At 40.2% G+C, this 72,089-nt stretch overlaps 1 protein-coding gene across 1 annotated transcript; it reads left to right on the top strand.

The window, feature by feature from the left end:
• The first annotated feature begins 23,169 nt into the window (after window positions 1–23,169).
• Window positions 23,170–68,605, top strand: olfm3a (olfactomedin 3a). The gene is made up of 6 exons (XM_061713891.1): window positions 23,170–23,463; window positions 60,285–60,428; window positions 63,735–63,890; window positions 64,486–64,705; window positions 65,399–65,505; window positions 67,227–68,605. Exons 1-6 carry the CDS (start codon window positions 23,395–23,397, stop codon window positions 67,902–67,904), a joined length of 1,374 nt encoding a protein of 457 aa, XP_061569875.1. The 5' UTR covers window positions 23,170–23,394; the 3' UTR covers window positions 67,905–68,605.
• Window positions 68,606–72,089: the final 3,484 nt, after the last annotated feature.

The following is a 72,089-nucleotide window of genomic DNA, read 5'->3' as shown; positions in this document are numbered from 1 at the left end:
AAAAAGGTTCAATTCCACACCTATTTTAAGATTTCCCCAAAACATTTAATGAGCCAGACATTAAATAAATATGGCAACAAAAGAGCATCTCGGTGGACTTAAATTTAATTGAAAGCATTAACCTGAAGCAAAAAAATGTATATAAACATAAGCAAATAATTGTGAATATGTTATTGACTAAATACAGTAATAAAATATGCATATTTATAACTTGGCTAATTTAATTAAATTATTTAGTCTTCAGTCCTCTTCACATCACATGAGACTCACGTTGCACTTCAACATCGTCTGTTTGCTTGGAGTCGGACACAAGCTCATGTCAAAGGTTTCATTCCTATTTTTCATGTTGATTTTTTTTCCTGATGTTTATGCTTTAAGAGATTTCTTTAAAGCAGTGAGAACACTGTAGATGATGGATGGATGGATGACATTATGGTTTTTATGCTTTTGAAATATACAGCCTCCGATTTGGCTTATTCAACTAAAGGTTTCCATTTAAACCTTTCCGATGTTTTTACATGAACAACCCTTTGAGGCAGGAACAGCTTGGGTTGTTTTGTCAGTCACAGGTAGCCTTTTTACTTTACAACCACTAAAGGTCCTGTCACACAAACCTGTCAACCCAAAGCGCTCAGTTTTCCATCTGTACTTAATCCATATAAATACACCACAAAAGAGCAGTAATACCTGCAATCCCAGGTCTTGCTTTTTACAGCATCTTTGCAGGTAACTTGACTTTTATATTTCCATTGCAGCTTTCTGATTATTGAAATAGTATCAATCTGCTAAGCAGGTGACCAAATCCAGTTCTAAGTAACATAACCAGCACCAAAGCATCAAAATTAGTTAGTTAATCAATTTAATTCTCATTAAAAATCAAGATTATTCCTTTTCTTGTTCCTCCATATGACCATATTTGGTTATTTCAGTAATCCTACATACTATAAACATACAAAAAATAGTAAAAATATAAAAAAGGTCCAATAATATTCTCCACTAACCTTCCAGAGCTGAACATTTAGAATTTCAAGTATTTATTGACCGCACTATAAAAGGTTAAGTTCGTGAATCTGCAGATAACAGCTGTGACATCACAGGTTCAGATGTCTGCTTTGCATTCTTATTGACAAACCAAAAGATTTTTGAGCTAAATCCCTTATTTACAGTTTTTTACGATTGTTTACACACTAAAATAAAAATTTCCACACAATTTGCGAAATTCTACTCCAAGGAGCAAAACATCTCCACAGATATGCACAACATTGCACACAATGTCTGCTTCACCCTTTTTGCAAAACATTACACACAGTGATTTGTAAAACTCTACACACATTTTCACACCTTAGACACAGATAAGGATTGTGAGGTTACTTTCTTGTCATTACAAAGCCCTGGATTGCCAATGACCACACTCATGAACAAATTGGATAATCACATCCACCAGGTGTGGAAGCACACATCTGCTTATTTGAAAACGCAGCACTCAGGTGTGCTATAAAAGGCAGCAGGTGAGTTGTTTTCAACAAAAATGGAAGGAGCTATAAGAAGAAGAAGAAGAAGAGTGAGAATGAGAGGGGGAGCTCAAAGAGGAGATGAAGGAGGTAGAGGAAGAGGCCCAGGTAGAGGAAGAAGAGAAGAAGGAGGTAGAGGAGGAGGCCCAGGTAGAGGAAGAGGAGAAGAAGGACTTGAAGAGTTGATAGAACCTGAACAAAGAAGACGAGGACCAAATTTGACTCAAGAAATCCGTGCAACACTTATTGACCATGTCATCAACCATGGACTGACAGAGTTCAACCTAATCTCAGCAAAAATACTGTTGCATCAGTAATTCGGACATTTCATCGAGAAAACAGGTAAGCTAACCACACTGTACATTGAAACTGAATCTTGCTATACTTCCTGAATCCAATAGAAGAGTTTTTTTCAGCATGGCGGTGGAAGGTGTACGACCTGCGGCCCTATGACCGTTTGCCCCTCATTCAGGCCATGGAGCAGGCCTGTGATGATATCGAAGCAGCTTCTGTGCAGGGGTGGATTCGTCACACGATGCGATTCTTCCAACGGTGCCTTGCCAATGAAGACATAGCCTGTGATGTGGATGAAATCTTATGGCCTCATCCAGCCAGACGGAGAGATGATGAATAGTTACAGTATTCTTTTTGCTTTTGCAGTAGTTTTTTTTTCAGAGTCAAAGTGTATGTACTTCATGCAGTAATTTTTATTTGTTTACGGATTGTATTTGTTTAATTGATTTCATTGTTGGTTGATTACTTTAACTGATTATGGTAAGAAATACTGTAAGTATTGAAATACATACTTGAAATATTCAGTCTGCAGCATCAGCGTTGTGCAGTGCTTGGTAAGTTTATAGTAGGCCTATTTGTGTACATTCTCCCTATATCTCAAACTAATCATGAAGAATGTTGTGGGTTTGTCACTATTTATTTTGACATCTAAATTATCCCTTACATAACAATGTCTGGCAAATCTAGCACATGCTATTTCTTAAAATTAGTTTTTTTACAAATGTGTTTTTTATTTATCACAGCAGTGTGAAACTGGCTGCAATAGTGTCTGATCATTGAGGACTGTGTTGGTTAAATGAAAACAAATAACATTTTCACAAATATGTGTATATGTTTTGACTGAAGTGTGTATGTTTTGACTGAAGTGTGTCATTTTGCAAACAATCTAGGACTTATACAAATTGAGTGTTGTGTTTGGACAATTGTGATTATATTTTGAAAAAAAGAACCCAGTTTTCAAAATAGCGTGTAAACAATTGAAAAAAACTGTAAACTGAAAAGTGATGATGTCTCACATCAGTGATCTAATCCTTTGAGTTGAAAAAGCTCACTGAGCCAGACAATATACATTCAATGTCTGGCGTTGTCTCTGTGAAAAACTGCGACGCTGTCACAAAACGATTCCTCTTCCTCTCCCCACAAGTCAGAGTTAAACGGCATGATTTAATCTCCTTTCGTCCTCATCCAGCTTCACTCCCTCACGTGACCTGCAATTAATCCCGGTCACATAGCACCGCTCTGGTTGTGTGATGACAAAATAAAACAAACAAGCAAAAGAAAAAAAAAAATGCCAGAAATGGAAATGGTAATGTTTATGTGCATGTTCACTTTTTAAATCCATCCCACACTCTAACGTAAAAACATCATCTGTCTTCACACATTGTGAATTTCATTTTGCACCCTCATCTACTCATCATATCCCACTTTATTTATTGACTATCCATTTCACTAACTGCAGGCAGTAGACAAGGCAAGAGGACATTTCTGAATTTATATTAAAAGATAAACAGATAAATAAAGAGGGAGACAATTCCCTCATTTAGACTGGATACCCGTGAACTTTGAGCTTCAGCTGCAGGGAGATTCATTAACTTCTATTTGATCAGGAGCTGGTCAGGTGGCACTTTAATAACATGCTTGTAGCTGTGGCTTCGTAAAGAAAATGAACTGACCCTTGCATTCGACTCAACCACGCGCCTGTGCGTGCACACACCCCCCTGAATGGCTGCTGCCGTCTATCTTTACATTCTCATTCTTGGATGCTGCATTTAAATCCATATATCCATAGCTTGCGCCGTAGTTTTTGGGGTTAGTTAGCGGTGGCTTAGCTCAGACTGTGATTTGTGTTGATTGCTGCTTGTGTTTTGGTCGGCTCCGTGTTGGTTTTGTGTTTTGTTTGTGGTTTTTTGTTGCAGATTTCCAGTGCTTGACGTGTGCCTCCGTGTGTTGCTTCCTGGATTGGCAGTGGATGTCACCCCCCCCCCCCCAAAAAAAAAAAAAAAAAAACACTGGGTTCGTTTGTATATATTTATGTATGTATGTGTATGCGTATGTAGGCGTATATATGTATATATATTAAATATAGCAATAATGCACATATATATGCCTTTGGTTTTTACCTGCATGGCATCAATCATTAATATGTGTGCAGACAAGGTAAAAAAAAAAAAAAAAAAATCCATATATCCACCATAAGCCAACAATCTGAATAAACAACCTACATAATGAAAGTACATGTGTTTAATGTATTCTTACTTACCGTACTTTTTACTTCATCATTTCATTTCATTTAATTATGGTATCAAATATTGCCTTGTGTTAGAGTTTTGATTGATGCATTTTGAACAATACTTATCTTGTCTGCATCATTTTTTGTCTGTACCACCGGAAGATCTATATGAAAGGAAATGGCGTTTTAATGAGTCTCCAAATATCAGCCCTTATCTGTGATTAAAACATTTAGATTTGAATGAGCTTTGAGATTTAAGATGTGATCTTTCAGAAGTCCCTGTGAGACAATGTGTCTAATCTCGTCTGTAGTTTAAAATGCCTTGACTTTGGTAAATAGTTTTAAGTTCTAACCAGGTTGACAGGTCTTGTCTTTCTGCATCCTCAGTATATTCAAGAATCTAAATTCTTATATGAGAAATGGAAAGATGAGCTCTCTGCAGTCTTTTATGCAGCCAGATGTTGCTAATAATCCTGATACTGAAGTTTGAACGAGAGCTAAGGATCAGATGCCCATCGCACAGTTGTGTTGGTCTGACATGTGGCGTAAATATTGAAGCCTTGCCTCTTTCACCAGTGTCCTCTGTGGCAGTCATTGAAAGCCAAAAGTAGCCTCTGCACATATTTTCAGTATTTCTGTATGCACAGCCACTCTTATGGTTCAGCATGAGCAAGCTGACATTTCCACAGGACTTCTCAGTCATGCAAGAAGGTAGTGAGATTGCTTGTCCCCTCACCTTAGCCCCGTGCCATATTTCATGTCAAACAAGAAAAACAACAGTAGAGCTAGACGTTTAATAATCAGGGACCCTCCTTGTTTGGCCACTCTGTGGAAAAAAAGCAGTACTCAGTAGAAAATGATGCACGCTTGTCAAATTATACAGTCGTGATGAGTTTTGTACGATCGGGCATCCGTTTGTCCCTCCCATGCATGAATCTGCATGTGTGGGTGTTATTTGGCATTACAGAGTTCTGTGAAACCGATCAGGACTGATTCAGTCTTCCATGCACAGAAACAAGTACCCTCTGTGCTTAAAGCACGTAGCCTCTGCTAAAGTTGCATTTTATCGACGAGTTTCAGTTAAAGTGGAGAGAGTGAGAAAGAGAATAAAATAACATCTCTGACACAATGCAGAAAATAGCCAAGCATTCCCATTGTCCATATGAGCAACAGCTCCACATCAAAGACCAAAACAGATGCTACTGATAAAATGATAACAGTTAAACCCTGAATATTTATTTAAATCAGAAATTATTACTGCCTGTATTTGCAGCGCAATTTATTTCTCATTACTTGTATATCTCATCTCTCGATGCTGCCCAAGTTCCCTCTTTTGAGGTGCACATCCTTATTTTAAGGAAATCTATTTGCAGAAGTTTGCATTAACTCCAAATGCGCACATGAGTTCATTTCTGCTGCGGAAAGTACAAAGAACTAGAAATATCTTTCCCCCTGAATTGGTTTTCAGTTAATTGCACAAATCCAATGGCTTAATTAATATAATCTTGTAGAGGCCACTTGCAAAGGCAGCACTCCATCAGATCTAAATTTCCTAAACATCAAATGCAACTAATAAGCAAGGGTTTGTTTTATCACGGAGGACGATAAAGGAACCTATATTTGGTTCCAACAAAAGAGGAGTTAGACTCAAGAGGCCTTTCAACTTCCATCATTCAAAAGCCAATTATTTAAAGCAAAGCTAATTGGCAGATTGTACGTTGTAATTAGTTGTGCACACTGGGATCAGTGTGTTGTTTCTGAATGCACTCCAGGCTTTCACTGGAGGCGTTAATACCATGGCAACAAGTCAATTTCATTTCACACAGTAACCATGAATGATAACTTAGTTGTCAAAGCAAAGTCAGAGATCTTTTTAAGCAGTTACTGAACACATATTACACCACAAGCATATTACAGGTAATACATAATCTCTTAAAAATTGTACGGCTTACTGCCATCAGTTTGAATAATAAAATGACTCAGAATGAAACATATTTAATTATGTTTTCACTTTACTTCTCAGGAATCCTTCTGACTCATTTATGCACATGCATGTATACCAAAGCCAACGCGTGGTTTGGATTATTCAAGGTTATTTCAGTGCCCGTCTGGTGTTAAGTCCTCCCCAAATATCTCAGCATCATATGTTTATTAGATCTGTATTATTAAGAATTCTGGGGGTCGTATATTTGGCTTACACGGTGCAGAAAAACAATTTTCTGAATGCTGGAGCAGATTAAGGCCAGTCAGTAACGTATCGTGCTATAAAACAGCTTATATCGTTGCATATCCCTGCTCAACCTCAACATGTGATGATTTAGAATGTGAAACGAACTGATTGCACTGAGGTGAAGAGTCAAAGCAATATGTTTTGAAAATTGAAGATTTGGTTTCATTTGTCATGCAACGGATTAAAAACTGAATCACAAATGATAGAATTGCCTTTAACTTGTTTGCTTTGTGTATAAAATGCATTGAGATTGCTTTTGTTGTTAATTTGTGCTATAAAAATGCTGTGAATAATAAAACGGATGGTAGAACACCACAGAGGAAGCTTCAGCTCACCGGAAAAGTTATTTTTGGGCTGGTAAAATGTCAAGTGAACTCTTTAGTAAGAAACAAGTATTATTTGTGCAAAAAAGGGCCTATTAACCAAAACATCATGTGTTACGGTGGAGGGAGCCGCTTCCTTCGGGCTTGCTTTAGTGCTTCAGGAGCTTGAGTCGGGGTAACTGTGCACCAGCCGCTTCATATTAGATGCTGCGTGAGACGGTAAAACAGTCTTTAAAGTAATGAAGGAGTTAAATCAACCGTAGTTTTATTACTAGAATGAGTTGAAATTGAAGAAGTTTAGGTTTAGGATATAAGCGTGTTTTCAGCGTAATATGTTAGCACTAATGACTAGTAGCAGTGTTGGTGTTAACTACAATTTTAAGACTCAAAAAACTATTTCACTACAGTTACTATGTGAAAAGGAGGCTATTTTAACTTTGCATGTGTGCAAAAAAAAAACAGGACTGTTTGTACAGGAATGCCTTTCCGTTGGCATCTCCTGCACCTCAACTCCATACCAATCACCTCTCAAATTTCAGATTTACTACTGTAAACAGATATATAATGAGGAAGAGGGTTCATGGCTACTGCCAAATGGATCAATATGACACAAGAAATAATAAAACGCGAGTTATCAGCTCAAGAGCATTCTGTTTGTCTTTTATTGTAGCTTAGATTAATGCAGAAAACCATCCATCCATCCATCTTCTTCCGCTTATCCGTTCCCGGGTCGCGGGGGCAGCAGCCTCAACAGAGATGCCCAGACTTTCTTCACCCCAGACACTTCCTCCAGCTCTTCCTCCAGCTCTTCCTCCAGCTCTTCCAGGGGAGTCCGAGGCGTTCCCAGGCCAGCCGAGAGACATAGTCTGTCCAGCGTGTCCTGGGTCTTCCCCGGGGTCTCCTCCCGGTGGGACATGCCTGGAACACCTCCCTAGGGAGGAGGGGCATGCCTGGAACACCTCCCTAGGGAGGCGTCCAGGAGGATCCGGTACAGATGCCCAAGCCATCTCAGCTGACTCCTCTCAATGTGAAGGAGCAGCGGCTCGACTCCGAGCTCCTCCCGGGTGACCGAACTCCTCATCCTATCTCTGAGGGAGCGTCCAGCCACCCTGCGGAGGACACTCATCTCGTCACTTGTATCCGCAATCTTTTCCTTGCGGTCACTACCCAAAGTTCGTCATCATAGGTGAAAAAAACGGTGAGTTCCAAAAGATTCATATACTTGCTCTCGAAGTCGAGTCCCAACCTGCTGTATCATTAAAATAGCCATAAAGTGTTTGATTCTGGGGGGTTAAGTGCATCCATTTGTTGGATAAAGATGTTTGCATGAACATAATATAAATAGGAAATCTAACTTCCTTGAAAACCATCATGATAGGTAAAAGTTTAAGAGTTGGCAATATGATAGACATCATGTGACACTGCAACTGAATTTTCAACCATGCAACAAAAGTAGATGTGAAATATGAACTTCATGTGCAAAAAAAACAACCCTTACCTGCTGAAATAGTTTCTCTACTGTTTTCTTGAGTGCTTGGAAGTAATTTGGTGAAATCACCTCTCATTTCTCTTTGTCAGCCTTTTACTGTGGATTACTGCTACAAAGTGGTATCCGCTGCATCTTGCCGAGTCTTGCACAATAGAAGAAAAACAGGAAGTTGCCCATCACAATGCAAGCGCCATTGGCCCTTGCATGCTGCAAAACACCACAAAATACCTTTAACTACAATTTTTAAGTATCTTTTGAAATTGTATGGGACAAAATGTGTAATTACTGTTTATCAACTGTGTGAAAACCTTTCAAGCCTACCAGCTCAGCAAAATGAAAGCAGACCCCTTATACTGGATCTGGTGTTTCCTCCTCACCGTTTCTTCCTTTTCCAACAAGCCGTTTGGTGTTGCTGAGCAACTAATGCCATAAAAGAGCAAGGAGCAAATGAAAGAGGAATAATGCGAGAGAGGGAAGACAGAGGTGAGGCAGCCCGGCAAAGTTTCCGGACGAGAACAGCACAAGGACGGAAAAAAGAAAAGCAATTACGGATCAAAACTCTGGGCAGAGAAATGAAGAAAATGGAAGAGACGGAGAAGTAATGGAAAAATATCATACAGGCCGGGCCAAACTTGTCCAGCTCTGAAAAGAAAACGTGACGCTTATGCATATGTTTTCAAAGTGGTGAAATAAACGTCACACAAACATCTCTCTGTCTTTAATGTTCGGAGTGTACATTTTTAGCAAATGCTTACTAGTATAACACATTTCCAAATAAAACTGCAGATCTATAATTTAAAACCCGATAAGACCTATTCCATCAATGTTTCTCAGATGTGCAGTGTGTGGATACAGACCTTGAAGTGTGTGTCAACTGGCAAGCCATTTTAACATGAAATGCTGCTCAAAGGGAAGTGGAGTGTCGCTCTTTTTTCCTCCAGCTTGAAGAAGTGCGCCTATCGTGTGGTTGAGCTGTGTGCATGTGTGAGTAATTGCTCTGCTCCGAGTCCCAGAGGGGCACTTGGATGACTAAAGTGCAAACCTCAAATTAAACCTCCTCAAAGTCCAAGTGACCCTCAGGGTGTTATCTGGTTGCTACATATGTCTCCCTGGTGCGGCTCTGGCGGGGTCTCTTACCAGCACTTGTTGCACGTACTGCAAGAGCCTTCCTGAAGGAGCGTGCATGTGTTATGGTCTGGCTGATTTCAACATACATGCCTGAATGTGGAGACATTGTGATGGAAGATTCAGCCTTGGCCACTTGATTAAACCAAATCTGCTAAGAGCAGCAAAATAAAGCGCTGGCCCAGCTAAATGTACAGACTGGTAGTCTGTTAAAAAACGATTAACACTAACCTTAAAGATTAGGGGTGTAACGGTACATGTATTTGTTTTGAACCGTTCGGTATAGCGTGTTCTGTTCGGAACGGAGGCGTACCGAACGAGTTTCCACACAGACATATTAAGTAGAGGACCGCACGTTGTGGAGCAGAGCGCTGCTGCAGCTGCAGTTGCGCTCACACCGAGAAACAACAAGCAACAGTTGTAGCCAACGTCATGGCTAATACCGCTAGTATTGGCAATAACCCGTTCTTATTAATCACAAAACACAGGTTAAACATCATGACCAAATCCGCTCCGACCCGATGGGTCAGTATCAGCGCAGACAGACTGCAGCTTCGCCTGAATTATGCTTCTGCGTTAAATCGACGGCGTAGGGTCGCGGTGCGGTGTGCGTCGCCGCGTACCCTACGCCGTCGGTTCTGCGTTGGTGTGACGCGGAACCATAAATCAGCCACCGGGAGCAACGGCAGAACGCAGGGTTATAAATGTTATTTAATCTGAGCAACAACTTTAAACTGTTCAGTGCTGCAACTGTTCAATTTTGCACATCAGGGAGATTTTTTTTTTTTAAGTCTGAGCCAATGTTATTTTGTGTGTGTGTAATAAAAAACTAGCACGTTTATATTTTGCATTTTGTTTTCTTACTGTACCGAAAATGAACCGAACCGTGACCTCCAAACCGAGGTACGTACCAAACCAAGATTTTTGTGTACCGTTACACCCCTATTAAAGATGTTTTTGTCTTCTCCAATCGTAAAAATGAATCTTCCTTTATGCCTTAAAATCATTATGCTTCCCTTGTTTCATTGTCATTCTGCATCGAGGCACCTCATGTATGTTTTGACCCTTTTCCTGTTCAATTAAATGTACTGAGATCTGGATAATTTCTCAAGTCTTATTCTTGGTAACTTAGACCAGCCGCGGCACCCTGGGGTGTGGAAAGGCGTACCCTCAGTTTTGTGTGTCATTTCTGTATTTAAAACACACACACACGGTGTACCGACCGAAAAGGCGCCGTCTACTCACACTTACAACACACATACACGCGCGTGCCGCAGAACACACACACAAGCACACAAGTGTGCGTATTTAAAAATAGAGCGGGAGCAAAACTTTGTTTGATTGTACTTTATTTCAGTTTTTACATTAATCAACCCCATCGAAGTCCTCATCCTCTGTTTCTGCATTAAAGGAGCATCAGGCTCCTTTTAAGAAATGAGACCCTCTAGCGCCACCCTTCACCACGACGGCCGTCGGGGGTACTGCAGCCAACAGTGAAGCCGGCACGGGAGAACAGGGAGAACGTGCATGCAGCGCCATTTGACGTCACATCCGCAGGACAACGCGGGAAATTCGGCCCCACAATTGCAGCACATTTTACAGCACACAGCCTGTTCAAGGCAACGGAGAGATACACTAGAGGGCTCATTCTTTTTGGTTTGGAACGCTTCATCTGACATTATTACTAGAAAACTTAAAACGTATACAAATTTTGTTCATAAATCCTGCCTCAATCCTGCCTCATGCTCCTTTAAAGAGCTCCGCTAAATCATCTGTGCCAGTCCGAACTTTCTCGCTGTCAGTCACTTTCCGTGCCGTGCAGGGCCTCGGAAATGCCAGCTTGCGCGAAACCTTGCAAAATAGTCCCAGCAGACACGTTAGCCCACGCATCAACAATCCATCTGCAAACTGTGGCATAACTTGCCCGGCGCTGCCTTCCACTCTTGGTGAAACTGTGTTCCCCCTCAGTCATCCATCGCTCCCACGCCGCTCCGCAGCCTTAAGGCTGATTTATGGTTCTGCGTACCAACACAGAGCCTACGCCGGAGGGTACGGCGTAGGCTCTGCGTCGATTTAATGCGGAACCATAATTCAGGCTTCACTTTGAACGGCCGGTTCACACCGACGTCCAGCAGTTGGAATTCCTTCGTCAGACCTCCCGGAATAAAAGCAAGCACAGCGTTCATATTTTTCACTTCTTTTTTTACATTGTCTGTGAGATGGGCGCGCATAGAGTCACAGATCAGCAGCGATGGTGATGTGTGGAAAAAACCACCAGGTCTTACATAGACCTGCCTCAGCCACTCGATCATCATCCCTTCATCCATCCAGCCCTTTTCATTTGCCTTTATAATGACTCCGGCTGGAAAAGTCTCTTTAGGAAGTCTTTCTTTTAAAAATCACCATAGTTTTCTGTCCATCAGCGTGGCAACCAAGCACAACAGTGAACGATGACTTCTCATACCCCGTTGTGCGGATCACCACCGTGCAAAAAGAAGCTTTCCTGCTTAGGCCTACTCTGGTGCAGTTATCGTGTTCAAGTTATTGATACAAAATAAACAGGACATAAGCATTTACAGTCAGAGCGATGCAGTGTGGTTTTTAATTATATTTTACTCTAGGGTGTTGTAAGATTTTATTCACTTTTGAAAGGTGTCATGACTGAAAAAAGGTTGAGAAAGGCTGACTTAGACACTCAGTTTAAGTCCAGATATTCACCTAGTTGGAATGAACACATTGAAGAGCATTTAATAGGTTTTTCCACAACAGACATCTGTCACCCTGAAATCCCTTTTTCATAGTTTTTTTAAGTACTGGTAAGTATTACAAGTATGTGCAGGTGCCTGAATTAACATTTCTCTTATGCAGCTGGTTCCACTTCTCAGGTCTTGCTCATGGGCTGACAGGCGCCCAGTGGTTGTGTCTAAATCTTTAATGTGACTCTTTTTCATTGTCAAAATATATTTCCAGGGTACACTTTAGATTGTTGTGAAAGTGTTCAGGTTGCCTGTGGTGATTTTATTTTTATTTTCAACCCTCAGAGAAATCCCAGGAGGTTCCTTTCTTCTTCAATCTTAGTTGGATATGAGGTAAACACATTTTTTATTCCACGTATTTTTCGACAGTTATAGTACCATCTTTTTATAATTATTGCATGCACAATTACTGACATCTAAGGTCCACAATTAAAAAGAAAAAAGTTCTTATGTTGTTTATTTTCTTTGAGTAAGAACTTGATGGCCGTGGGGAGAGAAGAATAACCATCCTCTTTAACAATAAGAAACAAATTAAATCACTTAAAACCATCTGCTTCATCTGAATGACTGTGGCAGGACCAGAGGACAGGAAAAGTCTGACAGAAAGAGAAAAGGAGTGACAGTAATGAAAAACCTTTAGAAACACAGTCAGATCATAAAGAGGTACTTTTGAACCTGGTCATGGTTACAACGTATACAGTCAGATCTTTTTCATACAGTCAGACTACAGCTACAGCTCTTTGTCCCTACTCACATATACATGAAGAAAATCAATGTACAGACTGAAGTATGTCATTAGCTGGAGTAAAACGTGTCGTTAGTACCCACTTTCAGCCTGTTAGCATTAGGCTTTTCATTAGGCTGACCGGAAAAGCCTAAAACGTCACAGATAAATCTTTGCCAGAGCTGACGGCAGCAAGCTGGAAAAGTGGCAAACTGACTTAGTTTAGTTTAGTTTAGTTTATTGTTTTGCACAGTTTTAAAAATATACAGGAAATATCAAATATAAATACTATACGGTGCAGGAAGAGGCAAAAAACCCAATGGGCTTATTTGAAGCCTCCACCAAAGTTATTAAAATTTCATGTGTTATAAAGAACACGAGATTAACATACAAAAACAAAAAGTATAACTACACAAAAGTGATGACAAACTAATAATGCAATATATAGATAATAAAGAAAGTCAAAGTCAAAGTCTGCGGCAGGCATCTACAGCAAGCGCGGAGCACGTATGTCAACTCCGGTCCTGGCCAATGTCACATGCAGGGATTCGCTTCGCAATAAGACGCTTCACAAAATTTCATCCCTGCTGGATATTTCACGGTTAAATGTAAGTGTTTTTATTGGAAATGGAAGCAGAAAGGAAAAAGAAAGCACAGCGTGGGGTCAATGACTGCTAAGATGTATGGTGTGTATTGGTGTTTAAAGACTGCCTTCATGACTGAGCCTGGAGTTCTATGAGACAGGAAGAAAAGTAAACCACTTTCTCACAAATAAGAAAGATGACAAAGTGGTGCATCAATAGAAATCAAGCAGACAAAATGCAGAACATGCATATGGAAGGTTGTGAAGCCAAATCCAACTAACCACAGAAATTAGGTTTTTCGAAGGCAAATAATATTGAATGAAAATATAACAAAAGAATAAACCAAGAGGATATTAACAGAACCAAATGCATAAACCCAGAAACTACGGTGATGGCAGCGTAACAGCTGAGCTGAAAAAATGACTACACTTTATGGTAAAATGCATCTGAACATAACTAATGTTTTTTAATGCACACTGGAGGTCTGTAATCTTTACATTAGGCATATTTTGCTTTAACACATAAGATAATATAGATATGCATAACTGGATGGATGGATGGATGGATGGATGGATGGATGGATGGATGGATGGATGGATGGATGGATGGATGGATGGATATTTAAATGACAAAGTTAACCAACATGTTTAATGAAACTACAAAGGGTTCCCTTTGAGGTTACTGCTGTATATTTACTCAAACTGCGGAGGTCACCCCGTTATTCTCTCTGGACCATTGATCAGTCGACTCAGTAGTGGTTCTGGGGAATATTAAGGCACGTGCACTGGTTACATGTACAGGTGCATGCTACCCCTCAGATAAACATTCACTTTTCACCACAAACTCACATCTGACGGTCTGGGAAGCGGACTGATTTACAAACATTCCACCTTGTGCTCAAAGAAGCTGGTGGTATTTTACGATTCATTTAAACAGCTGATGGGTTTGATGCCTTCGTTTCAACGGTACTTTATTGTCTCATAAGCCCAAGTAGACTGATAGCTCTCAACAATGCCAGAAAAAAAGAGATGAGGAAAAAAAGCAGTGCAAAGCCTAGGCGGAGGCTTTGAATAGGCAAAACAAGTACGTGTCCATTAATCAGATGTCAGGGAGGCGAATGCCGATGCGTTTATTGTGTACGTTAACAGCAGAGCTTTGAATTCACAAACACAATCTTCTGAAGGAATATAGAAATAGACTCGCTGGTCTCTCAGCAGTAGCTGGTGTGTTTAATTTTAATTTCTCCAATTTAACCATCTGAACTAGCTCCATCACAGCGCACCCACTGAGACTCTATTAAACCAGTGTGAGTAGCTGTTGCATCATTCCCGGACCGCTTTACTGTTCTAGTCATCCACTTTATAAATAGGATTTAAGTTTAACGTCCATCCTATGTAGCTATTAAAGAACTTAATTTAAGCATGATTAAGTTGTCGTAGAGCTATGGGCGGGGCCCTGGCCTCTCTGGTGCCTTATAGACCTGTGCTAAAATTAAGTTATCAGTGTTTTCTGTTCTTAAAATAAAATCAATTGCTTGGACTGGTACCTGCACTTTACAGTTTTGTTGGTCTTCTTAATGAAAATACAAGTTTAAGCTTTACTTATTTTACCTGACTTATTTACGACAGACAACCTTCACGACCTCCACTCACACGTCATACTTTAAGAGCAAAATTATACATTTAGAAAATGAAATACTTCAAAAAGTCAGCACAGTTCAATTTGAATGTATTTATATAGTGTTTATTATAAGACAAATTGTCCTTAAGTGCTTTTCAAAGACCCGGGGCATGACCCCCTGAGCAAATACTAAAAGAAACGAAGGCATCACAAACTCAGTAAGACTTCATCTAGCTGCAGTTCCTAAACAACAACATTCAAAAACTTAAGAGCATAACTTTGCAACAGAATGCTTGTGAATTACTTATTGCAATACTATGTCAAGGTAGAAACACATCACAACTGCATACATGTGTTGTTGGGCCACAGTCCTGTGTTGAACACACTGATACAAATATTGTGCTTGATCTACTTAAAAAAATTAAGGCAACTTTTTTGCATGAGATTATTATGTAGATCAAGAAAGACTAGTCTTTGTATAAACTACTTAATTTTGTGTATGTCAAGTCAACTTAATTGTGTTAAGTTTACTTTATTTATTTTATCAAAATTAGTTGACTTTACTTGCAAAAATTAAGTTGACTTTACTTGCAAATGAATTTTGTACATACTAAAGATTAAGTAGTTTATACAAAGACTTGTCTTTCTTAATCTACATAAAAATCTCATGCGCAAAAGTCGCCTTAATTTTTAAAAGTAGATCAAGCAAGATATTTTTTACTGTGGTATTCTACTTAAACAAATAAAGCATGTTTCATCTAAACATTGGTCAATCAGCCCAATAGATTAAAATTGTTAAAGGAAAGGTAAATACAACAAGATCATTGCTTGTTGTTTGTGTGTAAATGGAAAGATTGCCTGGGATTACATAAATACTGCTTGTTAAGGAAAAAATGCACAACTTCTTGTTTTTTGAACAAATACAGATTAAGTTCAAAACTAGATGTATTCAGGTAAAGCAGCAAACTTCATTTTTAATTATTAATATCACAGATTTAAATATTTTATATTTATATGCGCTTGGATTTATTTTTTTCAGTGCATGGAAAGACTCGATTTCAATTCTGAGGCCTAACTCCTAGGTACAGTAAGGAATATGGACTTTTGATTGATGGGTGACGCAGCCAGTGGCTAACTGTCCTCACTTTTGCTAATCGGCGCTGTATTGACTCCTGGTCACATCTTCTGAACGGTGACTTAAGACATAACTGGTTGATCATTTCAGAAACCTACTAAAGGATGTCTGCCGTGACCCCTGGTGATATAGCCCATCATCTCCCTCAACGATAACTGGGTTAGCTTTTTATTAGTCTAAAGGCTAAAGATGTCAGTTTTAGACGCGTCTTCATATGAGTTTCATTTACTGTATCAGTTTTTCCCCTTCTGAAGAACAGGATAGAGACTGGCTCTGCAGACTCAAGGGTAAGAGATGCTCCAAGTGATGTACTGAGAAGCAGTTTCAGTAAACTATGACTAGAACTTTCTGTCTGCTGTGAAGGAACATTGCGTTGCGATTTGTGCAAAACAGGAACCCTCAAACAACAAACTGCACAAAATGTATGCGATAAATTGTATGGAATATGAACCAAAACAGTCTGAAAGTAGTGTCTGAAACTGTGGGACATGAATGTAAATGAAAAAATAAAACAAGATAAAGTTCTGATCTCAGGGTCGTCAAACTGTCTTTCACCCCAGGCCACATCAACACCAGGGTTACCATCAAACGGACTCTGCAACTGCATTCCTTGACAACCTGATGTTAAGAGCCTGTTTTTGGTCTGGGCAAACTGGCTCTCACACATTCAAAATAAGCCAATTTAAAAATCTATCTCCCCAAGGACCCTTGAAGGCTTGTGATTTCTACAATAAAGCTGCTTTCACTGTTGCGTCAATTTTTGCTGGAACTTTTGAAAACATACTCTGCTGAGACTGCAGGCTGCTTTTTAATTTCTGGTCTCTTTGTTGCCGTTCTGATTCGCTAAGGTCAGCTGACTTAGCTCTTTCCTTGGTGACAAAGCGCCATAAAAACCATATTCTATGGCCACTCGGCTTGTACCGAGGAAAGAACGCATACTTGCTTTATCTGTCCGTCTCGTCCTCTATCTCTCAACTCTCCTTAAACTGTTTTCACTTTTCATTGATTTTTTTTTCTCTTGGACATTTTCATTCTAAATCCATCACTAGACAGAACTTTTGTAATGAATGGTTTGATTTTAGACACCGACGTGAAGCGGTGGGATGTCAACATTGGTTAAGAAAATTTGAGGAGGTGGACCGGTTTGATACACGTGATCCCCATGAGTCATTTAGAAATCACAATTGCTGTTTTGCTTTATTTTTTACATTTAGCTGATAATGGTAGGGATGTTCTTTCTCATCTTTGGTTTGTTTTTTGTCTGTATTTCTTCTCTTTTTTCCCCTTTTTCACAAAAAAAAGCTGAGAGGTGGCCTCAGAACTCGGTGGTCATGCCGTACAAAGGCTATGAAAAGAGATTCAAGGTTTCTTTCTAGTAAATGCAGTTTCATTGTGCATTTCTGGGCGAAACAGTAGGCTACTTTGCGCAACAGTAGTTTTCTAAGACACTGCAGCTAAATTGATGAAGGTATTGTTGTAGTTCATCAAGTAGTAATAACACTTGAAGGTCACAGACAGTGGAGTTTTTATTTTCTTCATCTTTTTTATTTAATTTTGCATGGATAATTTTTTCTTCCTATTGATTTTGACCAATCAGTTGTCTGCTGGAATATGCATTATAAAAACTGTTTGTATTATTTGCTTTAAAAACCTTTAGAAAACCTGAATGTAATTCTTTAGTTTTGTTGCTATTAAGATTTTCTTACCGTAATGGACACTGGAAAAATTAATTCCCTTTGTGATTATAACTGTTAAGCAAATTAACAAAATAAATGAACACATTTCAAAAGGAAACTGCAGATTTAGAGTTTTGTTCCATTTGAGAAAACTTCTCAACGTTCCTTTTAGAGTTGTGTGTGGGTTGAAGTGTAATTTTAACTGTACAACACTTCTTAAAAGTAGGTAGACATCTCAATTTACTTTACAAGACCAAAGTAAGGACACAGTCATGTTCCCAGGACTCAGGTTTAGTCAGTGACTAGTCCACATTGTTGTATCCTGAGAGCTACAAGTATGTTGTAGTTGGAAAAACGGTCAACATCGTCTCAGCAGCAGCTCACTTCCTCGGATATGCAGGTATTTTATAGCATTATTTAAGCCAGAAGTGAGTGATTTATCTTAATTAAATAAATAAATAAATAAATATCACACTGTCACTTTAATTCACACTTACCCCATTCCTTTGACCTTTTGCACCACTGTTTTGTTGTTTCTTTTAGAGATACTTGCTAAGTTTGCACTGTTGAAGGGAGTCTGTGACACAAGTTTTTCAATGGTAACTCTGCTCTTGTAGATTGTTGTGCACAATAAAGGACTGTTAACTTTTAAATCAGTAAACCAGAACACTTTTGGCAAATGTTTAATTTACAAAGGAACTCTGTTGGTGGGACTTTGTTGGTCTGAGTCACGTGATATCTAGCTGTGATTTGAAAGTTTGAAGGTTCCTCCAAAGTTCCAAGGCAGAGATTTGAAAGCAAGTAATCTCATTGGTTTTAGCTGACAAACTTGCTGATGGTGCCAGTTGGACAAAAAACAGCTCCCACAAGGTTTTACTGAGCATCTTAAGAGACTGTCAAACCCGATTTCACATTACCCAACGTTCTGAGATGAAAACTCAAAGCTACATGTAATATGAACCTCCTAATGCAGGGATATTCAACTGGCGGCCCGTGGGCCACTTGTGGCCCCTGGTCATATTTCATACCTAGTTATTAATGTTATATATAAATATATATTAAATCGCTTTGTATATTGTTGCATTTAATGTCACTTCCGGTCGGCGGCCGTATAATGATAATGCACAGATGTGTCATAAATAAAGGAGCTTATGGTTAATATTTTGGTTGCTTATTTATAACATCAAACTGGCTACTATGGACTGAAATGGTTGTGCTCAATGCTTAATATAATATTCAAATAAGGAAATCTTGGTGGAAAGGGGTGCTTTGTCATTATGGCGTGTTTTATTAAAAGTAGGTCAATATCAACTTCATTAAGTTTGCACAATGCATGGTTTCAAAATGAACTTGCATTTAAAATAATATTTCTTTATCTGAATATTATATTTAACATTCACAATGACTAAATCTGGAGACAATTAATACATAATTCATATGTAAACTCTTTTCACTCAATTCATATGTAGACTAGATATATTCTCCTGCTCATTCATGTGCACAAATGTATTATATATATATATACATAAATATTCGTCTTTGAGTGCAAAATACATTTTGAAAACCTCCAAATTTTCTGCCTGCACACTTTGTGCGCGCACGCAGTGTGGCCCTCTCCATACAGTCTTTTTGCAGGTGTGGCCCCCTGAATAATCTAGTTGAAGACCCCTGTTCTAATGTCTGTCTCACATCCAGTTAAACAGAAACATAACATGTGGAAAACAAACTGTTATGACCAGAATTAAAGAAACTACAGACGATAAGATTATCAGGAGAGATTCTGTCTGGCAGCACAAGGACCCCCAACACACACCGGCTGACTGCAGGCGGCCAGGTTATCAAGACGTCAGATAACGACAACCTCCACCCCTGAAAGTGCTGCGGTTACGCTGCTGCTCTCCCACAGGCTGCACCGTCACAGTAGCGTGCACCAGCATCTCATCTCCCTGCTGCTGTTCCACCGATGAGCAGTTTCATGAATATCTCAGGCATGGCACACTCATGAAACTATATGAATGTAACCACAGAGCTGCGGAGAAAAGGAACTGTCAGCCTTGTAAATAAAAAGCCCTCAGCTCCAGCTCTGAATGAGAGTTATAAAGAAATGGACTCCCTCGACTGCACCCCTGTTCCTGCTGGAGAAGAAATGCAAAGAAATGTATTATTTTATCTCAGATGGGTTTCTATCATTGCTAAGCCTGTTTCATATCTGTTCGACATAAGATTAGGTGTATTGTGTGAAAACGGAAAGTTGGGGGAGAAGAATACTTCTTGGGATGTGACATATAGAGATGTTTCACTTCCAGGAGGTGTACTATCCCTGAATCTGTGCACCACGATGCCTGTGGCAAACACATCTCACAACAGATGTGCTATAAGCCGACCCACAGTACAGTGCTCCAGTTTCAGAACAAAGATTTAACATTTAAAGAATTGCCAGGGTTTTCTGTCTTAACTTGACACTCAATGTTTGGTGAACATCTGTTAGCATTTTCCACGTCTTGACATATTCTGCATTGGTGATTCAACCGTAAAGACTTAGGGCCCGATTTACTAAGATCCTAAATAAAGAGTACTAAATTGCGTGTGCACTGAAAAAGTTTGCGCGTGCTGTTGTTGTGTGTTTTGCGGGTGATCAAATAAGATTGCGTGCGCAATTGATAACAGGCGCAAACCTCAGTATTTAAATGAGGTGTTGTGTGTCTTACGGTTTGCGGCGCATGGAGAGTCTGGATGGAAAGCAGGATATAGTCGCAAGCGCAAAATGAAATCGTATATTCAATGATAAGTAGACCAAGAAAAAAAACAACACACTGACACTTCAATATATTTATATATACACACTCACACAAACACATACTTAGGAGTTTATATTATATATATTGACAAATATTATGGAAGACAACACAGTAAGCAGGCTATTAATTAATGACATCAATAACCATTTACCCGATTTTTGTTATCTGTGACTGTGATTGTGGGAAAGTATGACTATTGTGGAATCCATGAGCGCATTTAAACATGAATCATTAACACAAAACTGGACGCTAAACAGAACGTGACACGGAATGAGAATATAATTTTTGTCAGACGAGGGGGTGCTTTTCACGGCAGGGGTGCTGAATACGGCACAACACCGGGGTATGACTGCAGAACAGGCGCACAATAAGAAACACTTTTTTCTCCATGAAAACACGTGATTTATTTATTATCACAAATAAAAAAATGAATGTGCCTCCTGTGGCAACCTTTTGCTGAATAATACTCGATTTAACATTCAAATAAAATATTTCTCCTTTTGCATGTGGAGAATCCTCACCACAAATTGAGCCATCCCCACCCCAGTCTTCAAATCAGGCACCAACAAGCATTGGTGCGTAATGCTGGGCAGATTAGCACCTTCCTTTCGAACGTATTAAATACAGACGCAATCACAATCCCTGCAATAACTTTCAGGCTTGGTAAATCTCATTGCGTGTGGTAAAGGAACCTATTTGCATTTTCCCCTCCCAGTATTTAGCGCTTTCTGGCGGGTACGCCCCATATTGATTATTCATCAGGGCAAAAGTACTAAATGAGCAGCGTGTGCTATTTTGCTCATTTGAGAGGCGCAGTCCTCTTTGCACGCTGTTAGTAGATCAGCTTGCACATTGGTTTGCGGGTGATGTCAAGTTTGCACACGTTTTTACGCACGCAAACCTTTAGTAAATCAGGCCCTTAATGTGCAGAAGAAGGGGCGGGTGATAGCCCATCAACGGCCGTGTTGGAAAGCAGAGTTCGACCCACCTATTTATTGCAGTCTGTGTACTCTGCTTCAATCTCATTAGCAGTGATAGATGTTGGTTAGGACTTCATAGATAGGTGTTCCCATTATGTCACAAGTATTCTGTCTTAGACAAAACAACATCCTTCGGCTATGTGTATTTCACATTTTCCAACCATGCAATACGACTACCACATGTGAACAAATGCGTGCTCGCTGATGGGCTTCCCCATGTTATAATTCATAGACATTTTTGAGTTTTTAAAGACTAACCTGTGGGACATTTGGACAGACAAAAAGATTTTAGATAATATGAATTCATATTGTGTAGAAAATATCTAAGTAAAGAGGCTTTCATGTGAGGAGATCTGTAGCTGTGTCCTGCTCGAGTGTTGAATCCATTATGAGTTGGATTTATTTGTGCAGAAAAAAATCTTTACAGTCTGAGTTCAAGAGGTTGCTTTGAAGATAGGTGAAATGTTTTCTGCTTGTGGGAATTTATAGATTTGAACACAATATTAAGGAAGAAAAAGTCTTTTAGGGTTTTTTTTTCCCTTTTCCCAACAGCACAAACAGATACTGACCAAGCAAACCTCTAAGTGCAGATTTTTGCACAAAAAGTCTTCTTTATACACTCCCACACTGAAAATCATTTGGATGTTTTCAGTAGCTCACAAAAAGTACAAATTATAGAGGAAAGCTATCTACAGAAATGGATAAATGAATGTGTGAAGATAAATATCAATATTCTAATTTGGCACTTCCAAGTGAGATCAGCTTGTTCAGATATCCTCTGTGCATTCAGACATATGAATTATTGTCATCGATCGGATGCAGTCGTGTTTTTGAACGTGGCATAGGCTCCAGCAGAACCATCATAACCCTGAAGGAGGAAGTGGGGAGAGATAAAAGATGGATGGATTGATGGATTCAAATGAATAGTTATGATGACCTTGTTTTACAGAATGACATTAATAAAGATACAAGCAAAGAGTAATTGTTTGTGTAGCCGATCACAATAAATTCATCCATTTGTCAAAGCTAAAGTCAAACCATCAGAGGAGGAGCAAGAATTGTTGGGGTTTGAAATAGGAGCAAGATACATCTGAGGGTTTTTCATGGACAGGTGATTTACTGGGAGAGATTTAGCAGTTTCTCTAATAACACTCTGCTCATTCGCTTGCCTCTGATATTTACAAATCTTGGTCAGCATGATGAAACAGTTTAATCATTTTGTGGAATAATTCAGTGGCAGAACCATGTTCGTGCGAGGCACATCTGGTTCTACCCATGGTGTGCTTGTGAGCAAATTACGCCCAATATTACTGCACCTCTCTGCTCAAACCTCAAACTCCATCCAGAATGTCTCTGATTTCTCTGGGAAACATTTCTTTTTCAGTCTTTGCTCTTTGCAATTCTCAGTAAAGCTTCTGTCTTTTTCCTCTTTACTCAACTGCTGCAGATAGATAGATAGATAGATAGATAGATAGATAGATAGATAGATAGATAGATAGATAGATAGATAGATAGATAGATAGATAGATAGATAGATAGATAGATAGATAGATAGACAGACAGACAGACAGAGGTGATGTCACATCCTTGCTGCACCTCCCCTGCAGTCTGTTGGAAGTGAAACATTTGAATATTTCTCCTCCATCCAAACTTTTCTCCCCCCCGGTGCTTGGGTCGGTGCTTGAGTCGGAGCTTCAGCGGGATCGGAGGGTGTGATGGAGGGTGTGATGGAGGGTGTGATGGAGGCTCTGACCGCTTGGCTGCCGTGCAGCCGTCACAGTGCTCCGTCTGAGAAGCTCCACGGCCACAGTAGTTAAAGAAAAGAAGAGGAAAAAAAAAAAACCCGCCCTCAGACCGGTCCGCGGTGAACGGCGAGGGACTGCAGCTCGGAGGGAAGTGGCCGCCCGGAGCCCGTCAGCATGCGGCTCCTTTTCAGCGTCCTGTACCCGCTCCTTTCCCTCACCATCTTCGGATTATATCCCTCTATGGTGAGTTTCTGCGCTTCTTTATTTACATGCATTCACTTTTTTTTTTTTCCCATCGTTTCGTGTTTGATTCTGGACCCTTAAAAACCTATTAAAAACCTACCATTATGCTTCCGCGTTAAATCGACGCAGAGCCTACGCCGAAGTGTTACGGCGTAGGGTACGCGGCGACGCGCTCCTTACGCCGTAGGCTCTGCGTTGGTGTGACGCGGAACCATAAATCAGCCTTTATTGTGCAATTGGAGGGGACACTGATTGCTGCATATCGACGGCACCAAAGCTGAATGACTGACGGGCTGTAGTTTCTCCACATTTGTCCTCGCACCGATACGTGCCACTGTTTCCCTTATTCACGAATGCCAAACTTAACTTAAAAGTCCCGAAATTAATGAAAGCACATTTGCTATCATTGATTTAAACCTGGTTAGACAAGATGGGATGAGGTTTTACCCGGAAAAAGGTAAATTACCACACCTGGGTAAAGTTTGATGCACCTACTGCCTTCATTCCTATGAAACTTATGTGTGGGATGAAGAATTATCAAGTACATTTGCTGATGTTTTGAACATAACCTCAAACATTGCTTAAAACAGTTTTTTTATAGCCTATCGTGTTAATTTATAAAATGTCTTAATTCTAGGGGAAGGACAATTGTGAATCATGGGATTCATTTGTTTGAATTGTGCATTCTGGTGATACCGTGATCTTCCGTTCTTCCATCTTGACCACTTGTGGATGTCCTTTTGTGTGGAAGATAAGTAATGCAGTGGTGACCGATCTGGTGCCACAAGTGTTTCAACACAGACTGGTGTCTGTTTACAAGATGGTGTTTTCTCAGCCTCATGCATCTCTTCCACTTGTCCAGACTCTATAAGGCTTTGGTTGGAACTGGAGCTGGAATGTTTCTCTTTGTCTTAAATCACAGTGTCTTTCACAATAGACAGTTTTTCATGTTTCTGGGTTTTTTTTTCATTGAATTTAACACCATACCTGTTAGAATTTTAGTTAATGTTTCATGCTTAACCTTGAGCCCTTTTTTAGGACACTAGAGTTTCATGTACAGTTCATGCCTGAGTAAGAGGGAATAAGCAGGAGTGCAGCTCATGGCCAGTGATTAAAGGGGAAGTGAACGTTAGAGCTCACAGTGTTTTGTTGGGGATGCTGGGGAGCTGACCATCCTCTGGTGCTGAAACTGCTCTCCTATCCACAACCTCTATGGCTTTGCAGTGCACGACAGATAGGGGAATAAATCTTCATTCATCGTGTGCATTTCTCCTTACCTTCTTCCCTCTGGGTGTGATGGTGCTTTCAGATAAGGTTTTATTCTCAAGGTATGACATCACTGAATCTCAACTTGTCCCGTAACGTTTTGATCACTGAAAATTTAGCGAAGGAAAAGCATAACATAATTCACATAATTCTATGACATATTTGTCTTTCAGTTCATGATTTGTCTTATTTATCCCTATAAGATGTGGGAATTCAATTTCCTGATATAAATTAATTTAAATGCTTAGTAATTAGCTGAGGATTATACAGAGAAGGTATATGATGCTTTATTTTGCATTATTTCTGGAGATGCTATGTATTAGTTAAGCCACACACACACACACACACACACACACACACACACACACACATATATATATATATATATATATATATATATATATATATATATATATATATATATATATATATATCTATATATTGTATATACATGAGCTAATTTTCTATCCTTCACTGCTTTTGATCAAAATATGCTGCTTTTGAGTAATGAGTATCAAGAGCTGCTAGCAGATTGTTTCAAGGTCTTTCTGCCTCAGTGTTTTAGATTTATCCTGGAATACAAACCTTTTATGGTATTGGTCTAAGGTAGAAATGATTAAGCTGTCACTCTCAGGCTGTCAGACCTTGTACAGGGGACTTTGTTCAGGGGTTGCAGTCATTACCCCGTGGCGTTTTAATTCATGTGTCTGTGTTGCCCCTGAATGCCCTGATAGCCCACCCACTAGTTCAGTGTGCAACTTTAGGATAACCTTTTACTGCCAGGTACCTGGATAAAGTGTTTAAAGTGCAGGCTAATAGTATGGATTTTCCTTTGCTGTGGTGTAGCACAATCTGGTTTGGCAGCTATTACCTCTGCAGTGTACATAACAGATCCCCGAAGAGCCTTTGTGAGAAAATGAAATATTTGCATAGCGTAGTTTTCCCTTATGGTCTGTGCCAGCCGGGTAATTACATGGTGGCTGTTAACAGTCCTGTGTTACTCTCATCGTGATCAAAATGATGATTGGAACTTGTGTATTATTATTATTACACATAATATTCTACACCTGGAAGACATATTGATTCAAAGAGGACATTCTTAATTGACTTCAAAAATCTGATGTCAGGCCAGTGCCAAAACATAAATTGCCTGCTTAAAATTCAGCAGACATTTTTCCTCAGTAGCCTCAGAAAATGGCAGTAATTCTTTTTTCTAAAATTACCTTTTCAGATTTTGTTGTGACTCACACTAGGTTTATTTATTAAGCTTTTTTTTTTACATGTTTTATGAGTATTGTCTTCACATCTGCTGTTTCCCCACTGTGGCACTTATTCATTGCTTATCCCATGACGATAAGTGATCATGCACTTTCATTTAAATGTGTTTATTAGATAGAGATAGAGTGACTAATGATAAACTTATGTTTTGTGCCATTTTGTTTCATGATGTTTCCATGCAGACAACAAACTCTTGTCCATTCTTTTTTTTAAACAACACATCACAGACCTGAATCTTGTTCTTGATTTCATTGGGTTATGTATAAGATAAGTTCACCCCATTGGAAATTATTGACTTGAACATATCTTTTGGATGCAAACATTTCTTTGAAATATTGCCTCCAGATAAATTTGTCTAACATAAAAGCAAGTTTAAGTAAACTTGCTCTTCCAGGAATATATTCATCTAAAATATTGATAGATCAACAATTCTGCTGTGGAAAAAGTGAGGAAGTCCTGCTCCCCCGTTAGCTTTGACTTCCATGCAGAAAATGTTATGATGTGATTCACATATAATTGTTGAAACAATGGACAATAGCCGCCCAGTTCTTTCAGTAGCAAGGCAAATCATATCACCCAGACGCACCACATTGCTCCACTGTCACAATGTCTTCTCAACATGTCTTCTTTTACTGTAGAAAAGCTGGATAATTTTTGCAGTCTTTTGCCCAGTGTAATTTCAACATAGCTATTTTCTGTCTGTAACAAATGATTGTTGTCTGCAGATCCTGTGAGAAAATGTAGTGGGTTTTTGGGACTTCTCTTTCTCTGCCTTTGGGTTGAATTTGCCAGACACTCAATCCTGCAAAAATGTACAAGCTTTTGAAGTCAAATTGTAGATTATTTTCTTTGCAGTGGTATGATTTATTTCAAATGACTTGGAAATCTTTTGCAATCTGTTGCCAGAGGTAATGATGTTCACAGGCTTTATTTTCTTCTCAAAAGTCTGTCTGAATGATTTCACCCAAAGCACCAGGCACTATAGTAAAGGTTTAAATACAACCCATTTGTTCAGCCATCCACTATCTACATCTGCTTCTTTGTATTGAGCGTCACAGGGACCTGGGGCATAACGATGTTGTTGTCCACTGACAAAACACAGGGGTACACCCTTCACAGGTCACCAGTCCATAAGAGAGCCACTTAGATACAACCCCAATTTCTAAAAAAGGAGGGATGCTTTATAAAATGTAAATGAAAACACAATGCCATGATTTGCAAAACTTGTAAACCCATGGTTTATTTCCCTCCAAACAGAAATCATGTCCAATGCTGAAGGTGAGGTATTGTTAAATGTTTTCATGTAAAATAGATTATTTTGAATTTGATGGCGTCAGCATGTCTCTAAAAAGTTGGGACATTGTCATTAATGTACGAAGAGGACAGACATGGAAGAACATCAACCTACTATTAGGTTAACTGGCACCAGATTGTTGATGGTGGTACAAAGAGTCATACTAATGTTGTGCTCAGAGTGAAACCAAGAATCTGATGCTGAGAATCTTGGAGAAATCTCTGTGTGCTTGGGACATGGCTAAAAATCGGCTGCCCCGTTATCTTTGAGTCCTCAGGCAGCACTGCTTTAAAAACAGGCATGATTCTGTTATGAAACTTCAAACAAACTGTTGCAAAGCAGCACGTGTAACACAGAAAAAGACAAGTGCTGGAATCTCCAGAGATCTAGTAACAACTGAGCTGATGATGTTGCATGCAGGAGATAAACTCTCTCAGTAGATACATGGAGGGAAGCTCACAGCAAACAGTTCAATAAATCCAGATAAAGAGATGCACCATCACAGCAATATGTATATGATTGCATCTGTTTTTAACAAACACCGCAGTCCCTCTATCTTTTAGTCTTGCTGCTCTATCCATATATTTTTTTCTATAGAAGCCAGGTCAAAAAAAAGGGGTTGAAATCCAGAATATAATTCAGCTGTGTCTTGTTGAAATTTCAAGCTCTTTTATTTCATGTGTGCATAATCAAGTTCTTTGTGATAATTTAGAGATGAAATAGTTTAAACTCCCTCCTACATGCTCCATTTTACTGCCCTCCACCCTCTTTTTCTGCATACTGCATGCATTACAAAAGTAGGGCTTCACAACAGAGGCGTCCAAGTGCTGCACTGGCCTGCCAGTCCAGATCTTTCACCAGTTGAAAACATTATGAAGCTAACTATATCAAAAAGAAAACCCAGGACTATTGAGAAGCTGGAATCCTATCTCAGGCAAACATGAGCCAACATTCCTCAACTGTGTCCTTACAGTAGTTCCTAGAAATATATGGACTAAAGTTAAACTTCACCCCGGTGACCCAGCCGGGGTTGACCCCTGTCAAACGCAGGAGAGAGAGTGGGAGGCCGGAGGCAGGAGTTCTCAAAAAAACAAAGATTTATTAATTCCAACAAAAAGGCAAGAACCAAAAACCAAAAGCGGTGCTTGACAGGATCAAAACTCATACAGGAACAGGGAACAAAAACACTAGAGCAAAAACTTGGCAGGACACATGGAGGAAAGAAAACAGTACGGACCGACAGGGAGAAGGGGAATGACAAGGCCAGATATACACAGGGGATAACGAGACACAGGTGCAGACAATCAGGGCAGATTGGAAACAGGAGGGACAGAACTGAAACTCAAAAACTGGGGGGAAGTGCCAAACCCTGACAGATCCCAACTTGTGTCCCAGCAGAACTGACCCATCACTCACAGCTATCTAGAGGCCCTTTCCACTGCCTCCATGCTGGATGATGGTTTTTCTCTTGTACCCCTTTTCCACCAAACCAGTTCCGGGGCTGGTTCTGGTTCACAACTCGTTCAACTTGGGAACCAGCTAAGAATCGGTTTGCTTTTTCATAGCTCGGGTGCTAACGGGAGCCACGTCATTACGTCACTGCAAACTAGGAATGGGCGATATTTTACCGTTCACGATATACCGTCAAAAAAATTCCCCACGGTAAGAATTTGTCATCTTGCGATAAAAACGATAAATTCCTGTTGATGACGTTTTTGTGAAAAGCTGATTTATGGTTCTGCGTAACCCTAACGTACGTGTACGTGAAGGAAGGAAGGAAGGAAGGAAGGAAGGAAGGAAGGAAGGAAGGAAGGAAGGAAGGAAGGAAGGAAGGAAGGAAGGAAGGAAGGAAGGAAGGAAGGAAGGAAGGAAGGAAGGAAGGAAGGAAGGAAGGAAGGAAGGAAGGAAGGAAGGAAGGAAGGAAGGAAATGAGCCAGAAAGAAAGAAAGAAAGAAAGAAAGAAAGAAAGAAAGAAAGAAAGAAAGAAAGAAAGAAAGAAAGAAAGAAAGAAAGAAAGAAAGAAAGAAAGAAAGAAAGAAAGAAAGAAAGAAAGAAAGAAAGAAAGAAAGAAAGAAAGAAAGAAAGGATAAATTCCTGTTGATGACGTTTTTGTGTAACAAACATGGCGGAAGGCGGATCTGAGAGCGAAGAGTCATTCCAGTTTTGCAGAACAGGTGTACTAATTTAATTGGTTTTTATTAATTCAATTTAATTGGTGTAGTTTAGTAGCATTTAGTATTCTTTTAGAGCAGTGATTTGGGGGATCCAAAGACTGATGTGGTGATAGATTTATAGTTACAAAGGTGGAGTTGAATTGGTATTTTTTTATCGTTATCGGGATAAATGCCAGAAATTATCGTGATACATTTTTTAGTCCATACCGCCCATCCCTACTGCAAACATCAGTTGCGTCGCTGCGTTTGCATTGAAGCAACAACAACGTATTTGCTCTAATACGGACTTGGTCCATGTAGCAATCTCCGTGGATCCTATCACTAAAAGACAGGTTGTCTCCTCCACAGACCACTGCTGCTTTGCTGCATCCATATTAATTCGTTGTTTATTTGAAAAGGTCGCCGTCTCAAAAGTCTTGCTATTGCCGTTGGTCTTAATAACTCTGCTCCCCTCCGCTTACATAAGTGGTTCTTTCCTCCAGCCCAGTGAAGAGTTGGTGCTTTTTCTGGCTCGGAGTCAGTTCTTTGTCGATGGAAACAGAAAGCCCAGTTCCAAACTCAGCTCTGGCACCGGTTTGGTGGAAAAGGGGTATTGGTGAGTAGGCCTGTGTTGAAAAAATCGATTTTCCGATTCTAAATCGATTCTCATATTAATCCTAAAAATCGATTCTTATGTCTCGATCGAAGATCGATTTTTTTTTTTTTTTTTTTTTTTTTTTTTTCCATCATTTTCGCCAGGTGAACTTTAATCCCAGTAGTCGGACACACAGTTTGTCATGACACTTCTGAAAAATGCCAGGTGCTTCATGGCAATATGTGTGCGTGGTGACAGAATAAATTAGATAAGCTAAAATGATTTGTCTACTGCATGAACTGTTGCAATTTCTTTCTTTTTTGCACTTTAAATGGATATTGAAAGTTTATTTCTTAGTTATTTCACAATAATTATTGTGAAATTATTATTTCACTAGTTATTTTACAGTCATATAATTCAGGCAACAGCTCAAAAAACATTTTAAATAACACTAAGCCAAATCAATATCGAATCGAATCGAAGCATGATAATCGATTCTGAATATTAAGAATCGGAATCAAATCGATTCTTGACATTTGAATCGATACCCAGCCCTATTGGTGAGCCCAGTGGTCTGAAGCAGTGTGTAGACCAAGCACACTGACCTCTCAGCAACCTCACTTGGACAGGCTTGAAGCATGTCTTCCAGTTTTCCCGCCTGGTTCTGGTACCTGTCCCACTTCCATTCATTCACCTCCTCATCGTTGTCCTCCCCATGGAACTGTAACCTCCATCTGGACACCTGCTTTGCAGCGAGTGATGTGAACACCACATCTGGCCTCAAGGAGGTCCTTGTAACATGGTCTGGGAACTTCAGCCGTCTCCCAAGATCAACTCAAGCCTTCCAGTCTGACGCCGGGCTAATTAGATAAGCTGCAGGACACACAAAAACACAGCACAACAGCACAAGCTCACAGAGCACATGCATTACATGTATCACCATAAGCAAAATGCTGACATTCATGCCTAAACACAGATACGTTGTTGTTAATTGATGACTAGCTCTTGCTTTTGTTGGGTTTGAGTTTATAAGATGTTCTGTCACACATTAACATCTTTAAGACATTAACATTAAGATTGTGGCTCACCAGCAAACTTTTTAATAATCAGTTTTTTTGTTTTTTACCTAGGAATGGTACATTTACTCACTTTAAACAACTGATGATTTCTGTTTGATTGTGAGTGAAACAGGCTTATGACATTTGAATATTGTTGGAATATTGTTTACAGTGTTCCACACTTTCTTTTTCTTTTCATTTTTTGCTCTCAGTGCAAATCAGTTCTGGCTGTCACTCCAGGTGGAGGTTTAGTTACCTTGTTTTTCTGTGTTTTTGAATAATTGAAATCAACAGAATGATGGTAAATTATGTGCCAGTAACTTTGACTTTATGCCTTTTTTATGTAGAAACTCTTTCAAAAAAGGATTTAATGTTTGGTTTTTTATATTGAAAACTAGCAGTTTGCATGGGCTGTACTTATTTTCTTCTTTGTTTGCTCCCTTGTGGATAAACAAAGAACATATTTTGAACTCCAGCATAGACAGTTGGAACGCGTCTATGCAGATGCTCTCAGGGATTTAGGTATTGCACAAGTGGGATGGACCTCTTTGTAGGCACTTGCCCTCTTTGTTAGATTCGTGAGTAGGTGGCAGGCAGGCATGCACATACCCACATGAACTCACACTGAAAACACTGGGTTCACGGTTTATCCCAGTGCCAGGTTTGCCAGCGAACAGAGCCGTGGCTTTCAGCTTCACCGCCCTTTGAAAGATTTCTGCTCATGCATTCAGAATTTGATCACGTTTTAGAAATATGAAATGAAGTGTGATAAAGCCTGCGAAGGCTGGGGAAATCATGCAGAGAAAATGTTACATCCTGTCATTAATACAGCATCCTGTGGCTTGTTAATAAACATAGCAGGTGTTTTGGAAGCTATATTTTCTGAGGCCTCGAACTGATGACATTTCTTGTGTATTTGACATCCTTTTTAAGGTTGATCCAGCATTTATGTGGATGGCGCAGTGAGGAAAATGTGTCAATTAACACATTTAACAGTCCAACTAAATCTTAAAGATAAGTGTATTTCAGATCAAGCATTTGCACCAGCGGCTGAACTAACTATAGTCACAATAAAAAGAAATGTTAGGTTCAAATCAGGAAATACTTGATAAAAGCATATGGTCTATAAATTATGTATCTACTACCATGGATGAATAACAACACATGAAACATTAAAACATGCCTTTATTTAACAAAAAATAAGTGTAAGTTCAGAAGTACTGTGTGTGAAACTATGTACACTATTCATAGGATTAAAATGGTATGTGCTGCTAGTTGAAAACACTTGTTTACTGATCATGAGAAGGTGTAAGCACATGTATAAACTCAGAAGTTTCAGCGGCCCACTCTTCTGTAGCTTTCAGGTATGTTAACACAACGCCAAGGTGGAACGACATCAGCAGTGATCTTAGCAACTGCTGCTGTCCATCAATCTGTGAAGGATTAACAGGCCATTTTCAAACTATCGGTAGTCTGTCTTTGCACCTTAAGAAAGATTAGTCAAAAGTAGGGAACTTTAAAGACAGTTAGTGATCTTCCCTAGGCGTGAAAGTCTCGGCAAGTTTGCCACAAGGTCAGACGTCCACTGCTCAGAGAAATTCAGAGATAGAGCAGCAGTGTTACAGACTCTACACTACAGGCTTCAGTTCACCTGTTAAAGTTCATGCTAAAAAGGAAGAAGTCAAGAGTCTGTTACATGTTCATGCCGCACAAAGGCCTCCCTTTCTCTCAGACCCACAGTATGTGAACAATAACACTAAATACAGTTACACCGACAATAGTCATGGAAGAGAGCATATGCAATTAAAATAATATATGTGTATATGTAAAAAAAAAAAAAAGAAATTCTAAGCAACAAGTATTGGCAGGATTTACATGTAAATATATTCTGAATATGGTAATTATGGTCATGGTGCCCCTTGTGAATTAAGATTAATAGTGGACGAGAGAGGCATTTGTTCATTGTACAAAGTGACTGGCGCTGCTTCTGTTAACATGCCTGTGTATTTGTTGGGTAATGCGTGCGGTTCATCAGAGTCCAGTCTTTTGGCATGAGCAGAAGGATGAGAGTGCTCAGGATCCAGCCATCACCTCGGCAGAGACAGAGGAGGGGAGCGGAGAGATTTCAGCTTCCTGACTTGTGAATGAAGCTGTCCTTCAGTCTTGAGGTGGCGTGCACGGTGGTACCAGAATCTCCTCCAGGCGGTCTGAAGGCTTAGTAGCGCCAGTCACAAGGCCGAATGCTTCATGGGTTGAACATATAGATGCACTAAGGGAGGATAGGAAGGCTCCACCATTTTTTTCTGCTGATTTTATAATTCCAATTTTTCCTTTTTCCTCAGAACCCACTGAGCTACTTCTTCTATATGTTTCCCTGCTCCAACACCTCTGCCTCAAACTAACAGACTTGTACAAATGTTGATGAGTAGCTCATGTGACAGTCCTGGAGCAGAGAAACCTTTAAAGGTATTGTGACATGAAAAACAAATTTTTCTTGATTTTTTGTGTTTTGTTGGGTGTCTTGACATCAATTACACCCAAAAAACAACGAACTTTTAACATTCAGTGTATTGTGTGCTTTCTGGGATTTTCCGCATAACTATGCAAAAACGGCTCATCTGGTTTGCTTGCGGGTCGTGACGTCACGTCCCGTGGCCACTGACTGGACTTAAGATAAGGGGACACTGCTGCTTGCATGCCTTTATTTTTATGATTGTTTGCGGTGGAGTGCTTCGCCGTGCTGCTTTTCCGTGCTTGCTTCGCCTGTCGCTCCCGGCTTAACTCTCCGACGCCGCTGTGAGCGTATGGCTTGCGGGGAGCTTCGGTCCTCTGGTCCCGGTTGGACTTCATCCCCGGGCTGTAGTCGCCCTGTCTGGGCTGTGTGTGTGGGTGTTTGTGGTTCGGTGTGCGCGTGTGGGTGTTTGTGGTTCGGTGTGCGCGTGTGTGTGTGTGGAGACGGCAGAAGTGTGTAGCAGTTGGGTTGGAGGAGGTTGGGAGGAGGAGCGGGGCAATGATTGACAGGAAAGGGGGAAAAGGAAGCGTTTTTCACGGCGCAAAAAAACACCGTCATAAAAAGCCAGGAATGGAGTACTGGAGTGAAGTTTTTCTTGTTACACCCTTTTAGACACATTTGAGGGATGTTGGCCAAGACTTTTAATAGTGTTAAAAGCATGTTAAAAATGATGTCACAATACCTTTAAAACATACTGGGCAGAAGGTCTTGAGGATTGAGAAGCACTGCACGATGTGATGTAGACTTGTCCTGTTGGAGACAGTACAGCTTCCAAAGTGATACAGATGGTCAGGATGCTCTTAATGGTTGCTATTTGGAAGAATAAACACGCACGATAAAGGGGCTCTGGCTTTCTTCAGTTTGTGGAGGAAATAGAGGCATTGCAAAGCATTCTTGGCCCATAATATGGCGTTGCTTGTCCAAGAGAGGTCTTATGTACAAACCTTGAAACTCAGTACTGTTCAAGCTCCCCACAGTAACATTGTTGATGGTCGATGGACGATGTTCTTCTTAAGTCCATAATCATCTTTGCTGGTTTCTCCACATTGAGACAGAGATCATTGTCGCTGCACCAGAAATCCAGTTGCCCTCCTCCATGCTGTCGTGTGTTTTGCCATTGTTGGTGTAGAGACCCACTATAGTTGTGTCATCCAGCTGTGACGTTTCAGTGAGGAATTCAACGAAGCTAACCTGTTGCTCAAACAGAGGCATTAAGGCAATAGCAGTTTCATGTACAATTCTTTCCTGTCTACAAGCGTGAAAGCTGAAAGGTCAGCAGTGGAGATCGCATCATCAGCTGACTGACTGGGCTGATCTGTAAATTAGAAAGGGTCCAACAGGGGGTGTGCGAACCATGCGACCGCACGGGGCCTCGCGCCCCAAGGGGCCTCGCGCCCCAAGGGGCCTCGCGCTATGGGCCGTTTTTTTTTTTTTTCCTTCTTTCCCTTATAAATATCAACAGTCACGTTCCATTACAGACCTAAATGTGTACTAGTCTGTGCATATCAATAAATATATGTGCAATGATGCGAGTGTCTGTTGTTCAATACAACTGCGTCAGACCAAGCGCATTGACAAGCTGCTCTGATCCAGACGGGTGGAGTTGGAACAAACTGTCACACAATGTTGAGAGAACGAGACAGATTCAGGAAATTTCCATCATGGAATGAAAAAAGAAAAACTAAAGAAAATGGAAGAGTTTAATGCCTCTCTGAAGGGGAAGGTATCCAGTATTTTGCTAATTGGAGAGTTAAAATTGCACATATAGACACCCGATGCGACCCGAAAAACCCAAAAATTTCGGGCGAGGCCCCCCCCTGCCATTTCGCACAGGGCCTCGCAAATCTCCCAGATGGCTCTGGGGTCCAAGGAAGGAAGGAGCATAGATCTGATGAGCTGCCTGAGTAATTGTTCAGATCACTTCATAATAATTGGAGAGAGAGGTGCAGGGTGGGGTTCTTTAAAACTGGACGGAGAGGGTTTCTTTGGCACAGTTTATTTGTGGTGGCCTTGAACCTCGTAGGGACAGCAGCTTGATTAAGAGAGGTCTTGAAGTTGTCTATGGAGGACATCTTTGACGACCTCCTCGACCAGGTACAGTATGTTCCCTGACCAGCAGCCTCACAAGCATTGATCCTAGACAGAGATCTCGCCACTTTGGCTGGGTGACAGGCACAAAAACTTGTCATCATTAGGGGGTGGTGTCTCCTTGGCAGGCATAGTTTCTTTTTTCTTTCTTTCTTACTTCTACTTTTTTTTTCTTCCTTGGAGCCAAGGAGGAAAGAAGTCTGGACTCAGACCTGATTTTTAACAGCCACTTTAAGATGGCAGCGAAGTCAGTCTGTTATTACCTAAAGAACATATCAAGGATTAAAGGACTGATGTCCCAGCAAGACTTCAGGAGTTCAGAACTCTGCTGCCCGAGTCCTCACTAAGACTAGGAGAGTGGACTACATAACTCCAGTTCTTAGATCTTTACACTGGCTTCCTGTCTCTCACAGAATACATTTTAAAACCCTGCTGTTGGTTTATGAATCTCTGAAAGGTCTAAATAGCTCTCTGATCTCCTGGTCCATTATGAACCAACCAGGTCGTCAGGGCAACGCCTACTTTTTGTACCCAAAGATACAACCAAACACGATGAGGTATCATTCAGCTTTTATGCTCCTCCCATAATGCATCAAGGCTGCTGAAACTCTCAATCCCTTTAAGTCAAGTCTGAAAACCTTTTAATTTACTGCTGCATTTCAGTAATCTATCATAATGCACTGCAACCTTTATTTCTTGCACCTCATTTGTCAGCAGCACACAGCAGGCAGGTGGAAGCAACAGCGGGATGACCAGAGGTGTAGGGGTGTTGTCAGCAGCACACAGCAGTAATGTGGAAGCAGCAGCGGGATGACCAGGGGGGGGGGGGCGCAGGCAGGCAGGCGGAAGCAGCAACAGCAGACATCCACGTAGGCAGGTGGAAGCAGCAACGGGGATGGGGGGCGTCCGGGAACACAGGCCAGAACGCAGCTCCCGAGGCTCCAGCCTGCAAACATGCACAAAAGAGAAAAAAGGGGGCCGGCACAAGAAACTACAGGAGCGATGGACAAAAATGATAGCTATGAGATATTTATAATAAATAAAAATGGTAATGGAGAAGAGAGGCAGGGAAAAGGAGAGGAGAAGAAGGGTGAGAGACACCGCCCAGCGGATCATGTCGGTGCCCCCCTGCAGCATAGGCCTATAGCAGCATATCTACCGCGAAGCTATATTTGAGAGTAACTATTATATTCTTGTTCTATAGCTGCAACTATGACTACTAACTCTAACACACTAGAGTTTACACTACCTAGAGATCTGCGGACCATCAAACTCACTCTTATCTACGCGGAAATAACGCTAAAATATAAAGCAGGCGTCCCAAAGTGTGCTCTATGGTGAAATGGGAAACTGAAGATGTGTATGCTATATGAGTAGGCTGTTCCCACTGTTCCCTCCACTTCTGCAGCGCAGCTTGAAAGCCCCGCCCACTGCAGCCGTCGACAGTACATGCTGCTTTCAGTGTGAACGCTCCAAGCAGCGAGATGCTGGCGTCAGGAGATTTTTGCCGCTTTCAGTGTGAACGCAGGGTAAAAGTATGGCTTGTATGGAAAAGTTCCCTTTCTCTAAAAACACATGGCATCATGGGTTTGCAAGCTTGCATCTGAAAAATCACAAGACCAGGGCACCGTGAAGTCGCCAATTCAGTCATGGACACCTCCGTTGACCAAAGTATTCTAGACCTAAACGGGAGGCCTCTTTATCAAGCATCGCATATTGTATCTTGAAACAGGCGATGACCTGAAGAACACTAGCAACCCTTCCACAGAACTGCTGAAGAAGGAAAAAAAATCAAAATGTTGCAACCAAATTGCGGATGAGAACCAATTGAAATGCTGTTACTAGACAATAAGAGACTTCCTTCTTAAATAAATGCCTTCAAAATGAGAATAGTGGGTTAGCAAGAATGTGACAGGCAGGTATCATCAGTACAGCTTAGTTTTACAAGATGTCAAATCACAGAGTTTCATATGATCCTTCTGAATTTTGGCTTAGTTCTGGATGGGTTATATGATGTTTTTCTAAGTTCATAATTACCTACCTTTAGGACAACAAATGACACATAAAACTGCCTAGGTGAAAGATGTTTCACTGTTTATCCTACATAACTACATGTGTTAAAATAAACAAAACAGAGTAAGGTCCAAGACTGTAAAGAAAACGAACTATTCACGCCAAAACTGTAACAATTACAGAGGTAGTATAGCTGTTCAAATGAAATGCGGTTTCTGTACAAATGGTGATAATGACTCTTTGACACAATTTTTACTTGTTTGGTTTTTTGTACTCCCCTGAGTGGATGTGGCTCAGTTAATAAGTCTCTGCATAATTGCAGGACTTGAGACATGACGTTGAAATAAACAAGGGTATAGTTACAGCTCTCTCTCTCTCTCTCTCTCTCCTCTCTCTCTCTCTCTCTCTCTCTCTCTCTCTCTCTCTCTCTCTCTCTCTCTCTCTCTCTCTCTCTCTCTCTCTCTCTGCCCCCCCTATGATTACAGTAATTACAACCCAAATGGCCTCAAAACTAGATACGTATCACCTGATGAGAGCTGAAAGGCTGGATTACAGCAAAGGCATTTGTGGTTTTCATACATTTATCTTGTCGGCTATTCCGGCAGCTAGAGACATTTTAATTTCTTGTTACAATAGGAAATGTAATGTAATGTAGTAATTTGCAGTAAACACTGAGGATGATTTACGTGGATGCCGAAAGCCTAGAGCAAAGTGTTTTTTTGAGTTTTTTTAAGTGGTGTGCTAATCATGTATAGTTTTTTAACCATGTATTTTCTAACTCTTACCTTGGATTGTAACCCCAACCAGATGTTCTTAACTTCCTACACTCACTTTGCAAACAACAGCAAAGACATGACTGTGAAAAACGTTCACGAAACGAAAGTCATGGTCTCTGGCAATGAGCTCGTGTGAGAATGAACCTGAAAGCATCTTGTGGTGATTGCTCTGTAATGACAAAGCAAAATAAGTCTGGAAAACATGGTCATATCATTTTTAAGTTTGTAAAATCTGTTGTGAAACTGCAATAGTGCAGCTATTACAAACTCTAACTTGAGATCCGTTGGTTCATAGTTTAAAAATATATATTTAAGCTGTTCTTTTTTCATGTTTCAGTTCACTTTATGTGTTGCAACATCCTTTTGTAATTGTTTTGAGACTGTTTTTCTGGTTTCATGGGGTAAACTTCCCTCTCATATTGGAGGAAACATTTGGGCAAATCCAGAGCGATGCCTCAGATTCTAGGACGTTCCAGCTGCAGCAGCAAATGTGGCATATTGTCTAATCTGCAACTGCAACTATTTCATCACTTTTCACGCTGACTTTGTTTTTTTATCCCTTGCACTCTTCAAATGACAGTCTTTTGTTTTTGCCCTTCACGTCTTCTGAACATGGTGAAGTTAAAGTTTAACAGGCCTGCATACCTTACCAGGTGATCAAAAGACAATTGCTTTTTTTCAGTCTGAGCTTATAAAACTGTCAAGAGAGCTGAATGTGTGTGTGATATACAATATAGCCAACTGCAATAGGTTAGGGCTGGTAATAAGAAAGCTAGCGTGTCTCGGCATCAAAAAGTTTGGACACAAAGCGACAGTGTGCTACCTCTGGGACAATGTGAAGCTGATAGAGCTTTTTGAGTGTTGTTCCTGACCGCTCATAACTTTTCTTATTCATAAAACTGAGGTGGATGTACGTGTGCGATCGTTGACATTTACCTATTGAGGCCATTATTATGCTAAGACTTCCGAGATGTATGTTGGAAAAGTTGGTGGAAAGTAGGGGCATATTCGTTAGATAAAGCCACTAAGGGCCCGATTTACTAAAGGTTTGCGTGTGTTAAAACGTGTGCAAACTTGACAGCACCCGCAAACCAAAGTGCCAGCTGATCTACTAACAGCGTGCAAAGACGACTGCGTCTCTCAAATGCGCAAAATTGCACACGCAATCCATTTAGTACTTTTGCCCTGATGAATAATCAATATGGGGCGTACCCGGCAGAAATCCTAAATACTGGGAGGGGAAGATGCAAATTGCTCCATTTACCACGCGCAATGAGATTTACCAAGCCTGAAAGTAATTGCGCGTGTTGTGATTGCGTCTGTATTTAATACGTTCGAAAGGAAGGTGCTAATCTGCTGCTGCCGTTATTGTGGCAAGGAGGCGACATCCAAAATCAAAGAATACGCAGAGAGAGAGTCTTTATTCTGCTGCATGCTATTTTAAAAATGGTTGCACAAGTTTTATTAAAGGCCACTTTTTCTTTAGTTCTCCGCCTTATATCTTGCCACCTTCTTTTAATGTGCCCCCCTCCACTCGCCCACAAGCAGGCCAAGCCTTTGTGCCAAAACTTTGTATTTTATTGATTATTTATCTTATTGAACGTGAAATCATCCTTCGTAAATTACATTTAATTAAAACCCGTGCTTATTAATCACAAAACACAGGTTAAACATCATGACCAAATCCGGTCCGACCCGCTGTGTCTGTGATCAGCGCAGAGACTGCAGCTTCGCCTGAATTATGGTTCTGCGTTAAATCGACGGCGTAAGGTCACGGTGCGGTGTGCGTCGCCGCGTACCCTACGCCGTCGGTTCTGCGTTGGTGTGACGCGGAACCATAAATCAGCCTTTAGTGTGCGCTCTGTGCTGTTCTGAACACTTCTCTTCTCTTCTCTTCTTGCCATATGATGGTCCCGTCTGTCACACATTTACTGTCAGTGTTTGCTATATAATATATAATATTTGCAATATACTGTGGACATCTGAATAAAAACTTAACTCATAAATAGATGAATCAAAGCGCTCTCCAGCTCTGTGTCTGATGTCTTTTTCTCCTCAGATCATGCCGAGCACCGCCGGGTCACGCAAACCCGACCAATTCAATATTAAAATCAAATTCGGTCCTGTGGCCCGTTTTTCTATTTCGTATTTTTGATCTGTGCCTAAAATTGAAATATGAAAAACCAGACGTTTTTCCGCTTTTTTGTGTTACCAACTGCATTTATTCTATCGCAGGTTTTCTCCGATATTGCGTTTCTTTTGGTAATGTTTAAATTTCTTTGCTGTAGTTCATTAATGTGTTTATTTGCCTCTTCCACTAATATCTTTAACTCCAACTCGTCAAATTTCATTTTGCGCTTGTGACTTGTGACTGTGCATTCCATCCACTCTCCATGGCGCAGAGTTAGCGCTCGCAAACCTTAAGACACGCAACACCTCATTTAAATACTGCTGTTTGCACCTGTTATCAATTGCGCAAGCATTCTTAGTTGATCACCTGCAAACCACACGCAAACAGCACGCGCAAACTTTTTCAGTGCACACGCAATTTAGTACTCTTTATTTAGGATCTTAGTAAATCGGGCCCTAAATCTATAAGCAAATGGATAGATACACTGGCCTTGTTCAAAGTTGTGCTATTCAAGTCATCTTGTTCACTGCATGCATAGTTTGCACCTACTGACACCAAGTGAAACAACAAGACTGACAGATTTTTACTTAAAAATGACAGTGGGGATGATGTGACATAAGCCTCTTTGTTTTAGTATGTACGCAGTTGAGTGCACTGTTAATTAAAATCAATTTTAAACGTGAATAATGGAGTGTGCTCGTAATCAATGCTTACAGTTCAGAAAGGCTCCAGTGCTGTAAAAAGAAAACGTACAGGTTCTGTTGTTGCTAAAGAACAACTAACAACTAACAAATGACATGTCGAAGCGATGGGAGAGTGGGGTCTCATCAGTTGAGACGCATTTGCACGATGACATTATGTACATGCTACCTATTTTGGCTCAGAATGTTTCCAATATGGCATTGAGGCAGAAATGCTGCAAAATTTGGTATATTTCAAGAAAAAGGACAATAATAGGGCCAGGTGCAACCATAGACTGTACATAACAATCGACGAAGCATTCGGTCACATGACACATTGAGGACTGGTTTTGAAACCTGTTTTCCTTAAAGAGCGCAGCCATGTCACTCAGCAAGCCCTCGGGAACGCGCCCACTGCACATCATATATGGCTTTGCCCACAGTTCATTCAGCCGAACCTCGCTATAATACCTGCAGATCTCAGACCTTCACAGCGACATACACCGTTTGATACATTGACTCAATCAAAAATGACCGTTTACCCGACACTGGGCTCGTACAAAGGGATAGTTGCTTGTCGAAGGGCGGTAGCTCAATGATTACAGATAAGGATATGATAACGGCCCGCGATTGGCTGAGCCGACTGCCAAACAATCATAAGAAATGAAGTTAATGCGTGATATAATCCCCATCAGTTTTTTAACCAGGCTTTAAATATGATTATTTCTGCTCTAAAGTGGGACATTTTAGCATGGGAGTCAGTGGAGATGGACTCACTTTTGCAGCCGCCTCAATCGGTCAGTCGAGGAACTGCAGCGAACCGTAGTCCTGCACGAGCATCAATGTGGAAGTGAGATGGTTGGCGCTTGGTTGCAACAGGTTCAGAGCTGTGATCACATCAAAGGGGGGAAATACATCCAACACTGAAACATTTTCTGCATAAAAACAGTTGAAGTCCAAAAGTTGATCATACCGTATTCACGTTCATTTGAAAAGGTTCCTGTTTTTCAGCTTAAGCCAGCTTTGATTGAGATGAAGTTAAGTGCAAAATATTGATGCATACTTGAAATTAAAGTGTTAATGCAACCAAAGTCATTTGTACTGTATTTGTACTGGATATAACTGGATGAGATAAGGAACCAAATCGATAAACGATATCGATAATGTAACCGGAATCAGTAAATTCGTAAAAATTCCCATCCCTAGTTAAGAATACCCTGAAAGATAAATGTCAGTGATGAAATGAGAAGATAATTTGTACAATAGGTGTTTGGGTGGAGATAGCAGGTCAAAATGAGTCCTGAAACAGTGACATTATTATCATTGGAACATATGTGTTAGTGTCTGAGTGACACAAGACACTTTCTCCAACAATGACAACCTAAACAAAACATCGCTGAAACATCAATCTCTCCTTCACAAGAGACATCCTCTCTACTGAGCATGTGTGTTGTAGTGTTCAATTCAATCACGTAAAGAAGCAACTAACAACAATGCATAAGCTCTCTAACAAGAAGCCTGTGAACTCAGATCAGTTACTACGTATGTTTGGATTAACAAAAGTAAATGTATTTCAGGCACATACATCCATGTTTTGTTTTTTTTTGCTTCAAGAGCAGAAAAAAACTAGCACTGCAGCAGCAAGAAAAAAAAAAAACACATCTGCAGCAGGACCAATGGTCTGTCTCTGTATACAACACACACACACTAACCTACAACACTCTTCTATCTATCTATCTATCTATCTATCTATCTATCTATCTATCTATCTATCTATCTATCTATCTATCTATCTATCTATCTATCTATCTATCTATCTATCTATCTATCTATCTATCTATCTATCTATCTATCTATCTATCTATCTATCTATCTATCTATCTATCTATCTATCTATCTATCTATCTATCTATCTATCTATCTATCTATCTATCTATCTATCTATCTATCTATCTATCTATCTATCTATCTATTTATTTATCCATCCTTAAAGGCACAGAGTTATAGTTTAGTGACTTTACACAGCTTTGGCACCTCATCCCAATGGTGCCGTAGTTGAACATAATTAGGATGAAAAAATTCAAAGCACACTAAAGAGCAAGAAATATTCAGGTGAATGACCTTTGCTTCAGCATTTTGTGAAACGGGACCATGTCTGTATCTGCAGTGTGTGTGGCATTGATATGGCAGCAATGTCCTTTTCCACTACTCTTTTATTCAGTACTAATAAGCTTGCTCTGAGGTTTTAAAACATTACCCAGACAAGCTGTCAAAACATATGCATGCCATTGACACAGATTTGATCTGAGAATCAATTAAAGAAGGTTTCTCATTCTGGTAAATTGCTCCACAAGAATTACTTATAAGACGATCGAATTCTAATTACAATGTTTCTTTAAGCAAAAGTAGCATTTAAATGTCAGTGCTCACGAAATACTCTGACATTTCATTGTACGTGTAAGTGTAGCTGATTTGCTTCAGCAGAATTCTTTCATTTTGACACTTGTCTGCTGATAAGGAATTAAAGAACAAAAACATCCCTTATTACCTGGCTTTATCTTAGTATGCATCTTAATAAGGTTATGTAGGAGCCCTGCCATAGCTGCTTAGTATTCTGCATGTGCTTGCATGTGCCATTCAGTGTGGCCTGGAGCTGTCCACTGACTTAAGTTTAGTGATAATGTCTGATGACTGTTTCATTATCTTCCTCCTTGGTGCTTATGACTGACATGTCTTGCTCTGGCCGAGGCATCGTTGACGCACACCCTAGAGAAGAAAGTGTGAGGGTGTGAACAAGATAATGCTCCAGCTCATTCATAGCCTGTCTGGGGTAGGACAGGCCGAGCTCCAGCAGAATTGTCTATTCAATCTTCCATTCCCGGGGTCAGAAAAGGCAAGAAGGTGGCACGCCTTTAGGAAATTAATCTCCCTGTATGCTTTTCACCACGGTCACATCTGTCAGAGACGAAGGCTTTCTCTTTTGCCGAGTCCTTTTTCCCCTCCCAGTGGAATGCAACGTGTCTTTGTCACTATCTTTCTGGAACTTTCTTTGGCCTCAGGATTATTGCTGCCAGGGCTGCTGTGGCTCTGGTGCTCATGGGTGTCTCCATTTGTCACTGCTGTCTTAAATGTCTGCATCATTCTGGTCACAGAGTTGACTGCACATGCAAGTTCATCTTCCCCTGTCATTAGAGCTAAAATGTTAAGTCGCTCAAGCAGTATCATCATCAGTTGCAGTACTGACATGCGCATTCCACTTCACTTGCCTCTAATACCCTGGTGGCTTTTTGTTTGGACAGCTTGATAGATGACTGGAGAGATAGCATCTGTTTAGGTCTCTGTTGTGTGGCAGGCAGGATGGCAGCATTATAGTGATACGAGATTTAGCTTTGCCGCCATCTCTAAATGTAATATTTATGGCTTCGCTACTATTTTATTACCATGCAGGGGGAATACTAATGATAATTTAACATTAGGGGAAGGCAAAGCAAGGGAACAGCATGATACCCAGGCACGTTTGCTCAGCATGTGGGAACATTGCTATAAATTACTAAAATAAACAGAGCAGACTCTAGCAAGACAACCATAGCGAAAGCGGCTTGACTGACAGTTGAGATGTGTGCAACGTAATCGACAGAGACGTTTAGTGGTAACAAATAGAACATGATAAGGCATATGACTGTGTAAGTTATTTCCAAGCTATCACCATTTTTCCTTTATGGCCTAGCTCAGATGGGATGGGAGATTCAACCTCTATGACTATTTATCTAATCCCGACTCTATATTTGACTCCACTGGGACAAAGCGGTGATGACAGCTTATCAGAATTAGTCTATTTGCCCCCTCTCTGCAGCTTATGCTGCAAAGAAAGTTCCACTATTTATCTAAGTAGTATTTATAAGAGATTGATTTCTGCCACAGCCACTGACTGCCTTTTAATCTGTTATCCCCAGCATCTCACCTGTGGTAATTCTCTACGGATTTCCACATATTGCCAGACTGATGCTGGGGCAGGATAGCAAATCAAATCGGCCGTGGTGGAAATAGCTAAAGAAATTATATCAAGGGGAGCGAGGCTATACACAGCAAGCTGGAGATTTGTTTAGTGCAGACAGCCAGCTAAGGTGTGTGTGCCTCATGGAAGCAGCGAAAACAGATCTAAACATTTGTGGATGCGAAGGGTGTAAGTGGTAATCAAATATTAAAGCTGTGCTTTGAGGTAAAATTTTGGTGTGGGAAATATTCATTATCTCTAAACAAGTCATTTACAATATGATCAGAAAGAAACTTACTAATGTATAAGAAAAGATTCCACTTTTGAAGGTATGCGCTAACCGTAAGCTGGTCACAGCTGTAGGTAAGGACAAAGAAAGGGGTTTAGATCCAGTGACTATGGCCAGCTATCCCAGACATCATTTATTGACTCTCCACATCACCTTTATTACCCCATCCATTCACTTTTACTCCCTCATCAGCCCTCCCATCGTTCCCTCAGTCAAACAAAAAAGTCGATAAGGACACATTTAATTGTAAGTGTTCAGTATTCAAGGTGAAATACCTGTTGATGACAGAATTACAAGCAGAAAAGAGATTCAGTTAAGTGTGTAATTGGCAGGATAATCGTGTGCCATGAATAGCATGAATCGTATCTTCCACAGGGAGGTATACATTATTATTATTGTTCACGCCTTGTAGGTGCACCGTTGATTTGCATATTTTTATTGAGTTATCCATGATTAGGAAAATCAAGTCTGCATTTGTACAGCATGTCAGCTGAAGGCAAACAAAGTTGTGCCAATTAAAGTAACGCAGACTGCATTGGTGTCTGCCATTGCGGTTGGAGCCTTAAGCCACGGTTAAAGGAGCTTGAGGCCGGATTGAGGCACAATTTATGAAAATAATTCGTATACGTTTTAAGTTTTCTAGTAATAATGTCAGATGAAGCGTTCCAAACCAAAAAGAATGATTCCTCTAGTGTAACTCTCCGTTGCCTTGAACAGGCTGTGTGCTGCAAAATGTGCTGCAATTGTGGGGCCGAATTTCCCGCACTGTCCTGCGGATGTGACGTCACATGACGCTGCATGTGCGTTCTCCCCGTTCTCCCGTGCCAGCTTCGCTGTTGGCTGCAGTACCCCCGACGGCCGTCGTGGTGAAGGGTGGCGCTAGAGAGTCTCATTTCTTAAAAGGAGCCTCAAGCTCCTTTAAAGCTTAGTCATCAACATTTAGCAACGGAGTCAGGAGTAGAAGGATGAGATTTCACCATGTTGTCAGCAAGGACACAATCAATCTTTTGCTCAAGACAACAGGTATGGGAATACAACTGTACCAATTATATTTTTAAAATACTAGTTCACTGACCACTATCACAATCATTGTACAATCAAATAAAGCAAATACAGATCAAACTCTTCAAGATTCTCACATTATGAAGACCATATCCTAGAAGACTTTGCAAAAAAGAGATTTTTAAAGGGTAACGTATGACTCCCTCTTAAATCTAGAGTCTTAGCCAGGGTTTTAAATGAATCGCAGACTAAAGACTTCAGTCTTAAGGGGTCACTATTCAAAACGAGATTCCCCTGCAAATTGCCGTACTGCAAATGGATGGAACCAACAGGCCTGGGAAGCTGGAACATCACACCTTATTCCAGTCAGGCATTTCAACTTGGCTGATTCAGCTTATTCATATTATTTCATATTATATGACATTGCTTCTTATCAAACCTCTTCCTGGCTCCTCCGGCGAGCATTTGCTGTAGGACTTCCCATTTAAAATGTTTTGTTGGCAACATCAGAAATGGCCTCTGCGTTTAGCCAAAGCTCAGTTAGGACAAGCTGCCTGCTCTTAGCTAAACTTTGTCCTCTGAGCCTTCAAGACCATTACACAGCCAATCATTGAGGTCTGTTAAAATTGACACAACAATAAAGCATATTCTATTTAAAATATGAATGACTATGTTCTGTCTATTTTCACACCTCAGAAGTCAATAAGCACATCTTTAACTATTGACCATGCTGGCTTCCAATCAAAACACCATGCCCCTAAACATGCATTTGTCTGGTGTGGAACAAAAGAAATCTCACCCCTGCACAGTTGACATGGATGTGAAATCTAGCAACGGAAACAAAAACCTTTTTTTTTAATACAAATATGGTTATTTTTGTTGAAAAGTTGGACTTTTTATTGAAGTAGTGAATGGAGATAGACTCACATTCAGCACCAGCCCCTTGTGGTCAGTCAAGGAACTGCAACCTTTTTTTTACTTTTTTTCCAATAACTTTTGATGCTTCAGTGTTTGTGGCAACGATTCACAAAATTACATAGCAAGCAGTTTCATTGGCATAAATATTTCTCTTAGTTAAAAAAGACGTCAGTAACCTTAATCTCAAGCATTACTGCCATGACTTGAGAATGTAGGACGCAGATGTAGGAGAGACAGGCGGCAGGAGTTCAAAACAAAAGGTATTTATTAACAAAAAAACGTTGCTGGGCAGCATCCAAAACAAAAACAAGAGCCCAAACTTAACATAACCAGAACAAAACATGACAGGAAAAACTGCCAAGAGAAAAAAGCCAAGCGAAAACAGTAGGCACCAGCAGGGAGCAAGGCAATGAGAAGACAAGATATACGCAGAGGAAATGATGAGACACAAGTGCAAACAATCAACACAGATGTGAACAAGGCAAGTCAAGACAAAACTAAAACACAAGGACACAAGCTTTCAAAATTAAACACGGACATAAACCCAAAAACCGTGACAATTATGGAGCAAACTGCGGAAGTTCTGAAGAAGTGTAAATATCAACTCTGAATAAATTTGATGGATTTGCCAATAAATGCCCTTGGAACTGAACATGCGTTAGCTTCAGTTGGTCATCATATGAATAGTGAAACATCTTAAAACCATCCATGTTTTGTATTGTTTCTCATTTAATGGAATGGGTTCATTCATAGTTGCCATGAAATTTAATCAAAATGTGTTCCAAAAGCAACATTTCATAATAATCTAGGAGCCATTTGGTGATGATCCCTACATTTTCCAGCATAATGGAGGACAAAGTCTCAAGGCATACGTAATGAAAAAGTGGTTCAGATTAAGGCATTGAAATTTTTCATCCATATCCAAGAAAGTCCCTAGAGATCCTGATGCCGTGGAGAAACTGGAGATTCTCATAAAGTGGGTGGACAAGCAGAAAATTACAAATGGTTATCAACTCAGGGCATTTCTACAGTATCGATCTCCATCGGCCAGGATTTGTGCCAGAAATTGGTTGGATGTCCAGCCGGACAAAGCAAACTGAATAAGTTATGAAGAAAGCACAGCTGTGTAAATAGTACTGTAGATGGATGGATGGATGAATGAATGAATGAATGAATGAATGAATGAATGTTCTCCATACAGTAGAAACACATCAAAACAGTGATGTAAGAATACTGAAGCAGCAAAAGAATTTGTGTCATTAAAACTTCAGACCATGCCTGTTTTCACAATGATTCTGTCAGTGTGTCCAAAATATGATACATATTACTGAAACAAAATGAAGAACACAAAACAGAAATACAGAACACAAGAAAAACCAACGGAAACTGTAAACCACTGCAATAATAGACAATAGTGCAAATGCCAAGCTTGACTTCGGTGAGCCATAAGAGGTCTGAGGGGTAACTTAAATGAGCTTGAGGCAGGATTTATGACAAAAATTCGTAAACGTTTTAAGTTTTCTAGTAATAATGTCAGATGAAGCGTTCCAAACCAAAACTAATGAGCCCTCTAGCGTATCTCTCCGTTGCCTTGAACAGGCTGTGTGCTGCAAAATATGCTGCAGTGCTGGGGCCGAGTTTCCCGTGCTGTCCTGCGGATGTGACGTCACATGACGCTGCATGTGCGTTCTCCCAGTTCTCCCGTGCCGGCTTCACTGTTGGCTGCAGTACCCCCAACGGCCGTCGTGGTGAATGGTGGCGCTATAGAGTCTCATTTCTTAAAAGGAGCCTCATGCTCCTTTAAAGTCTTTCGGAAAAAGAAAGCCCACCATTAATAAGGTGAAGATGGGAGACTGCTCATGAGTGTAGTGATAAAAGTAATGAAATGATGATTATTCATTAAAGAGTGGCTGCAGAGTTGTCAATTACATCCTTTTCAAATAACAGCTAAATAATGCTCTTGGATAGGCAGAGCAATAATAACATATGACTGGTTCTTGTCTGAGGCCTCTGTTAACTTGATTTATGAGTTGTTGAGATCAGTGGCAACTGTACAGATCTTAAAAGCTGTCATTTCTTTAATCAGAGTTCATAATATTGGGATTCAAAGCAGAGACTAACTACGTTCATTTTCAAACCAGCTTTGCATTAAAGGGTGAGAAAAGACTTAAAAGAGAAATGGAAGTTCCCAGGGAGATTAAGCTGTAATTTTCCAAGTAGTATGTTTAAGAATTGACAAAATGTAAAAAAAATCATTAATAAAAATACATTTACAAAATGTCATTGCGATGATTAAAAAGAGACAGAGTAGGTCAGTGTTATACTGCTGTAGATAAAGAGAGAGAAACAAAAAACTAATATCATCATTATTAGACACGATACATAAAGTCTGAATATGATACAATTATGGGATTTCTGCACTGAAAACAATATATATTATATGCAAAAGACACAAAACACATTTATTAACTATTCTGCAACACAATCGGAGAGAGAACCTTTGACCATTCAGAAAGTTAAATTAACGCCAGCCGATATCCAGACTCATTAGTGCTAAATGGAAAGCTGGTGTTTAAGAACATCTGGCTTCATATTCATCCTGAGGCCGACTGGCGGCTCTTGCCACCTGTCTGCTCATTCCTACCTGAAAACTGCTCAGGGAGCGGTGAGAATCAGCAGCATTGACTCACGGATCCTCTGCTGCGACGCAGGGCCTGCGGGTCTGCAGCTCTTCCTGCAGCAGAACATCCTGATGTTTGCTGCTCATAAGGAACTCCCTTTAGAGATTTCGACTTATTAGTCAGTGTGTCTCTGTAGTCGCCTATTTCATTTATATTAAATGACATCATCTGTATCGCTAATCTGCTAAATCTTTCTTACTTAGCATGATCAGCAACTGTACCTTGAATTTCTTGTCATCTTTTGCCAAATTTGTTGTATTCGTGAATGATTACTCGGGTGATTTGCGTTGATTATCTGTGCCAAAGAAATACTCGTCCTGAGTTCCTCTCTAGTTTGCATTTTTAATTACACTCTCCTATTTGGGCCTATTGGGACCTGATAACTATAAAAACAAAAATATGTGTCATCTTTCGACATGATATACGTAGTTTTGATGTGTAAGTACATGTGGATATCAGGGTTCGTTAAGCATTATTATTATGGTATGGAAAACCCAAAATGTGCTGTCCATGCATGTGGGCACAGGGTCTTCAGAGAGCAACATTTCAGTGATAAATCAACCCTAAGTCTAAAATTAGATGTTAAAGGGAACCCTGCATATTAAGACATGCGTAGCCTACGGCGTAGACGGCGTAGGCTACGCCGTAGCCTGCGTAGCCGGGGCTCTACAGCCCGCAGCGCTCCGCCACCCGCTCTCCGCTCTCCGCTCTCCGCTCTCCGCTCTCGCTACCGCCGCCGGGATGGAGACGCCGGTGGGCAATATGCACGTTTGAGTGGGCATAGCCCCCCCCTCTCCCCCCTAAAACCGGCCTCGGTGCTGGGTGATGACAGACCCGAGGCTGAAGGGACTGGCCCGGGACTTTGACGAAACGGGAGGCGCAGACTTCGCGTCAAATAGGCAAGAACATCTTTATTTAATTTAATGACGGCAGATCTGGCTGGGGTTTTTATTGTAGCATCGGTTATCTGCTAGTTGAAACGTGTGGTCTGTTAGTCTATCTGAGTTTTATGGTGTTTTTGTAGTTCATGCTGTATGGGGCTGCACTTTTTTTTAATTTTATTTTACTTTTTTGTAGGTGCGCCGTCACCTTAATGTTCAGCTGTGTTTTCATCTGTGTTTCTGTTGCGCCGTCACCTGTTTAGCTGTGTTTTCATCTGTTTCTGGGTGTCAGAACAGTGTACGGGGGCCAGCAGGTGCCACCGTGTGACGTACTACCCAGAATGTAAAAAACAATGGCGACCTACATGTTAAATTATATTTTCAAATTTTATAAAAACGAAGACATCAACAAGGTTTTTTATATCACATTGTTATAATTGATACCAACATTTATCTTTTAAGACCTACATGTCTTAATATGCAGGGTTCCTTTTAAGGAATATGAACTTTTCAACAGGGACCAAATCAGTGTGAATCACAGCAGTCTGGAGTGAGTTTGCAGCAAAACGGCAAATTATGTCACAACTTTAGGCAATGGAGCGTCATCAAAATAAACATCTATTTTAAGCCTCTGAAAAAACACAAGGTAATTTTAACTTCGTATATGTACAACACGCGTTCAAAAAGGACTGTTTCTACAGGAGTCTCCTATCTGTTACGGCTACCTTGTTATCAGTCTGTACAAGTTGACGACCTACGTTACATAAAAGCCAATAGACACAAGTGGAGGAGAGCTCATGCTTCTATAGATCTGGATCAATTATTAGATATTTATCACAAAAAAGGGCAATGTTAGGGACATATGCAAGCGTTTGCTCACACTAAATACTGACTTTTGGTTTTCTTTTGTGCCCAAATTATCGAGAGGTAATATGTTGTAACTGTTTCTGGGTTTTCATGTGTTTTGTGGAGATCTTTTGTTTTTCTTTGTTTTTGTTTTTTCGTTAATTGTCTTTGTATCATCAGTATTGGTCTTCCTGAGCCTTTAATCGACTGGCTAATGTTAATTTCATTATGTATAGTTTATTTCTGCACCTCAGCTACCTTCGTGTTTATTTGTAGTTCTTGGTTTTCCTGTTCACTCCCATTAATCCGGCTAACTGCCCTCGAGTCACATCACAGGTCAATCACTAGCTGGTTTATGTTTGTCATTAACTCTGTCTCTTTATATTGTACCCAGTTTCCCTTCTTTTCTACCAGATTATAGTCATCCCCATCAACAGGATTTTCTGCAAGTTAACGTTAGATTTGTTTCTTTTCCTGTCTGCACTTTGTTTTCCTGTTTTGCATTCCCAGTTCTACAGTCTTGGTTTTGTTTCTTTTAGTTTATCAATTCTGTTGCATTTATCATCTGCCCACCTCCTCTCTGTGTTTTAGTCCAAGCTTTATTTCCCTGCGGCACATGCACGTATTCTCTATGGTTTCATGCTCTCACTCAGAGTGGGAGGTTGTCGAGAGCTTTTTCTTGGGACGAGTGCCGTTTAAGAGCCGGGAGATTTTGGCAAATCCTCTGTCCTTGCAAAGTCACACAGAAATGCCTTATCCTATTTTAAAATCTTGATAACAAATCATCAATGGAGTGATTTAATATTTGCGGAAGGTGATGCGACAGGAGCAGCTGTGCCTGTTTTATCTTTAGTAACACGGAAAGAAATCTGGAGGTTGAATCAAACTGAAGATTGAAATATGATTTCCTTTTTTAGGCTGCTATTTAAGTACGAGCATGATATGGTTGCAGTTAGAATGAATTGGATTATAATTAGATTGAACTGGACTATATTGAATTTGTATTGAACTTGTTTACCTTCTCTGCAAAGTGCCTTGAAAGGACTATCGTTGTGAAATGGTGCTGCAGAAAGAAACTGAACTGAAGCTCCAATCCATTTGATCGTTCTAAACAATTAAACCTTAGTCCTGGAAAGATGTAATAAGGAATTGTTTTTCATTTTTTGAGTCTGGACATGCCGATAACTGGCAAAGGAAAGTCTGTTGGCAACCTCACAGTCAAAATATTGAATTTGACTGTTGTATGTCAGTGTTCACAAAGCTATGAGCGAAACCCTGGCAAACAACCCTGCGAGATCAAGAAAAACAGCCGAGGAAACTGAGATACGTCTTGGCAGCCGGTTATGTTTTCGTGTGCGCGGTACAAAGCGTGTGTGACCACTGATGCGACTCTGCATATTTTTGATGCCTGCGCGGGGAGCAAAACTCTGCTGGGCAACTGGGGAAAGCTTTGAGCTGCTGGATGCTGTTTTGTAGCGATGATTAATGGGTAGACTGGGGCGCACAGATCTGGGACTATTACTGTTGTAGCTTTGGAGTCTTCTAAAATACGGCCAGCTAAAAAAATCCTTGAAAAACTAGTCATTGTCTCATTATCAAGATAGTGTCGTAGTTAAAGCAAGCTATCATCGATGTCTATTGCAGGGACGTGCATCATTTCTAGCATGTCTTATTTTAACATGGTTTCACTCCCTTGCAATAATCAGTAACAATCAGTTGAATGGGTTCACTGCCCTATTTTCTTTCCCACTCTCTGTACATGTAGGAGCCCTCCTACTCTACTCAGCTCATCATCCTGTATTTGCTGTCTTTGTGCTTCTCTGTACTTCTTTGTCAGCAGCTGTCCTTTGTTTATTTCACCAGTTGTTTCCAGACAAAATCACTGCCTCACTGATTTGTCTGTTCATGACACTCAATTTCAAACGGGCTACTTTTAGTCTGCCGATATGTTACTTGTACAGCCTGACCTTCCCCACGAACACTGGATCACTGTGTTCTGCATATTGATGTTATGGGTCTTACATTGGATGCTATTATTGATACAACCCTCCATTGATCCAGACTTCACACAGCAAGTAGAAGTGGCCCAAATCCTGTGTTTTTGACTCAGGTCAGATCGTTTCCTGACAGGGTGAACAGGAGGAGTCATATGGACTCTGACCTGTTTCAATTCCTAATTGGGCCACTTCAGCATGTGGTTCTAAATCGGATACAGATCGGATCTTTTGAAAAGCGACCTGAATCTGTATTTGTGCAGGATACAGTGGGACAAAAAAGTATTTGGTCAGCCACCAGTTGTGCAAGTTCTCCCACTTAAAAAGATAAGAGAGGCCTGTAATTTTCATCACAGGTATATCTCGACTATGAGAGACAAAATTAAAAAAATAAATCAGGAAAATCACATTGTCTGATTTAAAAAATATATATATTTGGAAATTATAGTGGAAAATAAGTATTTGGTCAATAACAAAAGTTAATCTCAATACTTTGTTATATACCCTTTGTTGGCAATAACAGAAGTCAAACATTTTTCTGTAATTCTTCACAAGGTTTTCCTCACTGTTGCTGGTATTTTGGTCCGTTCCTCCATGCAGATCTCCTCTAGAGCAGTGATGTTTTGGGGCTGTCGCTGGGCAACACGGACTTTCAACTCCCTCCAAAGATTTTCTATGGGGTTGAGATCTGGAGACTGGCTAGAACACTCCAGGACTTTGAAATGTTTCTTACGAAGCCACTCTTTCGTTGCCTGGGTAGTGTGTTTGGATCATTGTCGTGCTGAAAGACCCAGCCACGTTTCATCTTCAACGCCCTTGCTGATGGAAGGAGGTTTTCACTCAAAATCTCACGATACATGGCCCCATTCATTCTTTCCCTTACACGGATCAGTCGTCCTGGTCCCTTTGCAGAAAAACATCCCCAAAGCATGATGTTTCCACCCCCATGCTTCACAGTAGGTTTGGTGTGCTTGGGATGCAACTCAGCTTTCTTTCTCCTCCAAACATGACAAGTTGTGTTTCTACCAAATAGTTCTATTTTGGTTTCATCTGACCAGATAACATTCTCCCACTCCTCTTCTACATCCTCCAAATACTCTCTAGCAAACTTCAGACGGGCCTGGAAATGTACTGGCTTAAGCCAGTACAAGCACTGCAGGACCTGAGTCCCCAGTCTTCCCAGCCTGGTGCAGGTCTACAATTATGTCTCTCACGTCCTTTGACAGCTCTTTGGTCTTGGCCATAGTGGAGTTTGGAGTGTGACTGTTTAAGGTTGTGGACAGGTGTCTTTTATACAGATGACCAGTTAAAACAGGTGTCATTAATACAGGTAACGAGTGGAGGACAGAGGAGCCTCTTAAAGAAGAAGTTACAGGTCTGTGAAAGCTAGAAATCTTGCTTGTTTGTAGGTGACCAAATACTTATTTTACCGAGGAATTTACCAATTGATTCAGTAAAAATCCTACAATGTGATTTCCTGGATTCTTTCCCCCCATTCTGTCTCTCATAGTTGAAGTGTAACCATGATGAAAATTACAGACCTCTCTCATCTTTTTAAGTAGGAGAACTTGCACAATTGGTCTCTGACTAAATACTTTTTTGCCCCACTGTAACTGAAAGTGTTTAAAATGATACTGTTGTATTAGTACCGTATTACCTTGATAACAGACCTGAAGTGATGATCCACAACCCCTTCCAGAATAACCGAGTGACATCCTTTGCGACTAAAGTAATCAACATGATTATCTTCCGGGACGATGATGGGAATATGACTCGGAAACCGTGGGGGTCATCTCCTTGGGGAAGCTTGATGTAGTCAGGCATGACGACATCCCGCACACCCTCACAAACCCTGGTGGACTCAAACAAAAGATTTGACAATCCCAAACAGGGTAGAGAGCGGCAACCCGACCCTGTTGCTAGGCGATATAAACCGACCCCAACACTCTTTCTCAACAGAATTGATTGTCTGAAGTTGGCGTCCTGTCTCGACACACTCGTATGCAAAGGCGCTGACAGAAGTTCTAAAATCTTTTCTCAGTGAAGCCGTTTACGTGGCGATCCCACGACTCCTGACACCGACTCCGCATCCACACACAATTTGGCCCTCAACCTTCTCGTCATCGGTTTCGTGATTATCTGCCTGCTCATTTGTCAGCTTCCACTGGATAAACCCTTGCAACTCACAAAATCCACATTTTAGGAATGACGTGATGAGCCACACATTGAAAAAATCCAATCTGACAAAACATCTGAATTGACCATTAAGTCTTGCAGTGAGAACGCAGCCTATGAGGAGACTGGATTTTGACCCCCTTAGGATTTTGTAATGTGGAGTTGCTGTTAAATGCCACCATTATTCCTGTTCTTTGGATACATCACACTCTAATTTCATCCTAAATTAACCGGTGATCATTAAGGTACATTAAATTTCCATCTTTATCCTTCAGAGCTACAACAGTTAATTTTATGTGCACTGTGTTATTGTAATGGATAATCAAGGAAACCCTACAGTTTTTAGTTAATGACATAAGGGGGGGGGGGTATCTATGTAAAGCATAAACAGACCATATTGGTTCTCATTCCACTGATGAAAACACCACAGTCTTTAAATCATCTGTTGTTTAAGCATCAATATATTGACTATCACTCTGTCTAAATGACCGGGTATAATATTTCCATCATTTTGTGTAATCAGTTGCTCTCAAACTACTTTTAGAGTTTATGAGAAAATCTGAGGATGTTTTAGATTAAGTTCGTATATAAATGATATAATGAGATTCAAGTAGTGTCATAAACTTTCAGATCATCGTATAAGTATACAAAAGCATCTTCAGACTTGTTATCTCAAGTTAATTTTTAAGAAGATCTACACCAATTAATTTTAACTGCATTGAGGATAATCAAGAAAATCTCAATTTGTTTTGTTTTTTTTCTGAATTACATTGTAGAGAATTTGTAAAAAGAAACCTATAAAAGAGTTTTACAAAGATAGACTGAAAATAAAAAAGATCAAATGAAAAATATTAACTGGTGACAGGTGGGCATGTTATAAAGCTGCAGCTCAGTATCCTTCAGTTGGGAATCATTGGGTTAGACACCATATTACATCCCCATATTGTCCCTCAGTCATTATGTCCCTCACCTGCAAATCACTGGACAGACATTGCTAAATGAATGTTATGTAATTCTGTAATACAATGCTATGCACTACTGGTTCTACAAGAGTAATTATACCCATCCGTTACCAGTACCTGTGAGCACACATAACTGAATCCCATTGACCTGAACATTTTTTTACCACTTCATCGTGCAGGGTTTACAGACATGACAGACACCATTAGTCGAGCAACACAGGGACTTTTTTTTCCCAAGACTACATAGCAGGGAGATGAGCTTTTCAGTTCACCTTTCCTGAACTTTACCTCATCAAACCGTGAGGAGAATCATACCCTGCAGAGTTCAGTTAAACCACAGTAATGTTTCTGACAGATTTATTTTTATTCGATTAAATTAAGATCTATAATCTATTAACAGTTAATCATTATGATGCTTTATGTTAATTTTGAGAGGTTTTTGTCATAAACGTCGCTAATTATGATGAAACTTTATTGCAGGTTTAATATAACTTTTAAAACCAAAGATAAAAAGCATTTCTTTGTGAGATAAGAATATATTTTGGCTCCAGCTAGTGCATTGCAGGGTTGCCATTGTGGTTCCTTTAGCTTTAGAGTCTGTCTCAGCTTAATGCACTGCACAAATAAATAAAACAAAAATGCAAAAAATAACAGGAAGCTTCAACACCTCATCTTTAACATGTGTGTATATATTTTATATAAGTATATATAAATATATATATGCTTTAAAGAATGAGTGGGATATCTCTGCATAAGTAGGAGCCCAGATACACTATAAGATTGGGCCAACACCTAAATATCTCCGAAGCCATGCACACACACACACACACACACACACACACACACACATAGACATAAAAAAAACACTGTTACACAATGAACTGCAGAAATATTCAGAAAATATGCCATTTTACATCACTGAAGAATTATTCTCATTATTCATGGCGGATAGGCCCGGAGTGAGCGTACCCTTGAACTCACGAATCCAAGCCTGAAATAATAAATAAAATCCAGCCCAATGACATAGACAATTGTTGATTATTTTCAACACGAGTCACAAGATAAAAATTCACGACAAGACAAATTCCAGGCAGACAACTTCCAGGGCTTCAGAGGGAAAGGTGGCATCCTGCCGATAAGTTAAACTCATCATTCGGCCTGGGGGAAGCATGGATTCAAAACTTGTTTTGTTTCCCATTCAGCCTTACTTGGAAAGAGAATTTGTCAGACACCCAGATTTATAAATATTTTAATAATCACTTTCTGAGGATGAGACTGATATTGATTTCAGTGATTCTGAAATGCAGGTCGATCATCTGTGAAAAGCAAATACATTTTTTTAATTTCTTTGTCATTTCAGAATGTGAGATTAAAATTTTACTGATGCTGATTCAAACCAATTAGAGTGAAGCCTTTATTGAACATTAAAGTACAGCTTTGTATTTATTTACCAAGTGCCAACTTTAATAGACTAAACTATATATTGTAATTAAAATCGTGTTACTTTTGTATTGATTTTGTTTCTGATCCCAGTTTCAGGTGAGCAATTTCAGTGAAAAGCATGGGTTTGATGCCAAGTTTAAAAAGTTGCATGCATTTTGAACTTTTTGGACTGTGAAATCATGGAGTTGAACTCATCATTAGTCGCATTTCCATTACACTATTTAACTGAAGAAAAGTTAAACTCTGAATTTGAGATAAAGGTATGGGGGGGGGGGGTTCTCCTAGCTCTCTCTACGTATCTTTGTAGCTCTCCGTATCAAGTCCTGCAAGACTTCCCTTGTGAAACTGTGAAAAAAAAATCTAAACTTTGAAGAAGATGGACATTAAATCTTTAGTCTTTGAAAGATTATTGCATTTACTGCTACCGTTGTTGAGAAAATAGTCTGATGATGAAGGCAGTGGATGATCACTCGAAGGATTATTCCGAGGCAAAACCCTTATTGAATGCAGTAATCTTAATGATTAGGTAGTGTTGTCGCATAACTATATCGTATTAATGAGTCCAAAAACAACTGGAAACAGATTTTGATGACTTTAGACTGGCCGACTACAGGATGTCAGAGATGTGGAAAAAGAGTTTCCAAAACACTTTTGCAATAAACTGGATCATCAGATGCCTGAGTAATCAAATTGTGCAAGTGTAAAAAGGGTTTTTGCAATCTTTGGGAGTTTTTTTGAATACATTTTCTTTCTCGATATTTAGATTTTGTGCAAATCTAGAGGTAATCGAAACGCAACTAAGGTGAAGCCCTCCACACTATAAACAGACTAAATAAAAAACATACTGCTGACATTGGACATTACATTAATATTTAGTTGGCAGCTGTTGCTCATGTGGTAGAGTGGTTGTAGGTATAAAAAGGAGAACAAAGGAACTTTACTTAACAAAGTTAAATCTATTTTTCAACACTGCCCACGATTTATGCTTGTTTGCTCTCTTTCTCAGGTGGACTCTCATTTTATCTTCTGTTGTTACTTTCTGGAGTCTCTTACTTGTCCCTGCCATGAAGTGCTCTGCAGCTCTGTGAGCTAGTTTAATTGCTGTCGATGTAGTGCTAAAAAAATGACAGCACAGTTGTCTACAAGAGCCAACCAGAACAACATTTCAGTCACTTTAGCTGGTTTTAACTGATCCTGTGACCTTTTTTGGGAAATATTCTTACAAATGAAATTGAGATTGATATTTTAACTAAAAAAGTCCTTTATTGTGAGTCATTAAAAGAGTGTATGAAATATTGTGGGGGTTTTTCCATTCACGTTAGTGTTTCTTATGCTGGCTCCAAGGTTAGTTTGATTATTTGGAAAAAATGAAGCATGGAATGATTTGAAGAATTAATAATATTGCAAAATATACCCACCTGATTCAACAACTGAAAAAGTAATAATGATTAAACAGAGCAAATAGAGATAGTAGTCATTCAGCATGTAATGTCCTGCTTGAGTCGTATTTCTGTAAACAGCTGATCAGAAGTTTAATGAACCAGCTGCTGCTGTGCACTTCTGAATGTTAATGTAACTGCAGACATTCAACTTGTGCCAGGATTAAATGGATCCTGCATGCTTTGAAGTTCAGCTCGGGCATATTCTTCATAAAAAATGTTATAGAAAAGCTTGTTCAGTGCATGCCTAATTTATGTCCAATTAATCAAATACGGGGTTATCTGAAGGGGTTTATTGAATAAATAGCATAGAAATCTAACCTGGTTGTGTGTGTGTGTGTTTACAATTGCAGACTATTGGTCCTAAGGAGGGCTGGCAGGTGTACAGCTCAGCCCAGGATGCCGATGGACGCTGCATCTGCACAGTGGTGGCACCGGAACAGAGCCTGTGCTCCAGAGATGCCAAGAGCCGGCAGCTCCGCCAGCTACTAGAGAAGGTAAGCGCACGTGTTGGGGATATTCGGTTCAAAATCATTTATTGGTGGCAACAAATTTGACAGATAACCATGCACATAAAAAAGTGGCTTTTGGATAGTCAGTCCTGTTCTCATTGAAAATACCGGACAGGTATTTGGCCATCAGATGGTACCCTTGTGGGTACCATCTGATGGCATTTGGATTTTCTGATTTATTTATCTTATTAACCTTATTTTAGGTTCAATTATTCTAATCTATGTTATTTTAATCAGTCTGTATTTTGTACTTGCACTAAGTGCTTTAAATGTTAACCTTTTATTGTGGTTTCAGGACATTGTAGAGTAGTCTGTTTCTTGTATTTGTATTTGAATACTGTCATTGTAAACCCTAATGTGTAGTATTTATGTTTGTCAAGGACTACAGATGGAAATTAGCTTGTGGCTAACTCTGGTGCAGCCATCTTTTTAATGTACCTGCACATTGTCCTTTAAATAAATAAATAAATAAATACAAACACATTCGCCATCATTTAGAAATGTGACAGTGAAAATAAGATGCATGTTTTGGACTTTTGGAGGAAGTGGTAATAAAATAAAATAAAAATCTGCTCTGGGACAGCTAGAAATTTCAAAGGTGTGTGCAGCAAGGTCCTTTTAGATGACGGTGCTGACCGCTACGCCAGCCTGGCCCATATCATACTTTTCTAACTTGTTCACCAAGTTCACACAGTGACGGGACACATCAGCAAGCCAATATCACGGCTGGGCTTTCCCACCTTGGAACAGAAGAAGACGGATTCAAACTATTAATCCCAATCAAATCAAATCAAACTACTTGGGGATGAGCCGAGGTGATAAATTAAGCTAATAGCAAACATTTTATGGCTCCTTTGCTCGCATAGTGAGTTTTCTGTGCATATTTGTTTCCCTGTATCTCAGCAGTTTGTTTTACTCCTCTTTTCTCTGGCTCTCTTTTCTTGTGCATTTGTGTCTATGTGTGCGTCTTTGTTCATAAAAACTCAGCTTAGTGTGCATTTCTTCTGGTCGACCCCCGTCTCTGCATATCCACAGCTGCACACAACCTCACTAGCAGGTCTTCAGATTTTCAGATCCTGACTGTATCGTCGAGCATGAGTCACACAGTTCACAATTTCCTCACGCAGCGTAAAACTGATGATTGATGACTAATCAGTGACACTGCTGTGCAAGAGGAGGAGAGTCTGAGCACGAACACAGGGAAGACACAGCGGCGACTCACTACACAGCACAACACAACCGCAGGTTCATTCATTGTCTGAGACCACAGTTATTGGGTCTGCATGCCCCGGGACCTGCAGCAGGCTTATTAGTGCGGTGTCAGTCAGCAGCGCCGCTGCAGTGTCTCTTCTTTACAGCCTGTGCAGAGGCAGGCAGGGGTGTGTTTCTATGGTTACCTTACTTTCTATCTATTTTTGCTTAAAAAAAAAACTTCTCTTATAGCTTTGCTAGTTTTTAAGATAAATCCATTGTTCTTTGCATGTTTGGGCTTTGAAAGTGACCTAGTGTGTAATAACAACAGCTTGTATTGGTTTGTGGCTCTGAAATGGTTTTCTAAAAGACTTGCATATTTTATGAAACAAGAATTCACATCTTCACAAATTATCAGAGATTCTTCACCGACTATCTAAAATTAAAAATGTTCTGCATTGCAGCCTATGTAGGAAAACAAGTGGCAAAAAAAATAAAAAATAAACATTTGATTAGATAAAGTAGCTCACAATAAAATACTAGCCTAAAGTCATAATATAATTCAAAATAGTAAACAAAGATGAACTAAAAGCTTATATTTGAGCTATCAGAGGGCGGAGTAAAACAAACATTAGGTCCCACTTTTTGACAGTTTATATAAAATAGATTGATATATTTAAAAGTAGTATTTAAAATGTTATTATATTTTGGTTGCATTTTTATGAGCGGGGCGGAGGGGAAGAGCCAACCCTCAGCTGCAGCCCCTGGCTTTAGATATCTTTTTGCTGAAAGCAATATTACATGAATGTATTAATGTTCTAGCAATTCCACTTCCACGAGACCTTATGCAATTATTAAGCTTCCTCTTCTTGAAAAAAAGCTCCCCGCCTGAAACATTAACGGTTGAATTACCGCAACATTAGAACTGGTTATTACAGAGCGAAGTGGAGAAGCAGGAAAGGCCAGGCCCATTTGCTGAGAGGTGGAGATATGGATGGACGTAGGGTGAAACCCCAGCCATTTTTAAGGCCGAGGTATTATCTTATCAAGGGCAGTGTGGCTCTCACTTTCTCTTCATTGGCAGACTTTATTGGTAGACCACTGCAATGAGCATGTGAGGGCTGACAATGGATCATATAGCTGCGGAAAAAAAGAGCTTTGTTCTCGAGAATCACTTTTGTCTTGTATGGTATGTCTCGTGTGCAGAAAAGGTAAGGAACGACAGCAGAATAAGTCAGAGACGACAAAGCTGGCATAGGCAGTGTGATGCTCGAGGCGATGTTCATCGGGGGAAACTTCTGGGAACCTCATGTTCATATAAAAGTCAGTTTGACTCCCATCTCCAATCTTTTCCTGGTTGCAAACACAGCTGCAAACTTTTTTACACAGCCAAAGTTTCAAAGTGTCGACGTGATCGTATTCCCTTGGTTTCATCCGACTGAGCATCCGTGGGGTGTGCTGACCCCGCGCTGCCTCACGCAGGCACAGTGGCTCTGTCATTTGTGAGCATGTTTGACTCTGCAGCATGGTTCATCGAGTAAAGATCCTCTCCCTAATGTTTTGTTTAGCTAAATGTCCCAAGGTTAGTGACAGCAGCCTCCACATCCAGCCCACTTCCATTAGTTCACCCTCTCCCACGCACATCCCAAATCTCTTTTTAGCTTCTCTGTGAACAACATGCGCACACACAGAGCATCCACAGCGACGGTTTCGGTGCCGTAGAAAGTGTTTTGCAGTGTGCCTCACAGGTATCTGCACATTTTTGCTTAAAAACAGTCAGTGTTTTCTCACACTGTAGCTCAGCTGCAAATTGGGAGTGAACCATAGTTGTGCACAACGAAACAGACTTACCAGAGAAGGAGAATCAAGAATTACATTTACTCGTGTTTGAAGTATAACCGAAATATAAAGGTTTAGTTTTTGAGAAAACCTTTCTGTACGTTACCTGTATATGCTATTACTGCATTAATTAGAAAACATTGTGTTTTGTGGATCTATCTGAGTCACCATCTTTACAAGAGCTTTGCTGGTAGGTGCATAACACCAGGAACACAAAGTCTGATCAGCAGTGATTACTCATCTTGGCATGTGTTATTGTAGGTGCAGAACATGTCTCAGTCCATCGAGGTGCTGAATCTGCGGACTCAGAGAGATTTCCAATACGTCATGAAGATGGAGAACCAGATGAAGGGCCTGAGGACCAAGTTCAGGCAAATCGAAGATGACAGAAAATCCATCATAGCCAAAAACTTTCAGGTATTTTAAGCAAACTTCAATCACAGGCAGCTTTAATGAATTAATGCTCCTTTCTCTTGAGTCTTGATTAATTACATTGGAAGTGTTTATACAGCTTTGAGTGCCATTTTACTCATATTAACATTTTATCGTATTTCAAAGAAGCACCGATGATTTGGAAAAAAGGCAGACAACAAAGAAAGGTCTGGGAAGCTGAAACTGACTGTGACATTAAGAAAGGAAAACCTCTGTGCTTTGAGGCCTGAATTAGTCTCCATGCTAATATTAATAAAGAAACTGTATTTAAAAAGGGTATGAGAGGCTGTTTTGCAGCTTTAGCTGTCCTGTGTGGATACGCTGGACAGCTCATGCACGAGTCCCTAATGTTTGATAAAAATGTTAACATTGTTGCCTAACAACAGATTCAGATTCTCCTTTTCTCTTTTACTTTCTTTCAGGAACACCTAAAGCAGAGTTTGCTCCCCTGTCAAACATCGTGTAGTTTAGTCTCTTCCTCAGCTTAACACCTGTCCAAATGCTTTCACCCCCTCCGTCTCTCTGTCTGTCTCGTTCTTTTTTTTTTTCATTTTCGCCGCCGTTGCTGTCACCCCTGCAGGAGCTTACGGACAAGATGGACGAGCTGAAGCCGTTGATCCCCGTGCTGGAGCAGTACAAGATGGATGCCGCGCTCATCTCCCAGTTCAAGGAGGAGATCAGGAACCTGTCGGTGGTGCTGACGGGCATCCAGGAGGAGCTGGGGGCCTACGACTACGACGAGCTTTACCAGCGCGTCCTCAGACTGGACACCAGGCTCCGCAGCTGCATGGGCAAGCTAAGTACGTCGCGCTCATACGCGTTTCCAGATCAGGTCAAAGTTTGTCATGCTCAAACTGATGGACTGAAGAAACTGCATTTCAAAATTGGAAAGTATATTAAAATATTTGCATGAGTCAAGAAATCATAACAACCACACATTGCCTTTTTCCTTTTTTTCTAGTTTCATTTTATTTAGTAAAGAACCGAATAAAGTAAATCATAATATATCTTCGGTTTTCTTCAATTCAGTAGTACTTTGTGGATCCCTAAAGATAAATTACACTGAAATATATAAACAAAAACAATTTTGAGCAGTTTAACAGTCCTCATTGTAGTTTTTATGGGTTGAGATAAGAATCTAGTTTCCTTTACTGCAATGACACTTTTTCACAATTAAGGAAAAGGTATTCTGTCGTTAAATTTCATTATTTTACAGGAAGAATGCATTTGCAAAGGCGTTTATGCGTTATTAGCTTTTAGGTGCTTGGAAGCGTTCTGGAGAGAGTGCTGAGTTGGCGTTTGTTAAAAACAGCAGTTGCATCACTGTGCTTCAAGTAAAAAAAGAATAAATAAATAAATCAAAATAAAGCACTATCTCGGTATGCACAGAAGGCACACTCTCCGGTGGCGCAGGCATGAAATTGGCTTGAGAAATGTAGTTAGAGACAGAAACCACCCCAGCACATCTTATCACTGCATTTCTCTATTAACAGCGTGTGGGAAATTAATGAAAATCACTGGACCTGCTACAATAAAGACATCTGGAACCCGGTTTGGGGCATGGATGACTGATCCTCTAGCATCAACCAGAAACAACAGGGTGAGTTATGAGAGCGGGGGGAGTGTTTTGAAGAGTTTCTCCACATTGTCTGATGGGTGTGTCCAGGAGGATGAATACCACTACCACTGATTTTCTAACTACAGTTTGACGCACACACAAGGTCAAATCATTTAGTACTATCACTTACTTCTCAATACATCATTGAACATCTAAAACTGCTTTATGGTAGAATAACACAGATAAACACAGTTTAATTCCTTTTATTCTCTTCTTAATCCAATATAAGTGTTGAGACATAAGGTTATGGCATGTTAAAGGCATGAAATGTTTGAAAATGACTTTAATATAGCCATAGTTCCCTAGTAAACATTAATAAAAGTACATTAAAACAAATATCATGCAATATGCATACAGGAATGTTTAGAGCCGGTTGGTGCTATTTGCAGATTATGCAGATCATGTAGATGAATAGAAGCTGCCAAACTACTTTGTCATCCTTAATAGACTGGTAGAAACAAAAGCCTCTAATAAGCACTTTTAAGTACCTTACTGTGAAGTGCTTAAATTATGCCTCAGATATGCACCTGTGTTATGATCCAAGAGGGTTTCCTGGCAAGTTTACAAGTGTATTATTTTAGAAATAGCTCCTAATGTCCCTCGGCTGCAGTTTTCACAGATAACTGACCAGCGGACTTCATCTGCACAGTTGACACATTTACAGTATTTAAAGAGCTTTACCTCCTTAGGCCTGCTCTCTCCTCAAGTAAGGAGGAGACTTGAGCTGTGCAGGGTTGGTAGAGGGAGCAATGCCCAGGACTGACTTAGGTAGGAGCACTGGGTGATAAAATGGGGAAAAAATTGGGGATACAAATATGAAAAAAAAAACAAAAACCCTCAAACACTTATTTTAAATAATTTATCAACAATCAATACTTCACTATGTCGGAAACGAATTTTGCTTGCTGGCCTAACAGCAGCAAAAAAAATAATAGCGGTAAGATGGAATCCACCACAACGCTTAACATCTCCCATTGGTATCTGACCTTCCTTGAAATTATCTACCTGGAAATATTTACAGCCCGAATCCAGAATGCAAAACAACAAAATATTTTATTTTGGTTTATGGCAGCAGATAAAATTAAGTCCAAACTCGAAAGATGCATTTAAAATTGACATAGATTACCTTGTTTGCAGCTATCCTTGTCCAGTTTTTGATATTATTATGTTTTTGCCTTTGTTTTATTTTGTTCTTTGTTCTATTATCTTTGTAGTGTCTGTTTTTCTGCATTACCAACTTATTTATTTATTTATTTTTTCTTTTCTATTTAGGTCCAAGGGGTGGGTTTGGAAGGGGCTGAGAATGTGTTAATGCTTGTTTAAAATCATTGTGGATGCCACCTTTCATAAGAAAATCATGAAAAATAAATAAAAACATTTGATCACAAAAAAAAGAAAAAAAAAAGAGGTAGCTCTACCTCAATATTTTACAAACGAAACCACCTTCTAAGCAGAACGACTCAGAGTCAATTACGTTAGTGATATATGTGCTTGAGGCTGAAATAAAGCAGAGAAAACTGGACTCTAATCACGTGTGAACCTCAAAGTTCCCGTGATGTTTGGCACCCCTATCCAATGCTGCAGCTTTGTAACTCTTATAGAAACTTTTCTAACAATGACTAGTTTAGAGAAGGTTTGGCGTTGTTGACATATTTGTCCGATATGATACTAACAAGTCATTCCCTCCATCCTCTCTGCTGCAGGTGTGGTACATGGACAGCTACACCAACAGCAAGATTGTGCGTGAGTACAAAACAATGGAAGATTTCGTATCAGGGGTGGTTTCCCGAACCTACAGCCTCCCGTTTAAATGGGAAGGAACCAATCACATCGTCTACAACGGATCCCTTTACTACAACAAGTACCAGAGCAACATCATTGTCAGGTACAGCTTCGACACGGGCAGCGTGCTGGCCCAGCGGGCTTTGGAGTTCGCCGGATTCCACAACATGTACCCGTACACGTGGGGGGGGTACTCCGACATCGACGTCATGGCTGATGAACTGGGAATGTGGGCTGTGTACGCGACCAACCAGAACGCAGGAAACGTGGTCATCTCTCAGATAGAACCTGACACGCTGCACGTCCTGAAGACCTGGAACACAGAATACTCCAAAAGAAACGCCGGAGAGTCATTTATGATCTGCGGGACGCTCTACGTTACCAACTCTCACCTGTCGGGGGCGAAGGTTTACTACGCTTACTCCACCAAGACTTCCAGTTATGAGTACATCGACATTCCTTTCCACAACCAGTACTTTCACATCTCCATGCTTGACTATAATGCCAGAGAAAGAGCACTGTATGGATGGAATAACGGGCATCAGGTGATCTTTAACGTCACCCTGTTTCATGTCATAAAAACTGAAGATGACTCTTAAACACCACGACTGAAGGACCAGTGTTGGTGATGCGAGGACCTCCTAATTAACTGTTTTCTTTGGTAAAAAGTGGAGCTTGGTGTCTTTAATTGACCTTTTTAAATGTGTGGTTCTGTATTCTTGAGTAAAGCATGGACACCAAGGACTTCACTAGAGATCACATCAAATGTTTTTTTACACTTTTCCATTGCTGCTGATCACATTGGTTATGGAGTATTTGCTACAGTACGTGTTGGGTTTGCCAACCAAAGACTTTTGACAGCTTTTGCATGAATGTAAACATTTTGTCTGATGTGATTTGCTGTAATACAGCCGTGTTTTGTTCCAAAATCTGTCACTCGCTTACGGTGTTTGCTTTACTGTCCCATTAAAGTATTTACAACTTTGGAAGCAACAGCACATTTGCCGCAATGTAAATTAAATGTAGCTGCCATCCTTTTAAACGGCTCTGTAAATTATTGCGGTTATGAAGTCTCTGTGGAAGAAGGACGTTTGTATTTTTTATAAGCAAAAATCATAGGAGAGTGTCCGTGCAAGTAGGTATTGTACATTTTAATGAATTGGTTTGAACTGGTAAAAGTACAACCTCCCCCGATCTGACGACGAATAAAAGCAAATAAAATGAACACATGACGCAATGGTTGGCAAGTCATTTAAACACTATATGTGAGTTGAACTGGTAAAGTATATATGTTTTTATTCAGTAAAAAAGGTAAAATACTGAATCAGAGAAATGTCATTCTTTTCTGCAAAATATACAATGATTTTAAACATGATTCTGGATGACTTAACAACTGACTTGGTTGATTGGCAGCACGTATTGATAATGATTGAAGATTAATTTCCTGTCTGTGAGCAGCACGGGCAACATTTAGAGCTGTTCTTGCGTAGGAGGATACAATTTTGAAAGGGAACCTTTTTTTTTTATCTAAAATGAAGACGATAAATAAATGTACACTATATCTAAACATGTTATTTAAAGGCACATTGTGTAAGCGTACCACTCCAGGCCAGATGGGGCAGCATATCACAAAGATGATAGAGATGCTCTTGATACACTGAAGTGTATAGTTACTACTGCTCTCGCAAGTCAACCACACACAAAACATTAGTGCTTATTTATGAATCAGCTGAAGGAAGAAACGGTGGTGCGAAGTGTTGTGTGGTTTATTTAGAACAGAAATAGTAAGAAAAACAAACTCAGACAGCGAACACGGGTGAAAGAATAGAGAAGTGCTGGCAGCAGGGTTTGTGCAGGTGAAGGGCACAATCCTGCAGAAAAAGGAACCGCTTCCAATTTACAAAAGTAATGAATGAATCTGTGTTAAAAGCAGAACATCACCTGCCTGCTACAATGCACTGACATGACATGTAATATATCAGTATAAGCTTCCCTTTTTTAGTTTGCTGTTGACTCCTGCAGAGGCATGTCTCTCTTTTAGGTCTGAGTGATACAGAGGTCTCTCCAATTGTAGTCAATACAGTTGTCTGCAGCTCTGACTTTTGTTGAGGATCACTCTTTTGTTTTTTTTTCTTTTGTGCATCCAACTTTACATAAAGGCATCTGTGGGTGAAATCTTTCCAGCATCCGTAGCCTACTAACAAAGCAAGATAAAAAAAATGTCGTGAATTTTCTTTCGTGAATCCATCACCTCCTTCTGTGGTGGTCCCCTTGGTGAGGATTCATGCTGCTTAATGAGCAAGAGCAGCGCATTGCTAATCCGCCACTGATTGGCATTCATGAACGTGCACGCATTCTTACAAACAAATCCAAGTGTTACACCGCATTTGTGGCTCTGAAACAGGTTTTTAGTAAGTAGGTGATTTATGTGTAAATCTACCTGCAGATTTACAGAGATTTTATGAATGAAGTCCAGTAAATGTGAGCTGCTCAAGACCACAATTGGGAAGATAGCCTTAGTTTCTCCCACTGCAACAAAAGGCACCAAAAGAAATGCAAAACAAATCTGAACTGTTCAGTGGGTGAACGTATGAAACAAGAATGAAGATACATTTTAAAAACATTCACAAAATGTTCTTAGCTCCCAAATTTTACACTGTTGTCCAACAAAGGGTGAAGCACCAAAATGATTGAGATCTCCTGTTCAAGCGTTTTTGAAGTATTCTTACATATATTAAGCATTAAATATGATTAAAAAAACAGCTTTTGATATTGATTTTGTGCTAATGCCTTTAAATGAGCTGCTTAATATGCTGAGGCATGTTTCTGAGGTCTTCAGGTTGTCCTGCAACAGAGAGCAGACATGATCCCTGTTATTGTGTTTAACGCATGAAACATAATGTCCCTGCATAAATAAGAAAAGAAAGAGACCTTTCACACAAGAAGCTTGTGGAGATGTTGAAAGTTAGTCATATGAAGCTCAGCCCCCTCCTTTATCCACCCTAATATTGGTGATGATGAACAGATATGGTGGTGGAGAAGTGAAGAAAAGATGTCCAAGTGCTCTGTCTCTCTGAAAACCGGAGGGTCAAACTTTGGCATTTCGATCAGCGTAAGTGAGAATAAGCTGCTGGAAAGACAAACAGTGCACAAAGTTATTTCCTTTTCCTCGCCACTGTGTTTTCGTCTGCAGTATCATGTTGTGAATTTTTACAATATGCTCCCTGATGGTGACTTCTGGATGTGTCTCGGTGTGAGTAAACAGAGTCACACTTTTACGCCCCGTAGATCTGCAAGCACTGGTGTGGAAGTGGGCTACCTGCTGTTACTCTCGTTGGTCACAGAGAATAGCAGAGGCCCTTGCAAAAGCAATGATTTAACCAATGAAAAAGATCTAAAAAAGAAGTTTTAAAGAAACCCTTCTGTCGCCAGTTGTTGTCAAAGTTTTGCAAATAGTTGTTTTTGGGTTTATAATTAACACATTCAGCCCTTGAAGCTGCAGCGTGACACATCAACATCTAATAAAATCCTGCTGACTTCACATAAACGTCTCACATTTTCATTTATTGCATATGGTATTTATTTTTATTTTTTTTAGAGAAACCAATCACAACCCTTCCACAACAAAAGTGGGGTAAGAACTATTCCCATCAGCATGTCTTAATTGCACTGATCTTCCCACTCTTCCTTGGTGAGCACAGCATGCGGCTGTCTGGAGAGCTGGTTGCTTATTCATGGAGACAGGAATTCATCGGATCAAAGTCGCATGCTAAAATACGTTTTTATCTACGTTCAGCAGCTGGCACAAGATACACAGCACAGGCCGGATGCAGTCCAGCAGCTGCCACGTAAGGCCGTATCAGGACAGGTCTGACGCGGCTTCACAGTACCGGACTGACCGATTTTTATTGTACTTTCTTGTGAGAAACAGAAAGCAAAACAAAATTGGCAAAAATTGATTATTGCTTTAGCCGTCACTTCTAGAGAGAAGAAACATTTGGTTTATTTCAAAGAACATTACATTGTTTTACCCTCCTTCATCTTCATTCTTCATAACTAAGACCTGTTTTTATCAAAAGGAGACTGTCACCTACTATCAATTATCAGAATTGACCAATCTGACAGAACACATGATGGCGTCAATATCAGTGAGAGGGGAAGAACAGTCAAACATGTAAGAAATAACAGTGATGTTTGAGCTGAAACGATTTTACTTACAAAGTCTATAATTTTATGTGGTATGCATATTTCAAAAGTATGCATTGTCATTTCAAATGTCATATACTTGTATGAGGACACTGGGACATGCTACTCTATACATTACCACATATGCAGAATAAAGGTGAGGACAAATAATGGAACATTTAGGAGAGACGGTCCAGCTTTAGCATTAATTTGAAGTTACTTCGTAACATGGATGTTAGTGACATTTGATAAGGCTATACGTGATATACAGTATATGCAGGCTGCAGTTCTCAGATGCAGAAAAACTCCTAAACTCTATTACAGTGGCAAATTCATTTTGAGGAGGATTTGTCTGACGGTCACGGAGAGGATCCTGATTTTGTGCCTGACAACAGGGTGATGAAGACGACAGCTCCAAGGACGTTATGCTGGAGAAGAGTTCTTGGGGATGTGAGCCAGGAGCCAGTGGACTGCTGACGGAGCCAGGGCCAGGGACAGCTGCACGTATGGAGTCCTGGAAATCTGCCACATGAGCATCAGAACTGAGACGAGGGCAAATCGATTGATTACATATTCCATGGATCTTGCTTTCGCTAAGA

Source organism: Cololabis saira, chromosome 22 (assembly GCF_033807715.1).
Source record: "Cololabis saira isolate AMF1-May2022 chromosome 22, fColSai1.1, whole genome shotgun sequence".
Classification (NCBI taxonomy): Eukaryota; Metazoa; Chordata; class Actinopteri; order Beloniformes; family Belonidae; genus Cololabis; species Cololabis saira.
Note: the sequence above shows the minus strand (reverse complement) of the source record. Positions and strands in the feature narration are given on the sequence as shown.

Coding starts and splice junctions, on each gene's coding strand:
- olfm3a (XM_061713891.1), top strand. CDS start 23,395: ATGCGGCTCCTTTTCAGCGTCCTGTACCCGCTCCTTTCCCTCACCATC. Junction 63,891..64,485: donor TCATAGCCAAAAACTTTCAG/GTATTTTAAGCA, acceptor TCACCCCTGCAG/GAGCTTACGGACAAGATGGA. Junction 65,506..67,226: donor CATCAACCAGAAACAACAGG/GTGAGTTATGAG, acceptor TCTCTGCTGCAG/GTGTGGTACATGGACAGCTA.